This window comes from Aricia agestis, chromosome 3, assembly GCF_905147365.1.
Source record: "Aricia agestis chromosome 3, ilAriAges1.1, whole genome shotgun sequence".
NCBI classification, from domain to species: domain Eukaryota; kingdom Metazoa; phylum Arthropoda; class Insecta; order Lepidoptera; family Lycaenidae; genus Aricia; species Aricia agestis.
This window is the reverse complement of record NC_056408.1, coordinates 6,557,372-6,629,460: the sequence shown is the minus strand read 5'-3', so window position 1 is coordinate 6,629,460 and position 72,089 is coordinate 6,557,372. Positions and strand designations below refer to the sequence as shown.

The following is a 72,089-nucleotide window of genomic DNA, read 5'->3' as shown; positions in this document are numbered from 1 at the left end:
TTTTAACTTTTACTTTCAAAGTAGTATGAACATTAATTATTGCATAATCACCTCAATTCATATTTGTAATTTGATGCACGATAGAATATCCGTCGTTAAATAAATCACAATCTCGTCGTAATATATTAAATTGTAAGACTTAACCGTTAACAGGTTTCAATAGGCGTATTTGAAGCTATTGTATATCTAAGGCTTCATTTAACAGGCATCACATCTATCACCGCTTCCTGCATTCATGTCAAGATCGGCGTTTACACGCCCCACCCACTACAGTATCGTAAATATTTATAAGTGCAATAACACCTTAATACCTATTCATAAGTGAAAATTATTATGCAAATAGTGGCACAGGGCGGGCTGTAAATCCGAGCGTCTGCCGCGGTAATGACCGTCGTAGCCTGATGAATATGAATCGCAGAGGTACATCATCATTTGTGTGCTGAATAATTATGAAAACACAATTTCTCAACGACTTGTGATGAAATGAAGTCGTGATCACATCGTTGTGTGTCAATTAGTGGAATGTGTAGATAGAGCAGAGTATTTAGATAACTTGCATTCGCAAAGTTAAAAATAAAGAATTTGACAAAATAAAAAGAAATAGTCATGTCACAGCTTTATTTATAATGCAATACTTTTACTTGGAAATATCCGAAAGTTGTTATTGTAACAACTAGTTAGGTTTGTATACAAAATTGTTTAGTAAAGTTCACATTGAATCACTGATCAAAATATTCACAGTAAAAAAAAAGTAATCTAAAATTATCTGATGAATAGCAATTTCATTTCCGAATTGGTGTTGGAAAATATGAGCGAACAATGAATTTTGTCCACATATTTAAGGCATTAAATCCCAAAGTTAAAAATAAATGCACTAAAATGCATGCATTAATGTCAGACACGCTGGTTACGCCGGAGTTTTTTATACTGTCCATCAGCGTCAAATTAACTCTGGCATTAACGAGCTTAATGTTTCGCGATATGATCTGATGCGAAAATTAAATATGCATTTCAATAAACAAAGAGTTAAAAGCTGTGGTAAATGGGAATGACAACGGGGAGTACTTCCACAATTAGTTGTGCTTAAAGATTGTGACTCCTTACAAGTCGTTGATGAAGACAAAAAGTACATGTGGTTTGTCCAATATATTACTAAATTACGAGGGTAAATATAGATTCATGTTACAAGATAACAAAATTTAATTTTAAGAATTCTTAGTGTCATTTAGTTCATCAGCTTGAAAAACATTTTCTTTACTTCATGGCACTAAAAATTATATTTAGATAAATATAAAATCACCATTATGATTTATTAAAGCTAATTCCATAGCAAGTAGCTAGTAAACAATTTATCATAAATGTCAAAACAAATTTAGACCTAGACAATCGTTCTAGATTTAGACATCATTCCTAAAACGTTACACAATACCTCAATCAGAAATAATTTGTGTTCACAATACTCGCTTCTAATTATAACGGGTGAAATCAAAATTACAGGTGTGCCAGCAAAATACCAAGAAACATTGGACAAGAAATAATTGCACTGGAAACACGAACGTCCATAATCACTATTTGTGGCTGATAGCTTGAAAACGCTAATACTAAGTTCCCTATCAAAGTAGGCATTGGCGCCATCGCCCACGATACAGTCTCGCCTCACGCCCGATTGCAAGACCTATTACCGCAGCAACCAATAGAACCTTCGCGAATGAGGTGAGCCCATAATGAGAGCGTTTAAGTTGATGTAAAAGTTTGAACAGATTTATTGCTGCTGCATATTTTATCACATAACGGTAGAGCAGAATAGATCGGTTGGAAAATAAAATATGATATGAAGAATAACATAGATTTAAAAGAGAATATTGTGGTAATTACATAATATTTTGTTCGATAGTGATAAAATAAAAATATAAAAACAAAAATGTTGCTCTACGAAAAAAAAAATTAAGCCTGAAAACTGAAATAAATTATAAATTCTACATATAAGTAAGTCAGGCAAGGTTAATCATTAATCAAGCTTTAATTTAATATGATGCCTACCTAGAACTAGTAAATTTCTATTTATATATTTAAAGATGCCGATGAGCTAAATAGACATCATAATCTGCACAACTAGTTTCAATATTATAGCCTTCATTTAATAGCAGACATTTCTTAGAAATTTAATGTTTTTATTAAAAACGCTATGATCATAGACAGCACTACCATTAAGCGTTTAAGCGTCGAACATCCAACCTGTCTCACGCGTGGGAAGGAGATAGGCTTTTAATTTTCAACACTCGCTTATCACAAATTATTCCACGGATAAGTAACGTGTAAAGTAAGTGCATTATATGTTCTGAGATAGCAGGTAATGAGACGTAGAACTAAAAAAGCTGTACCACTTACATTCAATTTATGCTGTTTAAGCACAAGATTACTACAATTATTGCATTTATATCTTCCATTTGTTTTCAATTGCTATGATTGCTGTTTTGATCCGGGTTCGTTGTAATGTTAGTTTGATCTTTAAATTAAATGCATCGGGTTAGAATTTACATATAATAATATAGTAAAATATATAGGTTGAATTAATATAGTAAGAAACATTTCTTCAATTTTACTTTGCAATTTTTGGTCCCCTTTTTACTGAACCATGTCATTATTTTTTGGAGGGATCAGGTAGCGACACTGACAGTATAAATAATTGTGCTCGATTTGCAGAAAAAATAACGCGAGTAGCAGGAAAATGCTGTAATAAAACATGGTGCGAAGACAATGTGAAAGATAAGCAAATAAAGGATCCATTTAGATATAGATATAAAATGTCGTCCGGAAGAAAAATGGCCCTCTTTTTAGGCCCTATAAAATGACCTTCGGTGTCAACATTTATATACATATGCAGGATATAATATTAAGGACTAATTATAGTCATCCTTAATTTTGTTATTGTCTGGTTTCTTACCACACAAGTATCAGAATACCATTGTTATAACAGTTTGCAACATCCTCCTAATGGTACTGTACAATAGTCGCATAAATTTTGTATCAGCATTAATCATTATAGGGTGAATAACATTAATATAAGATACGTTCCGTTTATCAAACACATAAAGGCGGTTTCATTTGATGTCTTCTTGTCTGTCTACAATCACGTGTTCCTATTTGTCCTTACAAAATATTATACTATCAGGCCTGGTAAACGTGATTTAGCCTTGTATGTGTGGTTATATGAAAAAATTGTTATAAATAGGTCTAGCCGTTTTGAAGGAATTTGGCAACAAACACTGCAACTGGAGAACTTTATATATAAGAAGATGTGATTTATAATAAGTATATCTATTGATATACTTATCATACAGATAGTGGTATTTTAACAAATAGTCAGAGGAGAAAATAAATCCCCTAGAGCAGACGGTTCTGTAAATTTCGCGACCAACATCAAAGGCGTCCTTTGTACTAGTGTATTCCTTTTGTTGAATCTCATTTGTCGGGCGTTGTAAAAGTTTTTATTTAGTGCCCGACTCTGAATAAATTAGCATGACTTCTCAATATTTCTGTTTGTTTTCCTTCATCTCTATCGATGGCAAGTTCAGCTTATGGTAAAGTTTTCACAAAAGTTTTGTCAAGATAGTCTCTTTTTGTCTATCAAGTGCCGTTAAAATATTTTCAGTGTTTTATAGAAAGTATTGAAGTTTTTTGGTACAAAACATTACAAAAATATTTTATAGAATGCTCATAGCGCAGTACAATTGGTGCTTGAGAGGTTAAAATATTTTTAAGAACGACAATCAACTTCATTTAAACGAATCAAACTATCATCACTTTCACCCTTCTTAAATCCTACATAATTATCACATCTTCATTTTTTCTTAACACTTAAGTGTAATCAAGTCTCCCATTACACAATAATATGACCCTTGTCATTGCAACCATTAATCTCCTTGTTAAAATTTTCCCGCGGTGTTTAATTGCTTCAAATACGAAAACAGATGTGACTGATATACCCATTTTACACATGTTCAATGATTAATGGTGCCTGCCTTGCAGGAATAATGTATTTCATAATCATATTTCTATTCAATTTTAGGTCTGACTTTGTTCGATAACTATAATATCGTTGTTAAACCATTTGAAATGATCTGAACATTATGCAGTATCTTAATAACTTCGTTATATAACAAACTTTATTGTATAAATCTTTCGATCGATCGTAAGTCGTAAGCCATACACGATTAAACAGTCCAGCTCTTAAGTTTATAACTTTAACATATCCTAATAACTCTCGATGATTGGACTTTCAACTGGCATCTAAATATAGCTCCGTATTGTATCTGAATAGCACACATTAAATATCAGTTGGCCTGCTAAATCACGCTGACAAGGGTGATTAATCTTCAGGGTGGAACGCTTGTCGTTAGTCGGGCAATAAAGAGATAACAAAATAAATCAAAGAACTATAAATATGGACGGATGAGCGATCAGTTCCAGAACTGTCCGATTCGATACGAATTTACGGAACTTTTATGGGTCTAACATAGAACAGAACGGAGTAAAAATAAATATAAAAACATGGGTGATGGGTGAGCTGTAAATTATGTTTACTGTCCTTTGTCGCTCGAGTCTATTTGTGGATGGTTATGAAATGACGATAAAATTTATGTGGGTCAACGTATTGGTTAATTGCAAGTTGTGGTGTGTGGGTTTTTTAACATAAATCATCTTTAGATAATTTAGTACCAGCTACCACAGCCTACATACTTCGTGCAGTGTATTGATCGCCGTCTTTGAACACATTTCCTTTTATGAGAAATATACAACCTTCTTATTACTTTAACTTGACTAAACAAAGAAATCAAAAAAAATACCGACACTGACTTTACTTTTTAATATCACCTTTTTCCATACATATATTATAACTGTAAAGGAAATCTCTCTCTCTCTCTCTTTTTATTTTATTCCATTATCTATTTTTAAGTGAATACCTTAAGTTTTTCCTTATACAAGATGTTAGTGTAAGCTCCGTTATCCTTGAAACTATCATAATATGAGCCCGTCAAAATGAACAACATTTTCTATGAGAAAAATGCTGGGAACTCAAAAATATCCGTCTTCATACCCACACAAATTGCCGATCCGGGCATCCGTATGGGTATGAAGACGGCATTTTTGTTTTGCGTTCCCAGCATTGTTCTCATAGGAAAAGTTGTTCATTTAGACAGGCTCATTTGATGGTTTCAAGGATAACGGTGTTTACACTAACACACTGTATACAAATTCGATTTCGTATTTTAGATTTTTATTCGAATGTTCTTAAGTGAATACCTCAGGAGGTCTTTCCCTAAATACAATTTCGAATTTGGAATTTTAGTCATGGCCTTAGCTTCACTAAACTCTGGCTGTTCTCGTTCAAAGTTTCTAACTGTCGCTTCATTGAAGCGCATACGCTGAGACGCGCTTCCTGCAGCTTCTAGTGTTTGTTTAATCATCTAGTTTGTTTAGATGAAAAAACTTTGAGCATCGCTGCTCCGTGTCATGGCTTTTTGATGTGTTTTTCTTGTCAACAAACCATTCCACCGTTTTCGTGATTTGTCGTCTCTACTTCTCAGAATTTAAAATAATGAACTTTGTATTAAGGAAAAGTAAAAATAATAATTTAAGGACAGTTTTTTGAAGTCTTATATTATGATTTATGATCAAAGCAGCAAAATTAAATAACTTAAAAAATATAAAGCGTTTGAGTAAAAAATTCACAATTAATCGCTTGACAGTTGCAGAAAAATGCGAGCTTTCACAATTCACATTATATTTTGAAAATTGGACTAACTATTTTAAACTAGAACAAACGCAACACGAAATAAAATTAACTCAACAATATAAATTGGTACACTATTACTGTCAAAACGCACAGTCATCGTTAAAAGCATTAATTAACGATTTCACGCAGAACCAAACCCAATCGTAATAAAATAATTTAGCTAAAACAAATCGACAGGGGTTCCACGCGAAGTAACAAAATAAAATCATAGCCTGATTCTATATTGTAATGCAACATGAATGCAGCATCGTTTTCTATGGTTCCGTAGCCAATTGGCAAAAAACGGAACCCTTATAGATTCGTCATGTCTGTCTGTCTGTCCGTCCGTATGTCACAGCAGCTTTTCTCCGAAACTATAAAAGCCATACTATTGAAACTTGGTAAGTAGATGTAGTCTGTAAACGCGCATTAAGATTTTAATACAAACATTTTTCATCTAACCTATGCGTGTGGGGTATTGGATAGGTATTCAAAAATCATATTGAAGTTTCTACCTATCATTTTTTTCTAATATGAATAGTTTGCGAGAGATACTCTTCCAAAGTGGTAAAATGTGTCCCCCCCCCCCTCTCTAACTTCTGAAGTGAGTAAGTAAGTCTTCATGATAAGTCTAAAAAAAATGATGTACATTACTATAAAAACTACCAACGAAAACTGGTTTGAACGAGATCTAGAAAGCAGTTTTCTTTTATACGTCATTAATGGTAAACCGTCATTTAACTTTCATTAAATCAACTGAAATATAAAAATAAACCAAAGTCCTTTTATTTTCATAAAAATAAACCTTATTGCTACTGCGGAACCCTTCATGGGCGAGTCCAACTCGCACTTGGCCGATTTTTATATTCTATCCGTATTTTTTCAAACAGCGTCAAGCAAACGTCAAACGGCAGACTTGTGAAGTTTTAGGCAAATCAAACACGTTTGCCGTTGATTTAACAATAGGTTGTTATAACTAAGTGACAATACTATAGGGTGTGTATGAGTCCTCTATGTAGAGTTCACAGTGAAACTAGCAGCGTTAAAAGAATAACTTTTTCCCTCAACTTCTATGGGCTTTATGACGCTGGGTCATTTGCCGATACAAATTACAAACCACAAAAAAATTGAAGTTTTGGCTTGTACTAATTATGAATTCTGTGGTTTTGGGCCAATCCAACACGTTTGACGCTATTTTGCATTTTATGAGAATACCGTTTTCTGATCTGACTGGATCAAGCAGGAGCCGAGAATGCATTAGTGTTGCATTACAATAGTAAAATCGATGTACGGGCGATCGTCCATACTGTCGTCAGGCAATTTATGTGGATGATTCAGAGCTGACAATTATAGCCTAGGCTAGGCTATTGGACCTGCATTTGCACTGGTTTTGTTTCCGATTAACGTGTCTAGAGAATGCGGAATACACTGATTGATTTATTCCGTACGCTATTTTCAAGCGACTAACTAAAGCAGAGTTGAACTTTAATATGGCTCCTTTTGTTTAAAAAGCAGTGTTTTTTTTTGCAACAAATGTATTTTATTATTGCACTATGTATTCACGATTCATTTTGAATCCAAAATTTCAAGTGTTAGTGTATTTTTTTAATTTTTATTTTACAAACTTTAGTAAAAGCAGTCCAAAACTATTAACTAAAATAAACACAGTAGCTAACAATTAAAGCACTTGGAAAATAAGTATTTAATCCAGTAACACCTTGCTAAGTCCAATTCAAATGCATGCAGCAGGGCTTAAGCAAATTAATGATTATTATTCTGCACACAGGATTACAGGAAATGCCTATAATTGTACGATGTAATTGGAGGTCTAACCGAATTGGTTGTCTGGCTACTGTCAAATAAATCCCCAATTCGGCTGAATCAGGCTGCAGTTGGACAATGAAAAGCCCTGCATTCGGTGTTCTCGATTGCTGAATATTACGAACAACATGATTTAAAATGGGCTTCCAGAATTTTCGTTTATAAACGCAGTTTACGATAGGATGAAAGAATTAAATTTATAAGTAAAATCTCTAAACTTAAAACTCCTTGAAGACCTTTTACCTTTTGTAGCATTTTTTCCTGATGGCAGGTCAAGTACCCTTGATGTCACTGCGACCCTTGAGGATCTAATGTGACTCCTTCGCATTAGAGTATCATCCCCAACCCAATGCTGCTCATAAATTCAACGATGTGGTTGGGGTTGGTGCCACGAATTTCCTCTGTGGATGAGTATTCGTAGTAACCAAGGTACCTGCTCTGTAGTGGAGCAGGTGTCTCATCCTCCTCCTCGCAGAATCTGCAAGTCGTTAAGCTACTAACACCTATTCTGTTAAGGTGCTTATTGAGCTTGCAGTGCCCAGTTAGGCTTCTGGTAAGGATTCCTTTGTGTTTTTACCACTTTTGTAGCATACATAGAAACTAAAAAAAATCAGAAGTTCAGATTTGGCGGTTCTTGAGATACAGCCCGGAGACCGACAGACGGACGAACAGACATCGAAGTCTCAGACATAGTGTCACGTTTTTACCCTTTGGGTACCGAACCCTAAAAAAACGCACTTTTAACGAGCCCATTAAACAAATAAAACTACACATTGAAATTAAAACGTCATTCATATGTTTACTCGTATGTTTGAAGATTGTTGGTTTTCATCAGAAATAATATTTGAATCAAATCGACCCTAACAGCAAATGTGTAAATACGTTTCTAAAAGCTTTCACTAGAAATGATAGTTCAAATACTGGTATGTATCACAATAATTTCTCTATAATGATAACATTTTCGTTTGCTTGTCATCCCGCAAGCAGTTGTAAGTAGTTAATCTTTTCAACTTGCTGACTTAAGAGGTGATGAGCTTGTTGAGTTGACGAAAATATTATTAATACTTAGTTTCAGAATTAAGGCGCATTTATAACGTCTTCTTTCTTGCCAATGTATTGGGTTTCTAAACAATAATAATATAATTTTTATGATAAACGTAGAATAATGCAGTTTTTATACATTTTAATTTATGTCTTTTCTTTTGACTTTAGCAATAAAGCAAAATTAAATTAAAGGAAAGAAGTAAGACCACCTAGGTTCTAGTCTGTTAATAGCATGAGACTTCCGCTTCATGACAATGGTAATAGCACGTAATAGCAATAATAATGATTATTACCATGAAGCTTAGTGTGGCAGGCTTTCGCTGTTTGTATGTAAACTTAATGTTTCCTATTGATGACATAAAATATTATGTCATCATTATGTCATTATGTCATTGCGATTATTCTAAGCTGCACAATAGTGCAGCTTAGAATAATCGCAAGAGCATACTTAATATAAAATAAAATAAAATATATTTTTGTTCAAAATGGGTATCATGATACACTTTTTGAAAGTCGAACGAAGAAACTACGTTGCCTACCACCGGTTTGCAACCATCTACCTCGCTGAGAAGAACCAGCGTAAGAATTTAATGGTATAAATTTAATGATAAGAAATTAAATACTATAAACATGAAAATTGTAACCATAATAAGGTTTTTTTTTAATGAAATAAGGGGGCAAACGAGCAAACGGGTCACCTGATGGAAAGCAACTTCCGTCGCCCATGGACACTCGCAGCATCAGAAGAGCTGCAGGTGCGTTGCTGGCCTTTTAAGAGGGAATAGGGTAATAGGGGAAGGTGGGGATGGAAAGGGAACGGAATAAGGGAGGGTAGGGAAGGGAATAGGGTAGGGGATTGGGCCTCCGGTAAACTCACTCACTCGGCGAAACACAGCGCAAGCGCTGTTTCACGCCGGTTTTCTGTGAGGACGAGGTATTTCTCCGGTCGAGCCGGCCCATTCGTGCCGTGGTATTCAGATAATTTAGATAAAAAAATAAAGAAAAGTAATCTTCAAATAGTTGCAAAGAAAAAAGAAATAACAAAAACACGTGTATAAAGATAGCAACTTATTATTAGATGATGAATTGTGTAAACTCTTTTGTGGAGACGATTATGATCGTCTGCATTTATTTGCATACGTGACGTACATCTGATAACTTTAACTCAACAAACATCTTTGTTTCCTCCGGTTAAAGTCGTGAATCACGGGAACTAATAATAGTAACAGACTCGATGAAAATCATTCGATAAGCTAAGCGATCTATTCTAAGTAACGACCACCCAGGTTCACGTATTTTCGGTACGCATATTCAGTCGTGAGCGGGACAAATGCTCGCTGTGACACGTATAATGCCGTTTTACATGTACTCACCGAGTTGGAGATTTTTACGACGGCATTCGTAATGCATTTATGATTCCAGGAATTTATTCATCGATTCGACACGGTTTCGGAAACATCTGTATCGGGTTTGCGATTTATTTTTGTGTCGGTATGTTTTTAATGTGGATGTTTTTGTGTAATCGACTGCAACGCCAGGGATTGAGAGTAATTTTGTAATGAGTTCCCTAGGGGTCAGCTTAAATTGCAACATGATGCGGCGATGCGATGTAGCTAAACTTTATTTACTGCATAAGAAGATACACATAACACAATGATTTAACAGACTTAACACCCGCCGTTAGGTTGCTTGTCTAATTTTGAATTGTTCATACAAAAAATGCATTGCATCGCCTCGTCGCGTACTTATGTGACTGACTTTAATACACAAAGATGACTTATCCGGTAGAATCGACACGAGTTTTAAACGAAACGTTGCAGATCACACATATAATAATAATTATGATTTATAATATACCTACAACCACATACCTTCAACCAAGAATAAGACATTACTTTTAATAAAACAACGAGCCGAGACTGAAACAGCATGAGACTAAAGCCCCGGGCACCTTGGCCATAAATCCGCTAATTGTGTATAAGGAATGACAAATAACCTGCTGAGTTCCCTGCTTAATACTGGCGCTAGAGAGATATAATTTTAATGTTTATTTAGCAAATAAATACCTGTTGTGAACCGGTTGATTGCAAACCTAGAATCTAGTTACATAGCGTGTCTGCCAACGTCATTATGATAAAGGAGAGCAAAAAAGGTAATATTAAGTTTATTGTCTTCTAATCTATCTTTTAAGTACAGGTATTTTTTAAAGAATAAATATTAGTTTACTAGATGACGCCCGCAACACTGTTGCGCCAAATACCGCTTATCGAGCGGGAATCGTACATTTTCGGGATAAAAATATCATAATAAAACTCAATGGTGTGGAGATACCACCAAAGAACAACCAACCTTATTGGTATACCTGTCGTATTTTGGTGTACACCTACGATGTTTCAACATACGCCAATCGAAAGAGAAGATGTTTACAAACAATAAGTACTTATTGACAAAATATCGTAAATAATATACTTTCGAGTATTTGTTGTTTGTAATTATTTTCTCTGTCGATTGGCGTATGTTTCATAGGTGTGTGTCAAATACGACATTTTAAGTACTTGAAACTTATTTGGTATGCCATGCTCCATACAAAAAGGTTCGAACTCTTTTTGGCATCATTACAGGTAGCAGACATACACACTTTCGCATTTATAATAATATAAGTATGGATTTTCAACGTAAGATCGCATTCTAAAATAGATATCTATGAAATTTTGCTCAAACATGTCGAAAATAAACTAACACAAGTTAGAAATTATACGAAAAATGGAACGGAAAAAGGCAATTTGGAACAAAAAGTTCGGAAGGTATCAAGCCTTTCTCATAACCCCACGTAAACGCATTGTGCAAACATGATTAATGGCTTACCATATAACAGATACATGGGTCCATGAAAAATTTCCTGACATTCCACTAATGAAACTGGGTCAGAAAGGTTTCATGTCATGGGGATTAAAGCGGACTCGTAATGGTGTGATGGAGGTTTTACAGTGTTACATTTTAATCCCAGAACTGATTAATTTGATCCAAAAAATATTTCGAAAAGGTTGTCGTTAGATTTACGAATTTTTAGTTTGTTTAGGGCCTGTTTCACCACTTTCTGATAAAGTGCCGAACAGGCTATTCACAACTTTTTTGACAAATTCTCCATACTTGATCTGTCAAGTTAATTGGTGCCTATTCGTCACTTATCAGGAAGTGATGAAACAGGCCCTTAGTGTTGTGTATTTCCTGTAGTATACTGAATAGCTTTGTCCACGTTGTGCCTTTTTCTGTTCGTCAAGGGCATGCGTTATAGCGCAGTCAACAGCGAGCGTGAGTATGCCCGCGACGCTTACCCTCTGACCATATCCAAAAAACAAAATTGACAATGTTGACGTTGCGTTCGTTGACGCATTCAATTATTGAATGCGCCAAAATGAAAGTTGAATGAAAGAAGATGACGAAAATTGAAGACGAAAGTGCCTGGTTTTAGGGGGATAAACTATTGTATCAACGCGCAACGTCTTAAATTATGTGATGTCAGATGTCATCTGCAAATACGTTGTGTCGAAATTCATTTATCTCGCGGGAACCGTACAGTTTTTCAGAATAAAAAGTATCCTATATCCTTACCTTTCCCAGGTTTCGGAAAGGGAAAAGGAAAGCATCAGTGCCGTAAATAGGGCGGTGCCACCGGTGCCCAGGCACAGGGCGTAGACTCTGGGGGGGGCGCAAGAATGGCCAGAACAATTCTTTCGAATTGCTCCCGATAAGTACATCCTGCTGCGCCCTAGAGATGTTTTCCAATGTAGTAAAAAAAACTATAGCCGAACATAATATAACCTTCTGCTTTTTGGAAGCCAGTTAAAAAACAAGGGTGCAATTATAAGCTCACACAGGGGGAAAAAAAGGCTATTTACGGCACTGGAAAACATCTCCACAGCCAGCAACATCGGTTTAACGGTTTGGGCGTGAAGAGAGTCATCTCTTCTTTCTGTCTGCAGACAGGCAGATAGACAGACGCACTTTTGGACAAATTATAATATTAGCATTTAGCATTGATATAATTGTCGTGCTCATCTCTAAATATTTATTTAACTTACATAAACATGCATGTAATTTGTAATTATGTATTTTATGTTGTGCATTTACTGTCATTTATATAATTTTGAATTTAAAATATGGACTATTTAATTATGCATTGTCTGAAATAAACAATTTGAATTTGAATAAACATTTCATTACATAACATTACATCTTAAAATCACGCATAAAACTTTCGTTAGCATACAGTAACAGTGCAGACGATATTAATTCCACTAACGAGGGCTTTGCAGACATCTGAAGTCACGCCGCAGAGCCGCAGTAATCCGACTAATTGGAGATCAAAATCCATGAGGGTTCATGCCAATAGCCTTATTAACAGACCACTTTTATTGGACACTTAGATTTTACTGATAGAAGACGGTAGACACTGGACAGTTTTGAAAAATATAATACAAAAGCTGTTTGTAAGGGAAGAAAGTATTTTTTGTGATAAAAAATGCGTTAGAATTATATTATAATTATTCTTACTAAAAATATTTCACCGCCAATAGTTACACAAGTTTCTTGACTATGTCTGGCACATTTGGAAAGTCACTAGACTGACAAAAGCAGAGGATATTTTATTTAAAATAACCTGCAACAAGGAAGTTAATATCTTACAATAATGCTAAGTTCTTACCTAAAAATAAAACGTAGCATTACAATTTTCACCTACGGACGTATGGACATACGGACGTGCTATTGAACTATGCAGTTCAGTGTTGCCATATATACAGATTTCTCCGTATTTATACAGATTTTTGGTGAGTAATACAGATAAGTACTGGATACAGATATTTATACAGAATCACATAATTTTGTAAATTTTGTAAAAATTCAACAACGAAACAGGCTAAATCGGCACCATTAAAGGTCTTTTGCATACAAAGTAACTGATTGGTGCGAAACAATGCTATAATCTAGAGGTTGATGAGCAGTTGCTGTCGAAATTTAATAAAAAAATTTAATGAAAAAATTATTTCTATCTTATTGCTATGTTTTTTAGGGTTCCGTAGCCAAATGGCAAAAAACGGAACCCTTATAGATTCGTCATGTCTGTCTGTCTATCTGTCTCTCCGAAACTATAAGAGCTACACTATTGGAACTTGGTAAGTAGATTTAGTCTGTGAACCGCATTAAGATTTTGATACAAAAATGGAAAAATTATTAAAAATTTTAGGGGTCCCCATAGGTACAACTGAAACAAAAAAAAATTTTTTCATTTAACCTATGCGTGTGGGGTATCTATGGATAGGTCTTCAAAAATCATATTGAAGTTTAAAATATAATTTTTTTCTAACCTGAATAGTTTGCGAGAGAGACTCTTCCAAAGTGGTAAAATGTGTGTCGCCCCCCCTCTAACTTCTAAAGTAGGGGCAGATAAGTCTAAAAAAAAATATATGATATACATTACTATAAAAACTACCAACTAAAATTGGTTTGAACGAGATCTAGCTAGTAGTTTTTTTTTATACACCATAAATGGTAAACCTTCAATTAACTTCCATTAAATCAACTGAAATATAAAAATAAATCAAAAACCTTTAAATTTAATAAAAATAAACCTAAATGCTGCTGCAGAACCTTTCATAGGCGAGTCCAACTCGCACTTGGCCGGTTTTTTTATTATGTTATGGGCATGTTTCACCACTTCCTGATAGTGATAAGTGCCGGATTACATTACTTTCTCGACATGTCAGTATGGAGAATCTGTCAAAAAATTTGTGGATAGCCTATCCGCCCGTACGTTAATCAGAAAGTGGTGAAACAATGGGTGAAACAGGCTCATAATGTGTTTAATTTTTTTTTAATTTTTATAAATATAAAGTTACCAATTTATGTACGAGTATATTTTTATTTATTATACGATTATCACCTTAACACGTCCATTTCCCTTTTTTTTCATAAAAAAGCGTGGATAATGATTAAGAGGTATTTTTTTGTTGACTTTAATACAGATTTTATACAGAAAATTGAGACAATATGACATACAGATTTTATACAGATTTTAGCAGTTCCCACTACAGATAAAAGTTCGAAACCATCTGGCAACACTGATGCAGTTAATTATCACTTACTGGTGAATGGCGGTAGACATAAAATCAGTATGGACCGTTAGGCATTAAGTGTCGTGTGTATGCAAGCTTCGTATAGAAATGTCCACGACTGGCTGACCTACACCTAGGACAACGGACTGCCTAACAGCAGATTAATTTCTATAATTATGCAGGGAGAAAAAAGCAAAGCTCAGGTTTTGAATAAAAATATTAAGATACATATTATTATTATTAATATACTACTTACATTTTGGCTTAAAAATATTACAACTCAGGCCAGCGTTCCGGCGGCTGAAAGTCTTGAAAGGTGTTTAAAATATTACAACGATAAATATGAAGACATCAGTGCATACCTCCGATATTAAAATATATTTACGAGGCCGACGACGGGCGATAAACGACACTTCATACGTTTCTGCGAACGCTGCAATTAATTATGGCCGAACTCGTCTCGGTCTGGGCTTTTGTTTTACTTTTTACCCACCGTTTGTAGAACAATGCGACTTATCTCGAACTAAACAAATGTCGCGACTGCTTTTTCGGTTTGGACCAAGAAAGTATTGTTTTTAATTAATTAAAAGAAGAAAGACGATAAAATAAAACCGTTTGCTATTGTTATTTTCAAGTACTATATAATATTATTATTATTTGTATGTATGCAGTATGGGGAAAGACAACGAGTAATTGACTATGTTGATAAACTAGCACACTCTTCTTTATTTATGTCCTTTTTTATTTATATGCTGGAATATTATTATTTTTTTATGAAATAAGGGGGCAAACGAGCAAACGGGTCACCTGATGGAAAGCAACTTCCGTCGCCCATGGACACTCGCAGCATCAGAAGAGCTGCAGGTGCGTTGCCGGCCTTTTAGAGGGAATAGGGTAATAGGGGAGGATAGGGAAGGGAATCGGGCCTCCGGTAAACTCACTCACTCGGCGAAACACAGCGCAAGCGCTGTTTCACGCCGGTTTTCTGTGAGAACGTGGTATTTCTCCGGTCGAGCCGGCCCAGTCGTGCCGAAGCATGGCTCTCCCACGTATAAATATTAAGAATAATATACATAAAATTCTCTAGTTTTAGTTATACAGCTAAGAAAATACTAAAATGCACCTCGTATTTTAATATTATAAGCATTTATAGCATGTTAAGTTTAAATAAATGGCTTGAAAGTTTCGGAAACTTTTCATACTGTTCATTCTTCTAGTTGGCTTTGGAGTTTTATCTCCAATTTCTTAAGGCCATTTCACATGTTACTTCGAAAGTGGAGATATTTCAGTCGTGTGTAAAATGCCGTCGTAACCGCTTTGATCGGTAAAGAATCGGGTAACTTAGATTGTATTCTTATTGTTTTGAAAGTTGTTACTGCAAGGACTAGTGGAATGTTTTGATTTTGTATTCTAACGCCTGCTGCTGCAACACTGTTCAAATCTAATAGATGTTTATTTCTAGACTTTTTGCAACTAGGATCAGGGTTAACGCTAAATGTCATACTTTATCAACATTATCAAGAGATTTCTCTCTATCTTTATACGTCTTCAAAAAAATATTATCACCTCCTTAATTCTAAACTAACACCTATAAATTTGTTATCGATACTAATATTATAATTTATGCGAAAGTGTGACTGTCTGTTACCTCTTCGCGCCCATACCGCTGAACCGATTTTGCTGTTTGATAAGGGAAAGGACATAGGATACCTATTATCCCGGAAAAATGTGCGGTTCCCGCGCGATAAACGAATTTTGGTGCAACGGAGTTGCGGGCGTCATCTAGTTTTTACCCGACTACGGCGAAGCAAAAAGGAGGGTTATGATTTTGGCCTGTATTTAATAATTAGAATTAACTTTGAATTATTTAGTTTGATACAACCACATTATCGTGTCTAGTACGTGCTAGTACTCAGTATGATCACGACAATGTGCGTCTGGGGAGCCATGTTCTGTCTGTTGAGTTGTAGTATACTACTGATGTTTACAAGTTTAGATCATTGCAATACACAGCTGGCGTTAAGGGTTAATGATCTATGTTATTAATCTTTGTTAGGGATTGAAAAGTTAACTCTAAGAAGTTTAATTCGCTTTGTCTTCGTTTCTCTCCCTTTTCTTCCTTTCTATCTTTAGACAGGTGAAACAAAGAAAAGTTCTGTATTAAAAGTGTAAGAAAGATTTTAGGAAACTTGAATTTGGAAAGATAATACTATAATTCAGAAAAAGAGAACATTATTTTCATAACTATAGACGTACATAGGTATAAACTTAATGAGAAACAGCATACAGTTTCGTAAGTTTTATTCATCAACTTAATGTAAATAGAAAAAATGAGATGAGACGCAGTTAGAAGAGCAATAAGGCAGGAGAAGAATTGCATTTTACATTTTAAAAAGATAGTGACGTAGAAAACATTGATTTTATCGATTAGCTATATGCGGTCTAGTAACGTAAGATTTACTACCCTATTATCACTTGTTATTACATTACACGTTGTAAACCAAAGTAATTAAGTATCGATAGCATGTTTTGAATACGTTTGCACTCGATATCATTATTGTAAGTGACATAATAACCGTCAAGTCGATGAAAATATAGCAGCGAGCTATAACCCAAGAGCCAGCGACAGAGTTTCGTCATTTTATAAAAGCTGAAAGTTTACCTGTTTATGACACCAATAGAGGTAAAAACGACCAGTAACTATGAAGTTTCGATCACGGTTACTTTAGGAGGTATCCAGTTCTGAAGGTCTACCTGACCTTCGATAAAGAGTAAAGCTCAATTTTTAGCTTATTTTCTTCGGGGTAACTATAAAAACCTCATTTTGTTCACAATCACAGTTGTTTTCCAATGTCAGACACTCTTAAACTTCCTAAGTATTAATTAGACGTTGAGGTGGTCGTAAACGTTCAGCTTTTAAATGACGAAAGTCTGACTGTCACTGGCTCTCGGGTTAATAGCAGCGGGCTACGCTAGTGTTGTCTAATTATATCGATATGGTAGCGCACTGGGACATTAAAATTAACGGTGCCGCCCGTTTGATCTTTCCATTAGGCCACGGCTATAAATAAATTAAAAGAATATAGGTATTAGCTGCAACGTGTCATTTAGGAAGTTCAGAGGAATGATTCATTCCCTTTGACATTTTACTGTAGCTCTTAGCTACTAAAATAGTAATTTTAATGGATTGCGTAGTCGGTCCCGATAAAATGCTTGCACGCCTAGCTTGGCCATCAAAGCAAGGGTTTATTAAAAATATACACACCAAAGCCGCCGGGCCCGGCGGCATAACCCGCCGGACAAGGCCGGGTCAACAAACCAGCAGCGGCGGCCGGCGCCTGTTGCGATTTGCTCATTCAGAAGCCGCCGGGTTCGTCTCGCCGGGCCGGCGTCCGAATTGCAACATTCAGAAGCCGCCGGGTTTGCCCGCCGGCATGAACCCGCCGGGTTCGTGCCGCCGGGTCGGCGACTTTGGTGTGTAGGCAGCTTAAAGGAAATTTAGAAAAATCTGTTTTTTTGTCCCTGATATCTGTCAATCTTGCTATACTTTTGCGGTTCTACTGTGGTTATGGTTAGCGTGCTATCCCGATTTTCCTGCTCAAAACTCTACTTGTGTAGTATATTTTTTATGGTTCTAGTCAAAGACTTCTATTTAAACTGTTCTATGTAATTACAATGATGATGCACAAAGGTTTTTAATTACTCAAAGTTCAAGTAAAATGTCTGTAATATTTTCTTTCGACAAAGTATTTAATCACCATCAAAACTGCATTAACCCTCCGGTTAAGTGCGCCTTTATCGGCGATAATTTTTAAGGATTGCTTTCTGGCTTCGTTATTTCTGGATGGGAATTAATTTTTATGCCAGTCATCAATATTTGAAAAAAATTATCGTAAAATATTATTTTAATCTCTTTTATGTTATCAGCTATTTGTTTAAATTAATATATCCTTTATAATAGAATTACCTAAAATTAGTTACTTAAAACTCAAAGTAAATTGTTAAATCGTTCGAAAAATCACTAAGTATTTATTTTACTTTGACATTTAAAATCATGGATGCGATACATTTGTAATATTGCCCTAGTGACAACTTGTTTTAATGCGTTACAAAAGGCTCTATCGAATTTTACATCAAAATCTGGATTACTCTACATAACCTCTTCGTATATCGCGCTTGCTATGAGATCGTACGAGTTCTCATCAAGTCTAACGAGCGATTACGGCACCGATGGGAAGAACGTTGGGAAGTCCTTACAGAGATTGACTTTGATTCTACTATTTAAATGCAACATTAAAGTTTGGTTCCTTGATGGATCCAGTCCGTCAACTCCTGAAAATATGTTAAGGTGACGAAATCGTTATTTGGTCGCTGTAAAGCATTTACTTACTGCACTTTTTGTTAACAGTTAAATGTTTAGTTATGAATTGTATTCATAACTCAATACAATTACTTAATATATTAAACTTATTTTTTTGTAGTATACACAAATCCTTAACAGCGTCCGTTTCATTTACTTCCCATTTTATTGTTTAATAATAGGATACGTTTTGGTTTCCAACAAGGCAGACTACTGACTACATTTAAAGCACTACAATTAGGGTATTTGGAACTGGGAACTGGGAATGGGAACTCATATTCCGGACTCACGTAACGTATAATTAAGCGGAAAGGGCGTCAATAACGTAACGTGAGTCATTTCACGAAAACTGGGCTTATCAGGGGCGACCGTGTTATCATGCGTACATTTTGGTATTTAAGGCTCAATTTAATGGTATTTTAGTTTTGGTTGGGGTTTCTAAAATTTCCGGTCTCTTGAATTTTCAATTATTTTCTCTATTCGTACTCGCTCTACGAAAATACTCACACGGGGCTTAATCCCGTGCGGAACATTAAAATCATTCGGCTAAAACCAATCCGTCAGCATTAATTTTCATCGCTATATTCTTTTTAATATTATTTTCTTCAATGTAGTTTGTATTTGTCGGAACAGTTTGGCGTTACTCAAAACTACAATTTCAACAACCGTTGAAAGTGATGCTCAAACTTTAATGGCCGTAGCATGAGGAGTAATAAAAGTGTTATTTTATTGTGAACTATATCCAGACGCTCGCTAAGCTAAATAATTCACAGTCAATTCGACAAGCGTCGTCGTGTCCACACGTCGACAGAAGTCGGGCTATTTCTAAATCGCATCACGTCGCACTCACCGGATCCTCAATGCTTTGATGTTTCTCTTTTTGCGGACATTTCAGACGCGGCAACTAACTGAATTCTTTCTGGAACACTCCATACTCTTTATTTGGCGCGGAGCCTTCTAATTGCTGTTTTGTCGACGCATATGGGAATGATATGAGTGCTGTGATATAATTGAACATTTTATTGGAAATATAACTGTTAGATCCTTGTATAAAACTATTTGTGATTTACAGTTACATTGTAAAAAACCAATGCAACTTTGTAGCTCTGCTGTGTATTAAAAACCATAATATACTAGCATGGTGTTGACAAAATTTACACTAACAACTTACTTTGTCAGAAAAATCACGCATACAATATAATTGCAGAAGTTTCCGTAATCTTAAGAAGCCGGAACCTTTGCTCGCTTAACAATCATAAGAATCCTTACGAAAATTCTAAGGTAAAGTTCTGCATATAACTGACAAGCAACCCTATAGGCTGTAAAGTAACTTCTACCATTTTCTACGGAAATCTCGTGATCAACAACGAACTCGCTTATTTCTCAGTCAACGTAAAAGATAGCGCCGCGCCGTAAACTCGGTCGTGTGGGCGAACGACAGATAGCTGTATCGCCCAAGTGGTCATTTGTTAGAGATCGTTCTCCCCTCTGATAAACAACCTGCAGGACTGTTTTTTATGTACCGTTGTAAAGAGGCATATCAGCTATTTTACGGAAATTAGATCTTGGTATCACAAAAAAAAAAATCTAGAACAAAGTAAAAAACGTTAGTACTTACAGTTTTTATATACTTACTGTTCTAAAGATAAGGCTGAATTTTACTTAAGTAAACTTTGATAGGAAACTTTTCTAGAAAAAGTAAAAACTAGTAAATTTATATGATCAAAATGATGAAAATCAATATTTCTTTATAATAATTATGCTAGATGAAGTAGGTAAATAAAATCATTAATTGCCTATATTAATTTAGACCACCCAGTCCCAGGGATACAATATTGATTACCTTAATCCTTGGGTGTTTCATGGGCGTTCTAATGTTTGAGAAGTAAAAAATTAAACAAAAAGTTGAAGTTAAACCATCTCTATATTATCTATGATATTTAATCAGAAGAATTTTATAATCAAAAGTAGGTACATACTATAAATATATTTACAGGAATATTGCTTACTCTGGGAAAGTTGGCAAACTGTCACAAAATTTTGTTGGCGAATTTCTGGTGGAAAAATTCGATATAACAAATTCATATCAAGTCGATACATACTCGTTGTAGTGACAGGTCTGTCGCGACGATGTTTTATGGCTTGGAAGGGAAGCAAACAGGGAAAATTCGTTTATGTAAGCGCTTCAGAAAAGTGAGGTACTAACAAAATTATACGACCAGGGATCTTATTCGGTATTTTTTAAATATCAGAATGACGTGCGAAAACTTAATGTTTTTCCCAATAATACAATGGTAGTACGCATAGCTTATATAAGTAATACTACAGTATAAAACATTTATATACATTTAATTCTAAAAAAGTATAAATTCAAAAGCATAAGGAAAAGCTAAACTTAACCCTTGAAAACCCCCTACGATTTATACTTCGTGGCAAAAATCCGTGGAGAATTTAATTCCGTGTATAAATCTTCGTACGTAGTTATGCTGTCAGGGCTAAATGACCATAACAAAATAAAACTGGAGGTAGATAATAACGGGGTTCACTTACAACGCCCATGAGGGCGTTTATTAAAAAGCAATTTTGTGTTTATTCTATCGGTTTCGTAATTTAATGTTATTAAAATAACAGCTTTCAGATGCGAGGGCACACTTTTGATACAGTTTATCATAATATTAAAGGCTATTAATTTAATCGAACAGTATGTTGCAATATTTTCGATAATAATTTACATTATTAAGACGCTTTAATCGCTTATGGCCCGTGGCAGCGTTAACGTGGTATTTAATTACACGCCACGTTAAAAACAGTTAGTTGTTATAGTAAGTTTTGATTAAAATATCTCAATAAATTTATGGCGTTAGATATAATATAGATTATAATGTCGGATGTTTTAATCTGTGATAACCGATTTTCTTTTTTCCCACAATTATTTGTTCCAACTTCCAACTGATGTGGGTCAAAGTTCTGATCTATCCTTGTCATTCAAAAAAGCTCTAATTTGATTTCCAATTAAGTTATGCAACTGAATTTGAATCTAACAACAAAACTATGTTAAATCATTTCATTGTAGTCATTTTTTCTTGTTGGCAAAAAAACTTATGGAATAGTATAATAATTTTGGTTTTTCGGTCTCAAAATGTTAACGGCTCTTTGCTCTATTCCATACTTAATGTTTCAGTTAAGAGTCTCAGTTTTATCGCTCCCGCCTGTATTTCGCTCCACTCGAAGAATCCTGCCAACGACAAAGGGCAGCGAAGCCTCGTTACCACGAAGTCGGTAATTAAACGCTTTAACTAATTGCCCTTTTTATCCTAACTCTCGCTTTCACTCGGTTTCGTCTGAAAAGCCTCCTTCAATTAGTATCAAGTTTAGTCCAAAATTCGTTCCTTAAACAAAATAATCGTGTCTAGAATTAATTTTACTATTCGATATAGTGTGGTCAATGATTTTCTTTACTTATTTCAAAGTTTTTTTTCTTGTAGCTTAAAACGTTGGTCCCAGATAAAGATTTTTTTGTTAGTAAACTTAATTTGATATACCACATTAACTTCACAAAGAAATCTGGAATTTATACACCTTCTAATAAATAAGAAAATTTATCTAAACGTTACGTACCAAAAAATAAAGACTATCTTCACGTAACCTGTACTTATATTCCCATGTTTATTATCATTTACCGTACAGGGTAAGTTGATATAAAATTAATTCGCAAAAATAAAACCTTTGATAAATATTTTCTCATATGTAGGCAATGTAGAATAAAATGTTATGTATAATTAATTCTTTCATTTTTGTATGTACGGTTCGAGGAAAAGATAAAAGGTATAGATTGAATCTCTAATTCATAATATAATGCGACGTCGTAGAATAATAATATGATGCGAATGTTATCTATCAAACAAAGCCAAATGTAAATAAAAAAGGGTTTTCAGACAAATCTGCAAAATGTAGAATTCTTCAATCTAATAAGTATATTATGCAACCTTTCTACATGGCCTCTATAGTATTCACTACTTTATTACTTCAGAAATATAAAACGGGCTACGAAGATAAAGGCACAATGTTTTGAAAAAAGTTTATTGGCCCGATTTAGATCCGTACATAAATACAGGAAGGCATTAAATTGATGGCAGTTTATGTAAATTGCGTCCGCTCAGATTTCGGCGAGATTTACGTCTAACGTCGGCAACAATTAAGTTTGGGATATTCGGGCCAAATAAATTATTCATAGCGAAGCCTTTCCGCTGTCGCTTACGGGTTAAATTTTTTTAGCGCTGTTGCTTATGGGTTAACATTTGGGATGGGACAATGCTAATCTGTTACTTATATTATAGCATTATACTAGATTCTTACTGGGACATAAAGATAAAGAATATTCCTGCTAAACAGGCTTTGATTTGTTATTTAGCCCTTTAGGAGCTGTAAACTAAAAATAAGCATAAACCTCTTATAGTTTCACTGTACGTTGATCTAGCAGTCAACCTAATCAAAAATAGGTTAACCTTCTATATTATGTACTTATGAAGCTATAGATTAAAGTCGCAATATCCACATTGTTATTAAATAAGGTATAATATAAGTAGTGACTTTATTGTGCACTGTGCTTGACAGAGTGCTGCTGCTTTCACATAACTTCCCAAAAATATTACATTCTCCATATTCCAGAAATCATACGAAAGGGGAAAATGTTAACCCTAAATGAAGGTTTCGAGAAAACTTATGGCTGATATTATTCCCGAATGAAATATTTGGGTAACCCAAGCAACTTATACCGGTCAATAATATTTCTTGATATGTGGGCATTTGCTTTGATATATTCTATCCCAAATAACATTGAGATGTGTATTATTACGTTTTCCACTCAGACCACCATTGAACCCATTGATCTCATAAGCTAGATGCACAATTTTCGTATCAGATTCTATTTTTCACTCTGTCCTATAAAAATAATTTTAATTCATTTCTTAAAATATTAAAGTATCTTTCAATCAAGTACAGTTTTAGACATACATTTTTATAGAGCTCACAATTACCAATGCTTGTAACACAAAATTTCAGTTTATTTTACTACGTCACACAAGTAGTGAAATAATCTTTACAGGAGAGGCTACTGCATTTCCCCGAAGATCAATTATGCTTTAATACCCTGTGACTTAATCCTAGTGGTGGTCTAAAGAACAAGCACTCACCTGGAAAGGAAAGGATATCACTGACGTCAGGGCTTTTCCGGTCAGCTAACAAAACTCTTCACTACTTCACCATAATGTTTACAATGGTGGTTTGAGAACAATTCAGTCAGATAACCTCCAGAAACGTTATTAAACTATTACGGTCTTACCACAAAAGATTAAACATCTGTTGAACAGTTGTTTTGAGACCATTTTGTACTGAATTTTTCTCTAATCAACTGTTCAATAGTTACGGTCGTTTAAATCTTTTGTAGTAAGACCGTAAGTTTTTATGAATTATTCTTACAGAGTCGAACACATTAAACACGTGAGATGCTTCAGGCGGACATTTTTGTCATAATAATAATATATGCGCCAGCAACACACAAATTACCTTAACGAGCAAAACTCTTATCTCTAAAGGCTTAGAAAGAAGCATATTATCCACAACTTATCTGACGTATAGGGTAAGTACACTTCTTACCTATCAGTGAGTGGTGAAACAGAGCCTGAAACTCTTTAAATTAACCTTCAAGAAGAAAGCGTATTCCCTCTTAAAATACCGGCAACGCACCTGCAGCTCTTCTAATGTTGCTTGTGTCCATGGGCGCTTGTAGTTGCTTTCCATCAGATGACCCGTTTGCTTCTTATTTTATAAAAAAAATATTGTCAAAATTTATTTTACATCTAGTTTTTATAACACATCGTCAGTAATACCAGCACGTGAAAGTGCAGGGCTGCACCCTAGGGTAGGGTGACCGATATACCTGCGATATTGGCATCTATATTAACTTTTCATGTAAGGCTAATGGATTAGCCAGCTCCTCCGCCGGGAATACTGAAAACTATTTCGGTCGAACATGTTAATGTCAGACGGAGTTAAAATTAATTAGGTATTTTAGTGACTACTTCACTTACTTGGAAACTAATGGAAATTCACATGTAGGTAAGTAGGTAGAATAGCATGAAGTTTTAGCGTATATTAGAATGCACTAGATAATATCACTTTAGGCGACTGCAAAAAACAGTTTAGTCTCTGCTAAGAAGCTTTCTTGATCTACGTTAGGTAGGTACTTCATCCTCTTAGTACTGGTTTATTGTTCCTTTCGTAAGCTCACTTTCAGAAGAACGAATCGTATCTTTGCCTTCAAAGAAAGTTTTTAAAACAATTTCAAAGATTCTTAGAACGTCATGATTCGAAGATAATTTCTGCACTTATAATTAGTACGATTGATTTTTAATCGATATCGAAACATTTTATCACCGATCAATCTTCATCGGTGTCTTTAAAAGGGCATCATATTGATAATTTTGCTACAAAATATGTGCACCATATACGATTTAAATTGTTTTAAGCTGTGCATTGTCTTAACTCTCATCTTCATACCTCTGTGTGAGAAAATGTTGCTTGCCGTCTCGACGTTGTTTATTAAATTCATTTATCTTATTAAAGTAATTATGACGGTCTTTAGGGCTCTTTATGTTATCATAAGACATTTTTAATTATGGGCGCCTCTTTATATGGTATATGAACATATTACTGTAATTATTGTACGTACACTTAAAGTACTTATCAAGCTATTTATCATTTTCAATTCTATTGTTATTTGTAATTTCAATGATTAAGCGGCCCTTTTTAAGTTCTTCCGAAGTGATTTTTTGTTCATTAAAATTTTTTCTTGTGTTGTTTCGTGCAAATCATTTAAAAAAATCGTACTTTCGTTTGACAGCTTTTTATTTACTTAGACACTTCTTCACATTAACCATGATAAGTACCTACAATGATTGCCAATTTGCACCAGCAGCATGCCAGCAACATGATTGCGCCAGCTGTATAACTATAACTGTAACTACGCCTATATTAATTCTCCACCATGGATCAACGTGGGGAAGCCAAAATGCTAGTAACTACAGTAGATATTTTTTTACTTCTTTTGTTCTCCTTGCATTAGCTACTCTTAATACTTTTATATTGACTTGAATAACCCTTTATTCTCTATGCAATGCAGCTATTTACAATGTATTTCAAGACATTTCAGAATGCAGAATATTCAAATTAGCGCTAATATCTCCGCCCACAGGACTTATTCCTGCAACAGAACAGGGCAATATGTAAGTGAGATGTAATTTACAATCTCGTCCTGCTCTGGATCTGCATGTTATGATAAGAACTCGATCGGCTGCCGATAACATTACCATGAATTATACTCGCAAATCACGGAGATCGACGATTTGCATCTGATATGTTAATGAGACGGTTACGGTGACCAAATTTAAACGGGGATCGGAATAATTTACGGGCTGTTTATACCCCTTCGCTGAAGCGTGGCTGCGGTTTACATAAACTTCGTATGCCTTAGACGCTTTGCAAAAGGGCTACTGTAAATTTCAATACATATTATGCTGCTGTGCCTTAAGCAATCACCATAGTAGAGGCTCTTTGAAAACGACAACTTGAAAATGATCACAAATCTGGCCACTTATTTTTTAATTTCGTCTGGAAGGTAGAGAAATTGATTCTAAATACAGATAGCGGACTTTATTTTTTGTAATTCATGCAACATCGGCTCAGCTTTACATACCCGAACAATATAATAAGTAGGTCTACGCCTGCCTTTAAATATATTTTTTTCTTTTAGGGCCTGTTTCACCTCTTTCTGATAAAGTGGCTAATAGGCTATTCACAACTTTTTTGATAGATTCTCCATACTTGATCTGTCAAGTTAATTGGTGGATAGCCTTATCAGGAAGTGGTGAAACAGGCCCTTAGTATTGTTCAATACAATAATTAAAATATTCATATCGCAAGCCAGATAAGGTTTACATTTTTTAATAATATCTGTATTGTACCGGCTGTATAAATCCCGAAATTAGAGCTTCATCAGTTGAGGAAGAATTGATGCGCCGCCTACCGTGAAGACATTAATCTTGGTTTCAGAGTATGTGTGCCGGATGTCCTGTGTTTCACACCGGAACGCATTACGTCGTGTGGCTTAATTAATGGTCTAGGCTACCTGCCACTGTATACCTGGGAGTGTCCATCAGTACTATGTAGGATCTCTTTACTTCTATATTTTCTAGCACACGCTAAAAATAGTCTTCGCGGTAGAAAATATTGACCACTTATTTGCTTTTTGCTACTGTTAATTTAGGAGATTTAACTCTAACTAGTACACACATCATCAAGGAATCCACAGCTCGTATTTCAGAATGGCATAAATAAATTAAAAGAAAGTTGAATTCGAAGGTGTGACACAAAGGAGATTCGTAATAAAAGTTTAGTTTCGTGATGATTTGCCATGAGAATTAAGTATTTTTTGTTAATTGATCCAACAAACCTACACACAAAATGCACCTCTAAAACTTACTCAAGCAAAATGGTGTGTTTGTCTGTTACCTCTTCTTGTTTAAACCTCTGAACAGATTTGGATGACATCTAATCACGTAAAAACTTACGGTTTTCATGCAACATACGATTACTCGCGAAACAAGGTTGTAGGTGAGATCTATTTCAACACAATATACCAGCTATACAATTCTAGCATGACAAGGCTTTGTCACAAACTCAGGCTTTAATAAGGGCGGGCCCATGAATTTCGCGTTGCGTGGCGTGAAATTGGGAATACTTTGTTCTGTGCCATTTAGACGGTTTCATTTGAATATTATATGCCCTGTTAAATACGCCCACTATAAGTCGACATTTCTAGTCACGCACCTTAAGATGATTATGGTATGTGGAAGACGTTGGAATGAATCTGATCCAATGATAAAGGCAAGGTTGATCGATATAAGGTTTTATATTCATGAAAGTGTAACTAATAAAAGACCAAAGCGGATCTTGAATTTAAGGTTCAACTCGGTAGCTAACCAAAATTAAAGAAGTTAGCTCTCCTGACCTAATTAACAAATAAACCGGAAGAAATTTAACTGCTGACCACCAAACTTTGATATGAAGAAGGCACTAGATGATCATGATAAAAGTCTGCAAACCAGCATCAGGTCAGCATCATAGTTTGTCATCCAAAAGCCACTTCACCATGATTGCGAAGCTGTGTATAAAAAGCACTATTGACGCTAATTAAATGGGTACTCATAGGCATATTATCATATTTACATGAAATTATCCTACATACGAATAATATACTATAAATAGGATAGGTCGCCTTTACTTCTCCTCAGTATTCTTAGAAGAAACATGAAAACCACCAAACCAACAATATGAATGATGAGAATTCTTTACAAAATAATCTCGCACTTCTTATAATTTAATCCTATTTAGAAATAAGTTTGCGTATTAACGCTTCAGACCTAATTAATAAAACCGTTAAAATATTGAAACCCCCCGAACCCATGTTATATTGTTCCCCGAGAGTGCGAATGAAATTTGAATGGAACAGTCCTTTGTTCAAATTCTTATACCCTTTACAAGGGCTCAGAAGACATATTAAGTAACTCGTACCATTTAATAAGACGAGAATAAATTGGAACCCTGATTTATTGCGAAACCCTTTTAACCTTAAGTATTTTCTTTAACGGATATTTCTTGGATCCAGTAATTAATTAATGCTGTTAGTAGGTTGCTTGCCACAAGAATTATGCTTTCTACGACATAATTAGATGGTATTTTTATTACAAGTAGTCATGGCTTACTACTATTGTGGGGATAAATTCAGCATCTTCAAAAATATTATGTTGAGAAATATCTCTTTTCAGAGTATGAATTGTTTTTAAATATAGAGAACAAAAAAAAAATTATATTGTTTTGATGGATAGGTACAAAAAGTTTTATAGTTATAAATCAAACAAAATGGATTAGTAAAAAATGTCCTTTATTTTGATTTATACAACGCAAATGGCTCTGAAAATATTTGGATTGCAAAAACAGGTCGATTTACAAACAGGTATAGTAAAAGTGGCATAAAATTTTGAAAACCTTGAAGTTACACTAATCATACATTAATTTCTAATACACAAATTTAATATAAATATCACAGTCAAAGATCATAAAACTAAAGTTCTAAATCTAAATGTAAATGGCAGTGAAATGGAGGATGCTACGAAATCCCCAGCAATAAATGGAAATCAGACCTCAAAACTGGTATAAAATCTTTTACGTCCTCCTCAAAAGAAAGTCATCGACATAAAGGTTTATCAAAATGTGTAGCTAGTCTAATACCGTGACTAGAATTAGGAATAAATTACAATACATACAAATCTAGCTACAGAAAGCGCTAAGGTAAGCAATGGAGTTTCCCTAAATTTAGATTAATATTGTTACTGTGAGTACAACTATAGCTCTACAAATTGTATTACATTTCTCATTATGCAGCTCTATTTATACCTTAGTTCTATTGAGTACATCAATCGAAATCATAAAAATATGTAAACAATTCATGTTGAGTATTAAAACCACATATATATGAAGTAGTACAAAATTTGTTATATTTTATTGTAAAGTGAAATGTAATAAACTATGAGCTATTTAATGCTGCTAATTTAACTACTTCCATTTTAATAGTAACAGTACGCACTAATTTATAGACACTGAATTATCGTTATTGGCTACACTAGTCACTGCTTCTAATTTCCGCTAAGTTGATATCGATTATTGCTTTGCGTTTTCATTTCCAACACCGCCGTACATTATTTCATGTGACTTTTACCTTCTGGACTCTGTAAATAAAAACCATATGGAGAACTATTGTTAAACTTTAAAATGTTAATCATACTTTCCTTAATTTTGTTCAAAGAAGTTTGGAATAAAATGAAAGTAGGATTGTGAGATAGCCTTAATTAAGGGGTAGAAAATTTTATCAACATTTAAAATATATGTATTTCTGATTAAAAAAAGGTATGATGTGCTAAAAGTTACAAATGGTTTAAAATAACCAATGATTAAGTAATTGAATAGTTAAATTATTCTTATTACTGATAATTAAGGGGACGCGTGAAATATTGAACCAATTCATGTTACGAATGACACACAATAATTGAAAAATAAAAGATAGACTATACCTCATAGGGCGGCGGGGGCAGTATATCATTCAGATTTATTTGACAGCCCTGCTCTGACCGGGCCACATTCGAATGCCTGCCAGTTTGAACGGGAATTTTAAAGCTATTCTCCCTCCCCAGCCAATGCCACTGTGGATAGTCATATTCTAAATCACTGGCGGGACACACTTTGCTTTTGTCCTGTCTACTCCTCGATCCGGATCTATTCGTGTGACAAGAAGCGCAATCATCCTCGACAATATTTACATCATGCATATTCTCATGCCTTAATTCCCTGTAATCCTTTGTGGATCTGCTGGATGTACTGTGGCAGCAAGTCGAACATTCCCCATTGGAGTATTGAATGCTACCATTGCACGATCTAACAATGCTATTGTTGTGCGAATGCCTTTCTGGACAACTCCTTGTATCTGTATCGGTGTTATCCTGTGAGAAAATATAAACGTCCCATAAATTCGATTCATATCTCGAGTATAATGATAATACGCAAATCAAATACGTTCAGCTTATCTAATCAAATATATTCTCAAGCTTATCTGAGATTACCTTGAAATTGAGTTCGGTGTAAATAGCGCTCGAGGCGTAGGGCTCAGGCGGACCCCTCTTCAGTCTGTCTACGCTCGACGTATCTAAACCTTGTATAGAGTTTTGAGGAAGGCAATATTCGGGTTCGATACTCAAAATATTGGGAGATTGGCCTGTTGAAAAATGATTTATGAGCACCGATTTTCTTATTTGAAATGTATTGAAAACGAAATTGATTTCAGAATTGATTACCTTGTAATAGACTCTGATGACAGCTGCTCACGTCTAAAGTCCCATCGGGGGCGAATACCGGTCGATCTCGCAGCCAAATCGTGTCCTTATTCAATAGACACTGCTGAGCCGTCACAATTGATTGCCCTAAAATGCGATCTACATTTCAATTGCAGTCCCGAGTTACGGGGTTAACGTTCTGAATGAGCGTTGCTTACCATTCGATTTTTTCCTTTGAATGCTGTTCCGTCGTTTGATGTAATATATACTGACGGCTCCGATTACAATAATAGAGAACAAAGTCAGGGCTAGCGCTAATAACCATGTCTCGTTCAACAGATGTGGGATCGCTGTGTCGTTTGGAGGTTCCGTCCTAAAAAATTAAACTCATTTCAATATCATATTAGACGCTACGAAACTAGTCGAATCGTTATTGGGATCATTTAAATTTTAAAACTATCCTATTTCTTGATGTGCCGCTGAATAATTTAATGTTAGTAAGTTATGAAAACGCATTTGTAGCGACGGTAGACAGTGGTGATTAATTTCTAATTTGTAAATGTTTTCCCACTGTTTATTTGTCAAGCAATTAATTAACGTAATGGTGTTTTTATTCAAATCATATGATAATGCTGGAGCAATATAAAAATGTTGACATAGATTGATTTATTTACTTTTGATTATGCGAAGATATATATGGGAGTCATAAATTAAAGATTACATTGCTAACTTTCATAAATTAAGAATTAATCTTTCATTAAAGTAACGATGTTTGAGACGTTAATTGGTTTTATTACATTATTGATATCAAAATTTATGGTACAACAATTTTAATGTAGTTAATGATATTAGTTATCAGAAACTTATAGTAATAGAACCTAAAACCAGTAGAGACAAATAATAAGAAAATATAAAGTACTTATCATGAATTTACGCACAGTTTTTTTTTTTTTCATTTAACGACATCGACGAAAAAGGTAATATTGAGAAAGGTTGGTCATCTCTACTTACTGCACATAGTGTCTCTGTGTATGTGTGGGCAGCACATGTATCTGCGCCGGCGCACTGAAGGGCCCGTGTCCGCGGCGTGTGACGGCAGCGGCGCGGGCGCTGTAGCGGCCGCCCGCGCGGAGCGAGCTCGCCGCCGCCGCCCGCGTGCGCGCACCCAGAGACATCTGACCCACTACACGACCATTGGTTCCACTTCCGACGCGGATTTCAATCTACAAACATCATAACTAGTTAAAAAAATACGGTAGTACTCGGATAATGCCTAGGTAAAGCTATTGCATGGCATTTTTTATCAACTTATGCAGTTATAATTCGCATACGTCTTGTCGAATGCACACAAACACCGTGCCGAAGTCTATCAAACTGAAGCGACGCTAGACGAGGCACGGCTTTAACGTGCCGCCGCCGGTAGAAGTGGGGTATGAGGTTTATTTTCGTTATGAAATTTCTTGATTCGGCTGCCATGCTCAAAGGCCGTGATGAAAGCTATGCAATAGCTTAAAAAGCCCACACATAAGAAAATAATAATAAAAATTGCTTCAGTTTGTTTAAAAACAAAGTCACAAATAATTGACATTAGCACCTTGTTATCGGGTGAAAATGACTTGTAATAAAAAAATAACGACTAACCACGACGACGCCAATGTAAAATAAAAACAAGGAATGGAAATGATAAATACAAATAACACGTACCAAATAACCAGTCAGTTCACCGTTCCAAGTGGTAGCAGGTGGTGGTTCCCACCGTATCCAGGCCGATGTTGCGTTTATGACGCCCGCAGTCACGCTCTGGGGCGGAGCAGATGGAACTAAAATAATTATCCACATAAGCCACACAAACTTAGGGTTACTAAGTATCGGTTTAAAAATAGAAGCAATAACTATTAATATGGATATGAGCTTGTTTTGTATATAAACCACATTATTATAAGTGTTTAAGACTGTGTTGAAAAAGAACAAAACTTTTTAATTGTTACTACTCATTGAGGTTTAGCAATAAGCATATTACTTTAGTAGGAACCAAAAAATATGTGTAAATTACCGTCTTCGTCAGTGAACCCGCTCATTGAATTAGAAGGTTTCCCAAGTAACATTTTGTAGAACGGCATCAAAAAGATCTCATATTGCATGTAAGCAGACAGCCCGGAAAGGATGTAGCTGGATGATCCACTGTTATCCACGTTGATTAATGACCCATTGGGACAGACCTCCACTTGAGATGGGTTTATTGGAATAACTTCTTCACTTGCATTACGCCAATTTATCGTAGTTCCATTGTACCAAATTTTTACACCCTCCAGATATTCATTGTAATCAGTCAATACCTAAAAGTTTAAACAGAAAAATGTTATATGCACTTCTAAAAGTATCGTGACAATCCCATTTACGAGTTCCTAACATTCAATCTGATTTGAAGAGAAAAGTTTTGATACAAATTGAACGAATACTTACATCCCATACAACTTTCAAAGAAGTCGACGATAAAGTTTCCACCCTTTTAAGGACCAAAACATTTTGCTGTAAATACTTTCTCGCTTGAACAAATTCGTATTCTGTCATACGAGCATCTTGTTGATCATCATCAAAATCTTCATGTAGCAGATGTCTAGGTAGTGCGTTATTCGTTTTCATCAAGACATTTAGATGTGCATCTTGCATCATGCTTCCAGCTGCATTAACTGCCACACAAATAACTCGTCCACTGTGTTCTAACCTCACGCTATCTAAGTATAGTAGGCTTGAATTACTTTTGGTGCACTCGGGAAACAATAATGAATCTTCTGACCCCTCGAGTATCCAAAATGTCGTTGGAGTGGGCAAGCCCTTAGCTTCACAAGGGATGGACACAACATCACCTTCCCATGCGGTCAAGTTGGACGGTATTTGTGTAAAGTGTGGTAACGCTAAAACAGATGGCCCTATTAAAACTTGAAATAGATATCAAAGGCATAATAAAATGGGCCCTTTTAAATGTAGCGTCAGCAATAATATTTATTGTGTAATAACTTTTAATAGTAAATTGTTTATATTTGATTGTTAAAATTATTTTTAGAAACGTTACGATGAATTAACTTTATATATAAGGAGAGTAATGCATACATCATATTAGTCACAATAAGATAATGTTGTGCGCAAGTACTATGACGAATTCAGTCAAAACAGAAATAGATATGTCACTTACAATACACAGTTAACGTGGCACTGGCTATACTGGTGCCGGCATGGCTATCAGCGCGGCAGGAATAGATGCCTGCATCAGATGCGGACACCTGTTCCAAACGCAGCAATCCTCGGATTATCGTTGCGTGTAGTGGGAGCACGCCATCTTCTTTCACCCAAGTTATTTTTACGTTCGAATCATAGCTCTACAATAATAAATCATCTCTAAACATCAAAGTTGAACTGTATTAAGACCACACCGCTTCTTTATGATTTTTATCTTTATGTTGTAATCTAGATCGGATCATGAATATGCATTGGATGCCAAGTTTCAAGTTCGTAAAGTTACATCATTATCTACTTTTACGAAGATTTATGTCACTGCTTTAGCATAATATTGTGATCTGGATTCTCGTAATATTTTATCACATTGCTTTCTCCGAAACGGTATAATCTGAATCTCGACTTGATATATTTTATGAATGTCTATAAAAATAATATTATGTACAACATCAAATTTATTAAATGATGAAATATCAAAATACCTGGCAGTTAAATTCCACATTTTGGCCAACCAGAGCTGTCAAATTGCTAGGCTTGACGACGAAATGCGGCCGCCTGATAACAATTAACGCGGCGGCTCGCGACTGCCTCTCCCCGGCTATATTCGACGCCACACATCTGAACAGTCCACTGTCATTCGGAAGCGTTTCTAAAATTTTCAAACTACCCGTATCTGTTACTGTCACCCTAAAAACAAAATAATGTTTTTTTGTGCCACTTTTTTATACACGAGTATTTTAAGTTGCAGATACTTAAGTAATTGTTTCATAGGCCATAAAACCCTACCGTCCATTCATTTCTATATCGAAAATCTGTCCATCTTTGAGCCAGTGCACCGAAGGCTCTGGCACACCTCGCGGTGGCATACATTCTAGGAGCGCAGGCTCACCTGCCGCTACTTGTACATCTCTAGGTTCTAATCTGAACTCGTCTCGCAATACTGAAAATCGATATAAATGTTATTTTTTCGTCCTTTTTCTTAGATCAATTTTGTTTAATTTTAAAGTAACTTACCCGCAACATTCAACGATGCATTATGACTAGCTGCCTCCCCGGCTATATTTTTTGCAACACACCAATATACTCCTTCGTCACTTTCTTTTTTGCCTCGATTTACCCTACAAACATTCAGTAGCTTTAATTCCCTGCCTCTTTTTAAGCCTTCACAATTCTTATATATTATTTTTGTATCAAAACTTACCTTAGGAAGAGAAGTCCGTCTTCCAACAGGACTCTATGGCCATCTTCAGCCGGGGGCAAGGGTGAGCCGTCCTTGAACCACTGAACTATAGGCTTGGGTCGACCCTCGACTACGCATCTGAGGGTCGCAGGTTCACTCCTCCCTGACACCGTGTTCGATGGGTGCTCCTTGATTCGCGGTGCTCGATTTTGAGCTGAAACAAATTTAATGTTGTAATTCTTTGAAGCTCGATCTAAGGATCGAGAGAAGTAGAAAGCACTGGGGAGACCTTTGCCCAGCTGTGGGATAGCATAGGCTCATTAAAAAAATCTTTGAAGTATTCACATGATTATTACAATACCTATTATAATTGTGTGAAATACCAAAATATTGTGGTAGTTACCAAGTACAGTAAAGTGATTGGGAATGCTGTAACAACCGTCTAACTTTTTTAAATTTACGAATTACGGAATTTATTCATGGTGAGCACAATGATACAATATGTTAAAATTAGCAAATTATGTACAGAATTTGGTAAATTTTAAACATTTGTTCAACACATGTTTTTCAGCGCGTGTAAATGATAAAAACACTCCATAACATGTGTATAATTTTATATTTCATACATGGTCTTTTAAAACTATACGCACATTGTATTTTACCAAAAAGTAGAGTCTACGTAATATTGGAAAGAAGTTCCTTATCGCGCGATCGGCGTAAATCTGAAGGCTAGACAGAACGATATTTGACCTTGATTTGACCTCGACACTTTTCTATTAGTACCTGCATGTTAGGGGCAGAGGGCGTTGATAGTAAGTATTCCTGTGCGTCAACTAGATGGCGTTTTTTTTAAGTAAACAGCGACGCGTTGTAAGTATTCCTGGGCGTCAATAGATGACTTTTTTTTTTTAGTGTATACTGTACCTATATGTATACAGGTTTTTTGAACATAAGAAATAATTTCGTTCCATTCAGTTCATATTATTACATCGGTAACTCTCAATAAAGAATTTCGATTGCTTTACATTTATCGAGATATTGATAATATCAATTTCATACTCAAGCGGAAAATGTTTGTGCAACTCAAGCAATCTGAAGAAAAGAACGACACAAGAAAAGACAGCTTACATTCCCACAATGCGATAAAATCGATGCTCATCAATTTAGGTTTTGTAATCTGTATGAATAGAAAACGTTTTGTTGGGGTAAGCCAAAATTTCCCCTTTTTATTAAAACGAGAACGTATCATGTCATTGACAATCATAATATTAATGAGGAGCTATAAACCTAATCCTTCGTACATTCTTGGACCAATATTTCTTGTACTTTTTTGAAGTCTTTTCTTTTCCTGGATAGCCTAGTAATTCTTAGCCTAGTAATACCCTAGTAAGGTATTAGAAAAGTAGTAGATAACACACATCATTAATTTAGCATTTCATATTTATTAATTTCGTTCTCCCAAATCTCTCTCTCTCTCTCTCGTTATAAGATAGTTAACGAACATAGTTTTGACGTGGGAGAGCCATGCTTCGACACGAATGGGCTGGCTCGACCGGAGAAATACAACGGGCTCACAGAAAACCGGGGTGAAACAGTTTTGCGCTGAGTTTCGCCGAGTGAGTGAGTTTACCGGAGGCCCAATCCCCTACCCTTTTCCCTTCCCTACTCTCCCTATTTCCTTCCCTACCCTCCCCTATTCCCTTCCCTACCCTCCCTTATTACCCTATTCCCTCTTAAAAGGCCGGCAACACACCTGCAGCTCTTCTGATGCTGTGAGTGTCTATGGGCGACAGAAGTTGCTTTCCATCAGGTGACCCGTTTGCTCGTTTGCCCCATTATATCATTAAAAAAAAAAGTCGCTAGTCGCTAACAACCTAGTACAATACGGTGATACAAAACACATAGCGACAAATATTTTGATTTATGGAGTTATTCACACAACGGCCACATGCGCGTGAATCATAAAAGGTTCTTTATATCCAACTGTTATGAATACTTTATTGACCAATAAATGCCTAAAAGTAAGCGTAAAATATAAAACTGCGCCTTTGTTTGAGTGCATTTAGATTTTGATAATATAAGTCATATTGTATCAATTTATTAGACCCGATACAAAAGAGTGACAGTCATGAGTCGATAAATAATAAAAATTGATATAAAATGCGTCTATAAAAAGCTACTTACATTTTTTTTATATTTTCCCGAGTACTTACTTTTTAAAATTTCCTTAAAAGACACAATTAGAACTTGGTAACTTGATTTCGTCTAAATTCTTGGTAGTACGGGAACCATATTATTAAGTACATTTTTTGGGACCAAAAACTATTCTGAGTTCTGGGACTTAAAATATCTCAATTATTATTATTATTATTATTAAAAGCCGATGGTGTCCCATTGCTGGGCAAAGGCCTCCCCTCTTTCTTTCCACATGTCTTTATCCTTTGCTAAATTTTGCCACTCTTTATCAAAATATCTCAATTATCAACTTATTATTCATCCTAATTCGTTCAGTAGTTTTTGTGACGTTAACATAATATAAGTAAGAATTCCAGTCCTTTTACTGAATTACACAGTCTTCCACAATTCTTGCTTCTTTATTATTTGTTCGATATTATACCTATTTTGTATAAAAATATACAAGACCACGTCCTTGACTGAGTTGCGCCAAAATTTGTTTATCGTGTGGGAACCAAAGTATATCCTTACCAAATTTCTTCAAAATCGGTTTAGCGGTTCGGAGTGAATAGGTAATAAACAGTAATACTTTCGCATTTATAATACTAGTGTGGAAATATGTATTATTAATAATATTATAATCACCATTTGAATAGCTCACAAAGGGACAATCACGCGAGGTCAGCTACTTTTCATTTAGTGTCGTTATGTATATTACTACGCTCACTCTCATTTGATTAACTGCTTTGCATTTTATTATGGTCAGCGTGTAAACAAGGTATTAAATATTAATTAAAGTTGGATATAGTACGAATATATCACAACTTGATTAGGTAACCTTGATGACAATAATAGTCGTATGATACAGCAGACATTCTTAACAGTTAGTATTCTACTCCTTTATCGGGTAATAGCCTAAGCCCTAAGGCCTAAACGTTTTTACCTCTGCGACTAGTCACTAGGGGTAAGTCTAAGTTTAAGAGGAGTCCACACCGCCGTTTTTCCATACAAACGTTTTCCCCTGTTTCCTCTCTGGATAATGCCGGTAGAGTTATGATTTTTTTCCTGAATATCTATGGCCACTATTAGCATGTCCCTATGTTTTCTTTTTTTTGATAATTTTATTATTAAAAAAGATAAGAACTTCCAAAAACCCAAAAAAATGGCCAGATTTTCCTCTGTGTTCAAAAACTCAGAAAACAAAACTAGCTAGAATATACAAAAAAAAAAACATAGGAACACAGTTCAAGCCTTGCTTTAATTCTTAATGAAAAAAGTACTTAAATCGGTTAAGTTTTGGAGAAGGAATCAGCGGACAATGAATCGAAGATTTTCTGTTCTTTTATTAGAACTTTTGTCGTATTGTCTCTATCGCGCTCTGCGGTGGGAGACTTGAGATTGGTGAGACAGCAATACATTTTCAAATACCTATTTTCAATTTCTCTCGCCTCTGGTGTATCCTCTTAATCTTTCATAATTCGTAGCCTCTGCCACCTGCTCTATTTACCTAGTCTATATTATACGATTCACTCTGCACTCTGTAATGTTGTGTAAGGTAACCTACATTTTATTATAGGCGTCAAGTATATTACAAACATAGATAATATAGTGCATAAGAAATACATACACATTCCTTCGACAACTACAGTATATAACTACTTGATGCCTGCAAAGTCGTTTATCTGAATTGAACCGTACATTTTTCCGGGATACCTTTCTCAAGACTCACAGTTGTCCATATCAAATTTCATCAAAATTGGTTAAGCGGTTTGGGCGTAAGAAGAAGTAACAGACAGACTTTATATTCATAATATGTATTGGTACGGATACATACTAACAAGCATGCACATACATACTGAGGACGGAAGTCGCGGGCAAAACTCAGTTTTAATGCTACGCCTGCTGATATAATTTCATAAGGACTTATACTTTCTAAGGAGCTTTTGAAAGTCAGCATCAAAAGCGGTATCTTTGTTGAGCTTGTCAATGTCAGATAAGTGTATGCATCCGTGACCGTCCTCAGTGAGCCCCTTGTATTAAAATAATTGATACGTCACGAAAAAAAATCGTCTAAATACGACTAAATACGACTCGAGAACTGCCCTGGTAAATCTATTGGAAAGCATTTTTTATCAACGTATGCAATTATAATTGGCATACGTCATGTCGCACGCACAAAAACACCGTGCCGATGTCTGCCGAACTGTAGGCCTACTACGAAACCGTTTTGAGACTCAAACAATCGGATGAGAACGCCGCGTTCTGCTCTAACAACGTCATTTTACGTTTGTCAGAGTAGGACGCAACATTCTCGTACGGTTGTTTGAGTCTCAAAACCGTTTCGTGGTACGGGCCCTGAAACGACGTTAGACGAAGTGTTAGGTTTATTTTCCTTACGGAATTTCTTGATTCGGTCACCGCACTCGAAACCCGCGATAAAAGTTATGTAATAGTATACATTTCGAACAAAACATTGTTTCAAACGAGAGCTATTTTATATTTAATTAATAGCTCTACTTTTTATTCCACATTTTTATAAAAGTTTATATAAATTCTACACAAAATAAAATATATATAAATGTAAGTATCATAATTAAGTACCAAATACAATAATTTTAATGATGGTAATATGAATTCGTTCTTAATAAAAATACTCCTTTAATTTAACACTATAAATATAGAGTCGCTTGCGTTTGATAGCAACATTAAAAAGCCACGTCTGTTTAACCTATTTTAATAAACCCTAAATATAGGTAATTATGTTTCCCCTGCCCCAAAAGGGTTTTTATTTGATGCCCACACCGGGTTTTCCATTGCCACTAAACTGAAATCCCGCCCGAAATAAAAAAACATAAACGATTTTTTATTTAACGTTATTGGATAGTTACAATACAGTGTACGATTACCTCATAATATTTGAATGCGTTGTATGGATATTATTATGATCTTGAGCAAGAATGTAATAATACTTTGACCCTTTTAATATGAGAGCTGAGGGTTACTAAGCGGGAATACTGAGTTATGAGTAAATATATTGTATTAAAATATATCAATGCATTGATAGACGTAAATACATTGCAATGAAGTGAACTTACGTCTAGACTTAGTTATTAAGAGCAAGGCGAATAGGACACAGTATAATAATATTATAAATTACGCAATTATATCTATATCTTCTTATATATAAAAATGGATTTCCATATGTGTTAGTCGTGCTAAAACTCGAAAACGGCTGAACGGGTTGGGCTGATTTTAGTCTTAAAATATTCGTAGAAATCCAGGGAAGGTTTTAAAGTGACACGAAGTTCACCGGGACAGCTAGTCTATATATATATAAAAATGGATTTTCAATTGTGTTAGTAACGGTAAAACTCGAAAACGTCTGAACGGATTGGGCTAATTTTAGTGTTAAAATATTCGTAGAAGTCCAGGGAAGGTTTTAAAGTGACACGAAGTTCACCGGGACAGCTAGTATTATATAAAAATGAATTTTCAAATGTGTTAGTAACACTAAAACTCAAAAACGGCTGAACGGAATGGGCTAAATTTAGTCTTAAAATATTCGTAGAACTCCAGGGAAGGCTTTTAAGTACCTAACGCGAAGTTCACTGGGACAGCCGTTTTTTAGTTTTAGCGTTACTAACGCAATTGAAAATCCATTTTTATATATAAAACATGATTATTTTATTAATATTAATCAGGCTTATTTCGGTTTAACAAGATTTTCAAAATAATAATCATCACGATTGTAATATCTCATTTCTATCCCAAAAATAAAAAATCATGTCTCGCAAAATAAACAATAATGTTTAATTTATATTGGTTATAACTTATACTACATATAACATATTCAGCACATTATACATACTACTATTTTAATTCTAACAAGTATAATAATAATATTATTATTTCCCATGCTGAATGTAAAATCTCCAGCAAGTAACAAAAGTGAAACTCGTGTATGGAACTCGTATGCAGCCAATTAAAGCTGCATTAAAAAGAATCCATTGTTTCATTATCGCGCTTACCGAACTACATTTTGTTAATTGCTCCAGCTATTTAATTAGTTCGCCGTGAAATTGAAATGTCCACAGACTTTAAAATTCCAATTTCAATTTGATGGTTATCCTGCTCGAAGTTTTGTCCGTAAATACACTAATTGGTAATTATCTAATTGGATATGACGTCAGAGTACCAATAATTGGTGTCTGGTAATAATATTAGCTGGTTCGTTAAAAGTTTGTAAATAAATGTTTAGGCAAAAACTCATTGTAATATTCGAAAAAAAAACCTTTTCCGACTTGCTAAGTCTGGCGAACGGAATCCAATAAGACAATATTTTTTTAGTCTAAACGTAGAAGTAGTATAAAGTATAAGCATTAAATAGAATGCCTAAATCATAATAATTAATTAGTTAAATCTTCTACCTTTGTAATATCTAAGTAGTCGAGTAATTTGCTATTGCGGATATTAAATTATCAAAATATTAAAGTCTTCAAAAGAGTCAGCAGGGCCTCTATCATGAGCTCTTAAATCCATTCACTTTACGTCCTTATACAGTCAGTATAAGGACGTAAAGTGAATGGATTTAAGAGCTCATGATAGAGGCCCTGGTCTTTCTCTCCAAATCCTTCGAACCCATAGCATGTAACAATAACTATAGGTATATCATGGTGCATTATAGCTTTACTAATAAATAATATTAGCACTAGATCATATTTTATTCCTATTTATTTTAACTTCTTTGTATGACCATAGATACCTACTAGACACTGATCATAAAATACATACTTGTAAAAATTCAAAATGTGAAAGTCTTGTAACATCTTTAAGTCTTCACACTGAAGCTGCTGAACTTATTTTGATAATGCTTGGTATGGCGATATTGTGATTCTCGAAAATAGACAGTATAGTTTTTGACTTTAAAAAAAATTGTGTTCGGCCAAAAGAATTTTGACAAAGTTGCTAGCAACATCTAGTTTACTTATATATTCTTTTCTCGAATTATATAACATTTCGTAACACCAAAAACTTTCACTCAATCCTAAAAGCTTCCAAAAATAAATCTTAATTAAATTATGGTGACATTTTTATGTTATCGCGTAAACAAACGCGCTAATTAATAAATGTGTTAATAAATTAATGTTCACTCCGAGTCCGACATGAACAGAAAGATAAAAAAGTATGTTAATGCGCTTTGTTCATTATGACAAAGTCTTTGTTTACATAACTTGTTTGCTATTGGGAAAGTAAATATTTACGCCGACGAAATATTTTATGAATAAGTTATAGAAATACAATTCATGAAAGTATTAGTTTCACTTTTATTTTTAGCAACGATGAGTGTAATTATAACCAATAAAAAAGCTTATGCATATACAAGATGTAAGTGTAAACACCATTAGTGCTTGAAACCATCAAATGATTCCGTCAAAATGAATAACTTTTTCAATTAGAACAATGCCGGGAACTCAAAAAATCCGACTTCATACCCATACAAATTGTATAATCCTCTATTGTAACAAATTTTATTATGATAGTCTACTTACTACTAGATTGTGATAGTACGCATTATTTTAGCGACTTCAAAAAATGGTAAAATATATGAGAAAAGGCCAGTTTTTATCATGATGCTTGTTATTTTTGGTCAAACTTCCTCTTAAAATCTTTGTTACTTTGTAGTTCTAAACTTACAACATCATTGTAGCACGAAACAAACTTTAGTGTCTTACCTAACACTAAACACAACTACGAATAATAAAAACTACCTAACAACAACGGCGAAGATTTTCCCTTGTTTTTGCTACACTTTAAAAAGCTGTTAGCTGAAAATTGTTACGATGAAAGCAGACCGCAACACTTAACACAAACTAACCTGGTTTCGCTTCTCTCTTGTTAGGGAATTTCTTTTTAACTAACGTTTGATCTCTGTTTATGAAATGTCTTAACAATTTTGCTGATGTTGAACAACTGTTTATGTATTTGATACGTAAGAGTTTCAGCTGAAAACCTTACTATACTTGATACTTGAAATTCTGATGTTATAAGAGTTTAGTTATGAGTAATAATGGTTCGCCTACAAATTCGTTAAGTTAATAGGTACATAATGATTTCTTAAGTTAAACTTTTTAATCGGGACTTAACGCGACTTATTTAAGTTGAGTCCCTCGTGACCACGGCCGTTGCAACACGGCCGAAACGTCGAGAAAAAGTATGTACTCGTAGTAGCATTACTACATAAATAAGTCGCGTTAAGTCCCGATTAAAAAGTTTAATTATAATGCAACGCGAATGTTTAAAATGATTTCTTAAGTTTACGCGAGTAGGTAGTAGATATTATAAGGTTGAAACACTTACGGATCCGCTCCGCAACAAATTGATAGGTACTTATCAAAATTTTGCAACGCTAGAAGTCGAGGTAACAGAATGTAGGAAAAATAATAAATAATTTGCATACTTCATAATCAAAATGGAACGGCAAAGTATATTTCTTCCTTTTTATTAACTGTTACAAAGCTAAAATCTATTAAGTACCTAATAATTTTTATTAAAGAGTACACAATACACGAATCTTATCATACACTGATTTGAATTATTCATTCTGAGAGAGCTTTAAAACTTCCAAATAAGTACCCACCCAGTTATCTCAGATAGCGCGAACTGCACTCACAAAAAACCAAATCTAAAATTAGCTGTCAGTCTAACTTAGTGGTTCCCAACCACTATGTTCTTAAATTTAAAAGATTTAAATTGAATTTTAAATGTTTCAATTTAAATAAAATTTCTAAAAGATTTGGAATATTACAATGATTAATGATTATTCATCTAAAGCGACAGAGCTATGATCTGTATTAATCTGTGTTAGTTTAATAAATAAAATCAGTACAATATAAATATTGCAGAATATGCACAAAAGTTTCGAATTTTTTTTTAAGATGTCTAGCAAATTTAAAATTCAGAGTCAATTTTCAAAACCAATTAATATTACTACTTTTCCAAATAACTTTTTAAATTACATAACTTTTGGCGTGGCATTTATCTCTACTGGATTATCTGCATATTCTATACAGATTTATTTGAATCTTTACCGCGCCGATCCCTCCTTGGACTCCGACTATTGGAAAGTAGTCTCCTATTGGAAACCTATTGCAAACACTTTATTTTAATAGCTTAACTAGGTACTCTATTAAAATAGAGTTTTCCGGTTCCGGTATGGAACAGAGTAGGCAGTTCGTTGGAGGCAGTTGGTCTCGTGAAATTATTTTTAAACAGAATAATTCAGAGCAAAGTGACAAAATAGAGTCGACAAAATAGAGTAGATAGAGTATAAACGTGGGAGAGCCATGCTTTGGCACGAATGGACCGGCTCGACCGGAGAAATACCACGTTCTCACAGAAAACCGGCGTGAAACAGCGCTTGCGCTGTGTTTCCCCGAGTGAGTGAGTTTACCGGAGGCCCAATCCCCTACACTATTCCCTTCCCTACCCTCCCCTATTGCCTTCCCTTCCGTACACTCCCCTATTCCCTTCCCTTGCCTACCCTCCCCTATTCTCTCTTAAAAGGCCGGCAACGCACTTGCAGCTCTTCTGATGCTGCGAGTGTCCATGGGCGACGGAAGTTGCTTTCCATCAGGTGACCCGTTTGCTCGTTTGCCCCCTTATTTCATAAAAAATACCTTTTTAAAAGGTTGGTGCCCACTGGCACACATGGTTACGAAAGCTCGCGATAACGCTCCAAGTTCCAACCCACCCATGACGTCAGCCTTATCTTGTGTGAAAAGATTGTGACAGACGATTGACGCACGACAGAACAAATACTACTTCCCCTTATCTTGTGTAGAGCGACTTTTTACTTTAAATTGTTTTTTCCTGGCAAGTGCCAAGTAAAACAGTTTTGTGGCAAAGCTGGCACGCGGCATTTCAAAGTCCAAAAACTTAGTAAGTGCGAATGTCTACCAGTGCAGTGTTTGATATAATATACAGGGTGTAACAAAACTAAGGGATAATAATTTAGGGTGTGTTCCTTATATAGAGTTCACTGTGAAAGCAGCAGCGCTGAAAGAGCTTTTTTTTGTATGGACCAGCGCTTTTACTTTATATAGATTTTAGTTGGGGTTTAACTGAAAATCCTATTCTGACTTCTATGGCAAGAGTCGAAATTCGAAACAGATCAGGGGGGTGTGCCAAAATATTTTCGTTTTCGCTTCGTTATAGAATCGCCGATAAAAATGTATGGAATTGACATAGGCGTTCGTTAATATGACGCTGACGTTCGACACTTCGTATGTCAATTCCATACATTTTGATCGGCGATTCTATAACGAAGCGAAAACGAAAAAGGCCAGTTCTAAATATGCATAGAAAGCACGAAACCTTACAATTTTTCTCTACATTATTTGGCGCTCTTCCGCGTCGTTCTCTTCTCGTCTATTGGAAATTGGTTTTTTGAAATGAAATGAAACCTATTGCAAAAACTCTATTTTAATACTCTGTTACAATTATTGGATAAAATACTTTATAATTAGACTCTCTATAGAGAGTCTAATTATTGTTGCCTATAATAGAAATAAATATAAAAGCTCATATATGAAAAAACTCTTCTGAAATTGAGTAGCTTTGAAAAAATACATATTGAGCTTCACAGCATTTCTGTCAGACTGTCACTATGTGGATGTACCTAATACTACTTAATAAAAAAATATTATAACTTTTTAAAATCACATGTCGGAGCTTAGATAAAAAAGTAACAAATCTTCTGTATTCGATATTACAATACTATCAAGTACATAGTACCTAACTTAGTAAGTCAGGTAAAAAAAAGTAAAAGATTTTAAAAGGTTTTTGCTGTTAGCTTATCTTTCTTTCAATGCTAAATGCATATAAAGATATTTTGCGATCCCTTTTTAACTATGTAGGAAAGTAATTATTATAAAAAATACTTATTTATTTCACATATTTATTATTTTTTATTGTTTGCTACTCGGTAAATTAATAGTGATGTTTCTTTGATCTTGATGGCTTAATAGCTTTTTATTTCAATTTAATATTTAAGTAAATTAAAACACTTAACAATTCATAATTACTAATAATTCTTAAACTTATAAAAATACTAACTATTACTAATACTAATTATACTAACTTATTTTAAATGTGACATGATTTTTTAAATATAACTAAGTATTGCAATTTAACAAAAAGTTTTACTACCTACCAAAATATTGTAATAAAAAAAACATCATATTAAACTTAATATTATTATGACAACTATTGTTTTATTACTATTATATTGGTGCATTTAATAATACTTAATTAAATATTTCTCATTATTAAAAATCAAATAAACCAATATTCATTTGCAAGGTACACCATTCTAAATTAGAATTAACTGAAAAATAAAAATATTCAGAACATGTTTGTTTAAAAAAAAACATGCGAAATAAAATTCTAAAATTTGCTCACCATTAGTTCCATTCAGTCCAATTAGCAACAGATGCACAAAAACTAGAAATACAAAGTGGTTCCTCCCATTGACACCATCACACTCACTGACATCCACCATGCTGGCACACAATTACATATTTTTTAACTCTAAAAAGTTTTTACTACTCATTTTTTCTTAATTTAAAAATGTTCGTTTTTCTTCATTTAAAAATGTTCGAAGTTTAAAAGTTGAGAGCGCGAAGCATCTCGGCTACTCGCAGCGGCACGCGACCAACCCGCTAGGAGCCGTGCGTTATACTACTCCCTCCTCGTCTATGTTTACAACGAAATGGGGGGATAAGGCGCCGTACCGTTGATCTAATGGGATATTTCAACTGCTTGACCCAATGTAAATAAACTAAACATCCATCATGCTCGTCGCTTAATTGAAGAACTTCTTTATCAATGTGACAAATAAAACTCATCGTTATTTATTAATGTTTCACAATGAAATGTAAGAGATGTTTAATTAAGTACCTATTAGTAAGAAGTTATTAGAAATGGAAATTATTTAAATTATTATTCTTAGTTTTCGATAAGCTGCGTTTTAGTAGTAAAATGTGACTTTTAAGCACGATAATTTTCTCATATATAAGTATGCAGTTTGTATAATATTTAATTAACTTTGTTAGAATTTTATAAACATTTACCTTCTCACTTCTCTCCACAAATTATGAAAATGTATAAGTAAGTAAACAAAATATGAGAGTAAATTCGCTACGTTCGACGCTCGTACTTCCGTGCTACGTGCTACGTAGATAACGTAGACCGTAGCCGTACTTACGTCTCACGTAGAGCTCTACGTAATCACATAATTCTGAACTAGCTGTTTGACCGAGCTTTGCTCGGTATCCGATGAAAATGACATTTTCTAGAAATGATTCCTAGCTAGATCGATTTATCGCCCCCGAAACCCCCTATATACAAAATTTCATGAAAATCGTTGGAGCCGATTCCGAGATTTATAAATATTAAAGATATAAGATAATATTTTCGTCTTTGACTTGTTTTTAATATATTGATTTTATTTTTCTTCGTTTTATTTACTAAGCAATACAATATCGTCGTTTCATTTCTATTAATAAACTGCAACAAGTCACTTTTTGCCTATTTTGAAATTTTGATGACATTCGCTAGGAAATCGGAAGAGGCATCGTATCAGCCAACTGTGTTAGAACTTACACTGTATTGTAACTTAAAGGACGATATGTTGCTAGCTGATTCTATCACTCAAAAAATCTTTGGATTTCAAGAGAACCGCGAATCGAATACATATTGCCGTATTTACTATCCTATAAAACTTCAAAAATCCGGATGAAGAAAGCTCTTTACCTTTAGGTAAAGAGCTTTCTTCATCCGGATTTGAAAACTCAAACCGCTAAATCTACTTAGATAATTTATTATCTAAGTAGATTTAGCGGTTTGAGTTTTCAAAGAAACACATTTTCGCATTTATAAATATTTATTAAAGATATCAAAAATTATTTTCAACGTTTTGCTGTAAATCACTTACTCACATACCTGAAATACCTAAGCATTAAGTAAGTGCAAAGTTAGAAATGGCCTGCCTTTCGTCATGGCTCACAACGGCTGTCGAGAGCGAGACCGGCTGTCCTTGACTTTGATAAACACGACCAGTATATACAGATTCATAAAATTATAGCCAGGCAAGTCTAGACTCTTAATCTAGGAAATAGGGGCGACTTTACCGTGTTTAGACGCACAAAAGAAAATACGGCGTACCCCGCAATAAGTATGTCGTACATAGTTTTTTAAGGCGTATCAATTAGTTGTTTTTATGAGCATATTAAAGGTAATTAGGCTGTACGCAGCTGCAGCCTGTCTATAAAACCAATATGTACCAACTCTACTTTTTATACTATTATAAAGCTTTGTACTTCACAACATTAAATTGTAAATGAGGCTTTTTATACGCACATAAAGTATATTGCGCAGGCCCTTACTTCGTATTCTTCTATGATTATTTCACAAACCTCAAGATAAAGTGTACCATATTCTATAATTTCTTCAGCGGTTATGTGCGAATAGAGACACTTTCTCATTAATTATAATAACAGTGTGGAAGTGTAAATAAGTTTACAGGTTATTTATTATTGTAAGAGCTTTGTCAATTTTGTTTACACATTTTGAAAGATACAGGAAATAGTTATATCTCTTGGCATCATCCCAATCTTCTAAGGTTCGAATAAAAAGTTATTTATGATTCCCAAGATTATATTTGCCATGGGCTATATCCGGTATTAAAAGAAAATAAAAGTTCGTAGAAAAAAAATATCGACCCAATACGCAACCCCAAACCGTTTCGCCCCAAAATCGTCACAAAAAATTCAAAAGGCCATTCAAAAAGGAAAGGAAACAAAATACGGCTTATTTCGTTCGACGTATTTGTCGAGTTAGCGTATGCGCACCGGGCGGGCGCCGACAAAGGCGCTTGCGCATGTAAAAAACTGGTTAGGAGCGTGTTTGCCCACGCGCATCGGGTTCCGCATTGCTTTTTTGTGGATTTACAAAGTAATGCTATGTTGCTAACTTTGAAATATCGAGTTTTATAATTTGGTTTACTTATAGAAAGTCCTTTTGCTAGGAAAGGAAATAAAGGATGCAGATATTATGTCTAAAATATTGTATTTACAAACAAAATCTTAAAGCTGATTAGTAGGTACAAAAATTTGGATACTGTACAATACAAAACATGGCACTGACACGACAAAGAGTTTTTAATGGCTTGCCTTCAATAAAAGAGGAGGAAGAAGTACAAAGGGTTTTTGTATTTGGAACCCCAAAATCGTTCTAATTTCAAACCGGTCGCCCCTCGCACGCGCTCCTGCGCATCCCTTCACCATTATGCTGAAGAGGTCATTCACAGTTCGCACAATGCCGCCCATACTTGTTAATAGGCAGACTTCCCATATTCGGTATTTACTACATTCTTCACAGCCCCTTATGAGTTTTAGTCTTGAGCAAATGTGAAAAACCCTTTATGTTCTAGCTTTGGGCGTTCCTCTAGTGATATTTTTTCTTTTATTTAATACTAGCTGGTGCCCGCGACTTCGTCCGCGTCAGCATAGTAAATCACGTCGCAAGTATTATTTTTCAAAAATATTCAATGTACAGAATTGACTTTCCTACGACTTTATTATATGTATAGATGACTTAGTTTGTTCCTAAAAAGGAGAAATAAGACGCAATACAAACGCCACGACACCATTTCGTTGTAAGTAACAGATCCTTGGTGGGGGGTTTGGGCGGGCGCAGCCTCCCCAAATCAAACGACACTCGAAAACCGCATGTTTAGTGTAGTTTTTAACTTTGTTCTTAAAAAAGGAGAAATATAACTCCGTGACATCGTTTTGTTTAAAATTTTTAAAGAGGGGGGGGGGGTTTGGTGGTGCAGCCCCCCCCCCCCCCCCCCCCCCCCCCCCCCCCAAGAAACGACCGGTGCCGAAGCTCGCTGCATATAAATCAAACGACACTCGAAATCTGTATAGATAAGAGAGATAAAAGCTCATAGCAAGGCAAGGAGTGGAGATAGATACAAAGTGTAAATGAGAAATTTGTGGGAAATTTTATGAGCTTTTATTGTGTATCACACTTTTTTTCTCTACAACGCACCGTTTTTGCGATATGATCAAAAAACTAAAAATAATGAAACTTGAGCCCCTCCCCCCCACTCTAGGCGATATCGTAATAATATATAGCCTATGTGTTGACCCGACCTCTAAGTAATATCCGTGCAAAATTTAAAGTAAATCCATCCAGTACTTTCTGAGTTTATCCCGGACATACATACAGACAAACAGACAAAAATTCTAAAAACTATATTTTTGGCTTCCATATCGATTGTAGATCACGTCGCAAGTATTATTTGTCAAAAATTTTCAATGTACAGAATTGACTTTCCTACGATTTTATTATATGTATAGATGAAAGGACCACACTCCATACATTTTGAAACATACTTCTTTATTTTCTTTTTTTATTGAAACTAAAGTCGGTTTTTTTGCCCAAATCCTATTTCGTCTTTTCAAATTGGAACGAATATTCATTTATTAGTAGGAAATAATTTAACAAAGTTGTATGTAAGTTGTAACTTGTAAATATGTGCAGTGAGGTTCAAGTTCGTATACCTTTAGAATACGTGAAATCTGTCAATTCAGTACAAATTTAGAAAGGCATCCACGCGTCGCGTTGCTGTCTGATTTAACCCTTAGTTTCTAGGTTTAAGGAAAGTAAAGTAAAGGGGTTAATTAGTTAATTGTTGTTAGTTAATTAGGCTGTTCGTGAAGACGCCTGCTGAGTTTTTGTCTAATGTATTATGGACACGACACAACACAGTGGGGTTTTTCTTTGTAAATATTATTACTGTTTTTTTTTTCTACCTCAAAGCATGATTAGGTAAGAAACAACATCTAACAAATAAACCATAAAAGACTAACAATGGAATTATGTGCAGGTAAAATGTAAATCCTTAGTCCTTACTAATATTATAAAGACGAAAGTGAGTCTGTTACCCCCTTCCTGCTTAAACGGTTGAACCTATTATGATAAAATTTGGTATGTAAAGGAAATTGGACAGTATTGTTACGGAAAATGTCCCGCGCGATATACGCGTTGTGGGTGTCATAATATAGTCTGTAGAGTTACCCTAAAATCAATTTTATAACTTTCTTCATAATATTTTCTGAAACTATTTTGAAAAGTGGGTAATAATTTTGATTGCTTACCTTCGAGGTACCTACAGTATATTCACCAAACTAGTATAATCAATACTATTCATAAAATTAATAGCTGTCGATCAAAACCACCCTAATTTTAAATAACCTATGAAGCGCCACTAGCCTCCCCTTAAAAGGTGCCAATATTTTAATGTTACACCCTATATCGTTTCCGGTAGTTGGTTGATATTTTGGAAGACGATGTTTCACATCTGCTACTGGTGTCGTTAAGAATCATCTTTTTAAAAAAAACGTAAAGATATCATATAAAACTTAACTTTTCACATTATACCAAGTAAACTTGAATGAAAGGTCAAAGGAGCACAATTATCTTTTTTGATAACAGACTAATATCGAAGAAGAAATAAGAAGAAGAACTATCTTCTTGAAAAACTTGCAAGCTTAGCATCTGATACAGTAAAAATGTGAAAGTGGCAGAATAATAATACTGGCAAAATTTAGTGACAAAATGACAGGTATCTTTCTCAATCTGCTACTTTATCTATTGTTCCTTAGAAGGGAACTCTTTGTATGGTAATTTCGGCCAAGCTAAGTTGAACTTGAGATAACTGTACCTTCATAAAAGTACGAAAAAGGACCAACCCACACGTACCACAACCACACCACGTCACAACGAAAAAATGCCGTCAAGCAGTGGTTACGTATGAATGGTGTCGCTGCAGCTTTTTGTAGTTGCGTTGTGGTACCGACAAAATGTCGACGTGGTTACGTTGTTGCCAGTAATTGCGATGTGGTTACGTACGAAAGTCAATTAAGGCCCAGTAGTCCCTAAAATAAGCAGGTCGATGTCTGTCAGTACGAATATCAACGTTAAGGACATCAAAATAAAATTCATATCAGCGCGCCTTGTACAGTGGCTGTTACGCGCTCGCCGCGTGCCTTGATACTAGAAAATAGGAGTAAAAACCTTTTGTTTTTAGTATTCCACAAATCAAATATATCAAATCGTTTACGTTAGGTTACAACACATTTTTTGTTTTTTCTAGAAAGTGTGTAATTTAGCCATAAAATGATTTAATTATGAAAAACAGCGTTATAACAGTCATCTTTGAGATTTTTTTCTATCGAGCAGAATTTTTCAAATTGTGTACTGATATACCTTTGCGTATAGGAAATTTTCTCAATTTTAAAACGGTACTTATTTTATACTTAAATAATGACATTTCCTTTACTAAAAACGTGTTTTAAAAAATCCATTTTACGTAGTTGCAACAACCATAGCGCCTTAAACTGAGGGGGGAAAGAGCGCGGGCGGTGTGCAGTGCGCGCAACCACAACGTTGCGTCATTGCATTGACGCAACGTTGTGGTTGCGATGTGGTCGATATCACATAAGTGGTCGACAACGACTGCAAAATGTAGTACGTGTGAATAGTCTAGTTCATTTACAATACGAAGTTTACGCCCGACCACGTGGTGTGGTTGTGGTGCGGTTGTGGTTGTCGTGTGGTTATGGTACGTGTGGATTGGCCCTAAGTAGCAACGTGTAGCTCAAGTATAAATTAAGGCTCAACCACACGATCAATCATCCGCCTTTTTGCGCCGGTGACGATGGCAGAAACGCTAATTACCGTACCTACTGAACTACTCTATTGTTTTTTATTACAATGTAGTTTATTAATAAATTAGGTTTGTGGTTTTAATTTTAATAACGGAGTACGGACAGTGTATTGTTAATGCATTTTTTCGATCGAATGTTTGTTTTACATTAGAATTTACAACACATAGCATATAATATACCACTAGCTATTTGACCGAGCTTTGCTCGGTATTCGATAAAACACGAATAAAATGATATTTTCTAATAATGATTCTTAGCTTGATCGATTTATCGCCCCCGAAACCCCCTACATACTAAATTTCATGAAAATCGTTGGAGCCGATTCCGAGATTCCAATTATATATTTATATATATACAAGAATTGCTCGTTTAAAGATATATAAGATAAGATAATAATGTCATATAATGATCAAGTATCCGTACTTTCACATTTATAAAATGTGAAAGTGTGTCTATTTATCTGTTACCTCTTCACGTCCAAACCGCTGAACCGATTTAGCTGTGGTATGGAAATATTTTGAGTCCCGGGAAAGGACATAGGATACTTTTTATCCCGAAAAAATGTGCGGTTCCCACGCGACAAACGAGTTTTGGCGCAACGGAGTTGCGGGCGTCATCTAGTAATATATATGTTTTTACTGCTCTTAGCAGTAAAAACATATCTAAGCAGCTAAGCAGTTGCTGCTAAGCAGTTTATTTTATCATGAGTATAGTAGTATAGAGGATACTACTTTATATTTGATTTGTATAACGTATTTTAGCAAAATAGAATCAATAAATTTTATAGGTTGTAAATGCTTGTTACGAACTACAAATGTTCGCCTGAGCTCTACCAAAACAATTCACGTTTATGATATTTAATTCACATTCAATTATTGTGGCAAAATAGGTCATAAAATTGACAGGCCATCTTCACCGCCATAAAAAGTGGTAAAGAATTTATTTCGTCTACGCCGACAATAAGTTCACACATTTCACCAATGGCAAACAGAAGTCCGAACGACATACGTGCCCGAGCTGCCAATGAAATTTGGTGCCACTAAAATTTGGGCTGACAATGCTATCTCTCTCTTAAAAAGGGTACCGTTCCGATTAATATAAGCGACCGCGACCGACAAAAAATCAAATAAGATGCCACTTTATAAGTTTCATTTTCTACCGACATCGGTCAAACGACCCATGCCGCTGCTGCTTTGTAGCGACTAGCGACGTAGAGCAATATTAAACCTATCCCAGGTGTAAGGGCCATTTTATTTGAAATTTTTATCGCTTGCTTGCGGCAAAGATCGGGAAGCCACCTTCATGCGCCAGTAAAGTCTCGAAGACGTCCGTCTCTTTCTTATGACATGCCATAATGAAGGAACTCGTTCATCAGGCGTACCGAGTTTATGGCGTACGAGAAAATCCATAAAACGTACCAGCCCATGGAATATTAATTTAGTCTTTGTGTGATATTTTAATGAGATAACGTTCTATTTGTCTCCGTCCGTTTGGCGGGAATATAATGTTGTTCTCGTATGACGAAACCAGTCAATTTTGGGCCTGCCTTAGAGACTTTAGACCTTTATATTAATTATTTTATTTATTTATTTATTTATCTCTAAGGCTAACCTTTTTAGATATACTAGAGAAAACTCGCTATGAAAGCTTATATTGTCTACTAGCAAACACGTTTTATCCGTAACATAAGCTTTAACATAATCTATAGCAAAATATGTTCACGTGGACGAATTAAAAAAAATCAAAAGGATTAAAAGGGTTTTTATGTCGTCATCCAAAAAATCACGAAACTCTCTCTCTTTTAGCACGGAACAGCTGCGTAGGTATTGCGAATTTGTTTTTATAAAAAATGTTCAACGTAAAAAATGAGGATTTTAATTGGGAAAAGGTTTTAGCTTAAGTCTCTATTAACGAAGGGGCAAATTCAATTAATCTTAAAAGTTATTCCTCATAATAATAATTGTAATCAGGAATAGAAAGATAAAACAAGCAAGCTTTACTAAAGCCTCATTTAAGAACGAAAGGATGTTACAAAACGAAAGATGTATTTATGTTCTTCTTAACTACCAAAGTACAGGCTACAATTACTTATTCCGTCATACTATAAATTGCTAGAGCAATTTTCCCATAATTGCCACGATTTATGGCATTAGAAAAGCCAATAAATATGGCATTAATCTCCATAAATACGTGAAGAAATATCGTGCCAATTTAATTAAACAAATAAGTCTAAACACGACCGTTCTCGGCACGTCGGTAAACGTTGAGTGAAAATACGATGCATTCGTTATAATAACAGTCTGGTTTATGTGACGGCGGAAAGCCGTGTTGTACCGTAGCATAAAAATTTAATTAGCCAGTATCAGGAAGGTGATTTCGCGCGGTTTTACGGTGTAGACCAGAATTTTATTTTATAGGAGAAATTTTTAGATACCATGTAACTTCGTAATTTCTTTGCTTCAATCTCCTTTAGAGAGTAACTTGAAGAGTTTTATTTTATTTGCCCAGAGAATTCATGTCCAAACTATTATTATAAATCGGAACGGTGTCCCAGGTCTGTCTGTCTATTATTTTTTCTGTATGTAACCTTTTCACGTTTAAAACGCTCAACTGATCTTGATTTGTCGAGTCTTGGGACATTTAGCATAGTTTTCACTCCCGAAAACATATGCGGCTTATGCGCGATAAACAGACGACGATATTTTCATATTTTCCATTTCAGTCACAAGTAGCAACCTTTGATAGCCGATACCTATAAATTAAAATTAAAGCTGAAAATGCTAAAACAGAACCTACCCTAATTTGCTATCGAAGCCTGGTTGATCAAACGCATGAAGTTATGACAGCTTTGATAGCCTTTAAAATGGCGGGTGGTAAACAATCCAGCGTCATGTACAAGCTTTAACATAATTGATTGATGAACTGGCGTTTTGCATTTAGCTATTTACGGCCGTTTCCTCTGAACCCGTCTTCTTGATTAATGATACCTATAGGATGTGCGCCTCGCTTCATATGGGATTTTGCTTTCTGCCTGACGAATTTCCTTTTAAGGTTCGGCGCAAACGGACGGCATTGCTGGAGATAGTCCTAACGCGACATTTGTGGTATCATCAGCAACAATTATTTAAATTTAGGCGGTTGGCAAAACTGTTCCAACCCCTGTTACAGATGTCCATAAGATATTATAATATAGAAGAACGTAAACGCTTCCCAAATTCCATACCTTTACTGAATGTTGATTTAAATTACAAAATAAGTTGAAGGCTTGGCTTGAATGTGCTCTGAAAACATTTTACGACAGAAGTATTGAATAGCTTTGCAGTATTTTGCTTGGCTCCTTTTACATTTCATGTTTTGGTGGGATTTCATTTCTTTTTTGAAGGTTGTTTTTTTCTTTTCTTTTCAGGTCACGTTATAACTTTTCTGTGCTTAGCTTAGCACCCATTCTCTATCTCCTATATTATTATTATTTCTTTGAGGCTTCGTTACTAGTTAGGTCTATAGGTGGACAACGTAACGTAATTATACTTCTGAGTTCTGAGTTGACTATTATATTCATATATAATTGACTCTTAAGCTTTTATACTTGAAGGTGGTCATTTTCAGCATTACCGTTGAATACATAGCAGCACGTTGCGTAAGCGTCTCGACGTCCTTGCGCGAAAGGAGCACACCTTATATTTTCATGTGATAACTTAAAACTCCCATAATATATCGAGCGAGTAAGGAGTGTATATCGCAGTACTGATTACATTTATATTTAAATCGAATTTTAATACGTAAAACAAATATTATACAGTCGAAACTCATACTGTTCTTGCAAAGTTACAAACATAAAAATCTTTTCTTTTATTTATTAAAGTATTTTATTATGATTATATTATTTTTCAGTTTTTAGGTTTCCCTGCCCGAAGGATGAAAACGGGACCCTATTATTAAAAAGTCTTCGCTGTCTGTCCGTCGTCCATCCGTATGTCACCAGGCTGGATCTCGAGAACCGCAATAGCTAGATAGTTGCAATTTTCACAAATTATGTATTTCTGGTGTCGTTATAAAATCTAATAGTCCAATTAAAATAAAATAAATTATTATTTAAGGGGGGCTCTCATACAAATTTACAGTACGGAACCCTCTGTACGCCAGTCTGACTCGCACTTGGCCGGTTTCATAATTTTTCCTTTCATTGTGAATAAAGACCTATCCGAGTACCAAATTTTAAGGTTCTAAGTCTGCTAGAAGTACCTTAGAATTTTGATGATCTGTCAGTCAGTGAGTGACAAAACGTAGTAACTTTGACCATCCGTAACTATTAAACTATTTATCGAAATTTCACGTAATTTGGAAGTTGAGCTAGTTTTAATACTTGCTCTTAGTGGCCGAAATTCTAAATCCCTAGCTTTGTTAACATCGAAGATTAAAGGGGTGTGAAATAGCCGCGAACCGCTTCGAGAAAAGTATGATACGGCCGTGCCTTTGCTAAAAAGCTTGGCTGGGGCACGGCCGTGCCCCCAGATCGTTTGTTCTTTGTTAGTAAGAATATCACGACAAAGTCAAATAATAACGGTCGACCGTTCAATTCAGTTGGTGCTTTTTGCAACACAATTGACTTACGAGTATGTAAAGCAGAATTCAGAGTTGACAGTTTGCATCGATTTTATGACCAACTAGAGCCACAATCCTCCATGGCGCTACCAAAGTTTCAAGTCAACGTAGTTGGTTTCAAACAAATGAATCAAGCTGATAATTTCACTCGGTCGGAAACCTTAAAAACAGGTTTGAAAAAAATTATAAGCGTGGACATTCTGTCGCCGTAACAGCGGTCGCGGTCGCAAGAAGCCCGTATGCAGCTACCTTTATACCTATACGTGTGTAAATCAAGAGCAGCCTTATTTAGGTGTTGCCATACCTGAACTTGTATTTGCCATACATAAAATATTGCGTTGATATTTTTAGATCTAAAGGGTGGCTGCTAGCTAAGGCTTAGGCCTTTTTCCCTTAGATAATATTCGTAGAAGTCCAGGGAAGGTTTTTAAGTGACACGAAGTTCACCGGGACAGCTAGTAGTAAATAAAAACCTAACGCGAATAGACTACGAGTATAATAAGATAAATGTAAAATTAATAAGATATATCAATAAATTCCTGTAATTTATATTACAAGAGCTCATTATCGAACACTAGAAAGCATTTCTGTTTGAAACATAACTTGGCTCACGGTCGATTTAAAGTACGAAAATTATCGCAGGTACCGCGGTACTTGTGGTAAGTATTATGGTGCCTGATATAGCTCTAGGAAGTGGTGAGAGATGGCACACAAGCTCAACTAAAAACTTTAAGTGAAAACTTCTTTAATGATTGTGCACTTTTTGGTATGGGTAAAAATTAAAGTTTAACATTTTTAATACGTTGCAAACTCGCATTAAAATGTAAAACAGGTCATGTGATCGAGCATTAGTAAGATGGAGGAAAAACAGGGAGGTAGTAGGAAGGAACAAATAGAAATATAGATGAATACCTATAATAATAATCCTAATCCTAAACAAAGAAACAACAAGATGCATTCTTAAAATGCCGTATCAGAAGGAAAAAAGCCGCTGCAGGCACACATTATCGCCGCACGGTAGAATGAAATTATAAATTCCTATTTTACGCCGACGCCGACGCAGCGTTACTCTTTCCCTGTTTTCCGAATTTATATCAGGTCTGACACTAGTGTAACATTAATTGTTTTCATCCCAAAAAAGAGCACAACGCCGCTAAATTACTAGTTTTTCTTCAATTATTCTAATGAAGCAAAACAAAATATCTTATTAAATGGAGACCTCTCTACACTTTCCAGGTCTATGGTATACAAATTATTTATAGGACGTGCCGCTCTAAAGGTGCCGCGAAGGGTCGGTTTGCCTACGCGGATAATTTGCAACCTGCTAATAGTTGTTCCCTGTCATACAAAACTTATTCCCCTGCGCGTTACTTGTACTTTTTAGTACAGGTATATCGACAGACTAGTTTCTGCGTGAACTTTTAAAACTTAGCCTTAGTGTTAGAACGCTTTAACATTCGTCAAAGGTTAATTTCTCTTGCAAATAATTACAAGGGAAATGACCGAAGCGACTGCAGATGAGCTACGTATTTAACTATTTACGTATTTTGTTATTTTTATGTGTGAGAGCTATAATCAATACACTTTTACCGTCTGTACCGTCGCGTTGGGTCGAATAATATGAATAATGAATATGCAGGTAACTACTTAACAAAATTTTGTAACTTAGTATGGTTCTGTATTTCCGAATAAAAATTCCACCTTGTCAGTACACTTTACAATGTATGTTTCATGTGTCGTTCCGTACTTTTTGATCTGTTTTCATGTCAGTACCATTATGAGTATAAAACTAAAAAAAAAACATAAGTTTGAAAATTTTTCTACACTCATTTTCCGTGTATTTATTTCCACAATTTATATTCATAACAGAAGGCAATACGTCTTCGGGTCGGCAGCGGTTTATGAGAACACTAACTCTCTAGTTTTAGCTTTATTTTAATTTTCTACCCTAAGTTTTTCGAGGTAGAAACGTGTCAGACATAAAGTGGACTTTTATGGAGACATCACTACAGCCATTTTGTCTTTAGGGTGTCACCTAAAATTTTTAGTGGAAGAACTATAGTTTAGAGTTTGATACGTGTGGAATAACAATACCTAGTAGACTCTGTTTTTAATACGTCATTAAAAAAAATCCAAACCATAGTTTAATTTTTCGGTTATAGAAAGTTTTTATTATAGTTTGTAGGTTTTAGTTTAATTTTTTTTTGTCTAAGTAATAGATAAGCTTTCAGATAAGCTATAATATACTTACAAGGCAATTGGGAAACATACCTTCCTATTAAAATTAATACTTAATGGGTACTATAGGCTCTCACAAACGAATCAGAGCAGCTCTACCATTAAAATAATTTTAAATAGATAACCAGATAACATTAGGAATACTTTCAAAAAGGTTTTCCATCATGATAGCATTGTAGTTAAACGTCTTACTGGTAATAAAAAAGGATATTTGTTACTTAATCTATTGTAAACTTTGGAGATCCACTAGCTATTATAGTTTTCAACTCTTTAAATGTAGTCAGTCAATAGGACACACTTTTTTGCATAACAATACTTTTGTCGATCTTATGATGAATAAGTTTGAAAAGAATTTCCAATTCCCAAGTATACAATAGTATCTACTACCTACAATGTGACGGAAAACTACGAAGGTTCGTTGGCATCTTTGTCAATTCTTTGTAACTTTTACGTCTTTGGCCTTCTTTATATTTCCTATAATGTTTGTGTAATAGAATAAAAAAGTATGATGCTAATACTAAAAAATAATTCAATACGATGCTAAATATGATCATCCGTAAAATCCTTTTCACACACAAAAATGCTTTTCAGAACAAAACACAAAATATTAACTTGAGAACAAAGAGTTTCCTTTAAACGAGGTTCCTAGCATGCATGTTACATAAACAGAATTGAATGCAAGTATAATTAACTAGATGTTCCGCGCGGCTTCGCCTGCGTAATTTAGGCATTTCACGGAAACCGTTCATAAAATCCGCAAAAATAGCCTATGTCCCTTCACGTGGTCTATTCTTCATGTGCGCCAAAAAAAATTGCTCTAGTAGTTCTTAAGATAATAAGCAATTTCAAATAATTTTCATCGTTTTTTCCACATTTCTTCGCTCTATTTCTTCGCTCCTATTAGTCTTAGCGTGATAAAATATAGCCTTTCTCGATAAATGGGTTATCTAACACTGAAATAATTATTCAAATCGGATATCGGATAGTTCCTGAAATTAGCGCGTTCAAACAAACAAACTCTTCCGCTTTATAATATTAGTATAGATTAGTATATTAGTATAGATGATACGGGATGACACCACATATTACTGAATATGCACATAAGAAAGTCCTTACGCACGTAGTATCCAGCTGTGTTTCGCCATATTCTTAAACTTTGATATAATGCTCACATAATAACACGCATGAGTCCCTACGTATCAATATTTACTATCAATATTACAAGCCTTTTGAAATTCATGCACCTTTATAATGGCGAAATCCGACGTTTCGGTGTAATATAAAATGACGAGCTGTTTTCGCAAGAACTTTTTATCCGAAATGCTCGGGAGTTAAGCCGGATTTGCAACTCATTGCTTGGGGCTTTCTGACTTTAATTAAAAAAAGTTGATGCGGTCCAAAAATTCGGGAAACGTATGAGCATATTTTATTATTTTTTGCGCGGCTGCTTTCATGTTCGTATTCTTGTTTTCCACAAATTGGAAACGATAAAAAAGAATTACAATGAAAAAAATATTGTCACATTTCAACAATTAATAGATTTAGTATTTTTGTTGTGTATGTGTCGCAGTCATCTGGTTGAATCTGCTATTTGAAAAAATGCGAATTTATTGAATGAAACCATTTAATTTACTTACTTTGTTTACTTAGTAATTTATTTAGTTTAGACGTTAACGTTTACTAAGCTAGATGGCCTTTAGTCATTTATTTAATGAAATCGGTAGTCATTCAATCAAATACTAGATTCAACCAGTTGACTGCGATGTATAAAATATTTTTCTTAACCTTATAATACGTATCCAAATAAGCAACAAGAATAGAGGACTTATTTTCCTACCGTAATGAATGTCTTAAGATTCGCATCACATTGGCAATATCGCTGCGATGGGGCAGCTGGGACAAAGATCGTTCGACCGTTCGACCATCGTCGTTCGCCCATCGGTCCATCGGAACGTTCGCGCGAGTCGGTCGTAACTCGGTCGAGATGGCCCGTATACGTGAGAACTCGTTAACAAAACGGCTGTTCCCGATAATAAGAACCTGCTTGAACCTGGACATTTATCACCCTTTAACCATTCCTTTTCGGACGAAGACATTCGTCTTGTAGATGTTGGATGTGCTTTTTTCTACAACACAGACTTACACAGGTTACCTGCTAAAGGTAAAGGAAAGGTAAAGTATATTCTGATATTTTGAAAACTTAAATATTATTTAATTGAATTATTGGATATTTAATTGTACAATAAAAGTATTGTAAGGGTCAATGGGACCGCAAAGCGACGCGTAGAATGCATTTCTAAATTTGTATGGATTTGACAGATTTGCGAGGCGTCTCACGCAATTGAAATCTGTCAAATTGCATCTACGCGTCGCGTTGCTGTCTGAATAGACCCTTAAACAACAATTTTGTTGCAAATTTTCTCGACCCGAGAGGTTTATATAATAATATCACGTTTTACTTAGAGAGTGAACTCTAGAAGTGAAAAATGATGAAAAATGTAGAAAATATGTGACTCAGCTTGATTTTCCTCCGAGACCGCTCTCAGTTGAGATTACTCACTCACGTCAGGATTAACGACGCGCTATAAATTCACTCCCGGGGTATATAATATGAATATTTTTCTGTATATGACAACATTACTTGTAATCAAGTACATAATATTTAGGAAGTATGCCTTGCGATTCCAAAATGGACGCATAAAATATAGTGATGAAAATGTTACTGAAAAAAGTAAGAGTAGCAAAATTTTATTGCTTTCGCGTTAAAATAATCTTTACTATTATTATGAAAGCTCTTTTAAAAACAACATGGTCCTCAAGAAAATTCACATATAACATAATTGTTACTGCAACTGCATTTACATAAAGAACACCTTAATTATCACGAACTCACTCACAAAAAGAAAATATGTATTTTCCAGTGTAAATGAACATTTTCGAATGCAACTCAAACTTTATCCGAGCTCATAAAAGCTCCAACTAAAGTTGAAAACAATTAAAAGTCCATTCAAATCCTCGAGAGCTTCAGATTTGCCGATATAAGCCGTATTAAAAACGGAGATTTTACCCAAGGGGTAAATCCGATCAGACACAAAAGGAATCCTCCCCCCGGGCCTCAAGTATTTATTGTACCCGGCAGAGCTTAATTTACGTTCTGATTTCTAATCAAAATGGTAAGCCTCGATTATTGAATAATATTCGGAGTTTTCTTTATGGAATGAGGAACAGAATATGAATTGTGGTGTTTTTTTATTGAGAATAGGTATAGTGAGAATATTATGATGGTTCTATGAATTAGGTCTCTATATTATTGATGCTTTTTGTGCTACTATTATAATCACTCTAATATTGCTAAGGTGATTGTTTGTTACAGAGGGCGACTGACCCCAAAAATCAAACATTCACGCCCGTCTTTCATATGCCAGGTGAAAAAGAACGACGCGGATTCATAGCCAAATTAGTTTTTTCTCAATAACTCGATAAATATACAACATTTTAAAAATCCGCTAGGTCGATCTCTCAATGATAGAATTTTATACAATGTATCAAAATATTAACTTAGTTCAATGCACGGTTATAGCAATAAATGAAAAATTCGTGAAAATTAGATGCATCTTTGTGATTTTTTTCTATCGAGAAAATTTTATGATATCGTGTTTTTGCTCAGATCGAATTCTCGGAAATATAATTTAGTATCTAATTTTAGAAAATGAAACAATTCGGGGCTTATTTTCAAGTATAAAAATGAATTATAAAATCGACACTTTAGGATTAGTCGCCCCCTTAACTATGACTTTGATCTCATTTGGCCAAGTAGGTATATTTCTTCCACCCTAATATACAGAGCACATGCTCTGGTTAAACACAATAATATAGGCTACTTGTCATCCCGAAAAAATACGGTGATCCCTTGGATGTCATAACTAAGTACAGAATTCTTCACGTTTATTTTCAATCGAAAGATTGGCTAGCTTGCATCTACAAATTATGGTCCATCATAAGCAATGTATTTTATTTACAGCAAACCAGAAAGGAATAAAAATCCTCATTTCAATAAAGATCAGAACGTGGATTTACGACCACACTCGGAATTATCCCATCAGTATAAAAACGTAAGACTTTACGGTATCAAATTAGCATACGAAGCGTGGTACGTGAATTGCGAGAGGGTTACTTCTCATATTTTTAGAGATCCGTATCCCATAGATAAGGAAACCCTCATTAGGGTCATAAAAAGGACAAAGATATGACCAAGTTTTTCAGCAAACAAACCCCGAGTAGGACTTATGATAGACTCATGTTTAGATTTCATCCAGATGAAATTAAAATTTTTAGGCAAGGAGAATTAAATTTTAGATTATTAATAATAAACTCGGAAAACTATTTATAAATTAAAAGCTACTTAAATTAGGAAATTTAAGGTACCTTTAATTTATAAATAGGTAGCTAATAAATTAAACTAATTTATCAAGTATCGTATTAGGCGATTTATAAATATTAAAGGTATATTTATCATTTGATATAATTGAATGTGAATACGGAATCCTCATCTTATCACCTCTATGCATACTTTTACCCCGAAGAAGGTGGTAATAATATATCCTATATGGAAATTACATGAATCCTTGATATACGTCTAATAATATTTTATTATTCCTAAGTGACCCGTGTGGAACTCGAAAAGGTATTGAAACAAATCATGACAAGAAATTTCAGATATAAGAGATATTGGAATAAATAATAATCAGCCAAGTGCGAGTTGGACTCGCGTACGAACGGTTCCGTACCATTATAGAGCAAAATTAGGTAATAAATGTGTTTTTTGTATGGTATATTAAGGGGGGCTTAGTTATTTATTTTATTTAAAGATTATTAATTATTAAATTAAGTAGTATAAATATAACTGAGTATTTTGTAAACATTTCAACTGACTATTACCAATATTGATATCGAGCAAAAACTAGCAAATGAATACGTTTGTTGTATGGGAGCCCCCGTAAATATTTAATTTATTTTGTTTTTAGTATTTGTTGTCATAGCGGCAACAGATATACACAATCTGTGAAAATTTAAATCTAGCTATAGCGCCGGTTACCTACGGATACAGCCTGGAGACAGACAGACGGGCAGACAAACATCGAAGTCTTAGTAATAGGGTCCCGTTTTTACCCTTTGGGTATGGAACCCTAAAAATGATACTACTTTTTTAAAGTTATGGCAGGAATTCTATATATAGGTACTTACTTTTCTTAAGCAAGATTTATTCTGCTAAACGAACTCTATCACATTAGCTTTTAATCAAAATCATTCATTTAATAAATAAAAATATATATTATATTTCAAGCATTCCTATCGTCACTCCAACTGTTTTCTTTTTCGTTTTGCTCGTTGGATGCATGTGGAACGGACCATGCAAAACATTGCAACATCTAACAAAAATATTTTCAGTTAGTTTTACTACAGCTCTTGTATTTGTTAGGACGTAGAATTTGTATAACCCGGTCCGTCGCGGCATTTTTCGTTTTCCAATTTTCCCCCGTGAAGTTCCACGTGCGACATAATTCGATTCCGGACAAAATATTGGCCATATTTTAGGATATCACTTATTGCTTTCCATTGACGCAGCTTCCCTGTGGACAAATCTATCCATACAAATAATAACTCCGAAAGTGTGTCTGTCTGTCAAGTTTGCCTCTCTATTTGTCTGTTTGTCGGTTTAATACTTATTTATAATTAAACGGCTGACCCGATTTTGATAGTTTGGAGATTTTTTATATCCCAAAAAAGGACATAAGACATAGTTCTGTGATATGATAATAATATTATGTTTTTTATAGTTCCTTACATATTCACTTTTTAGGGTTCCATACCCAAAGGGTAAAAACGGGACCCTATTACTAAGGCTTTGTTATCTGACCGTCTGTACGTCCGTCCGTACGTCCGTCCGTCCGTCCGTCCGTCCGTCCGTCCGTCCGTCCGTCTGTCCGTCTGTCCGTCTGTCCGTCTGTCTGTCTGTCTGTCTGTCTGTCTGCCTGTCTCCAGGGTGTATCTCAAAAACTTATTATTGCTAGAATATTATTGCTAGAATTCTGAAATTTTCACAGATTGTGTATACCTGTTGAGACTATAACAATAAATACTAAAAATAAAATTAATATTTGAGGGGGGCTCCCGTACAACAAACGTGATTTTTTTTGCCTTCTTTGCTCGATATCAATAATGGCAACTGGCAGGCACATATGTCTACTTCAATAATTTTTAATTATATTTCTTCGCTTCATTCTTCGATATATAATTAACCAGTAGTACCTTTGTATATCTGCTTGGCATACGCGTTTTTTTTAAAGATTTATGTAGGTAAGTTGAAAAATTACACGCTCGCCCGATCACATGGCGTTCCAGCGTGCCTCATTCTTTGTTAACGCGAGGCAACGCGAACACGTTTACTAAGTAACCATGCTAAAGGACAGCGCTCAGAAGAAAATTGGTTATTATTATTAAGATGATTGAGTCAGTGTTGTAAGTAACTAAAGTCAGTGTTATTTTATCATGTAACAAGAAAATACATGTAAGTACTATTAAATACTTAAATAAACGGCAGGCACTACCGAGGCCTAGACGAGCCAATTATATTCAATACTAGCCGGCTTGTACTACGACCGCGAGTCAATTAAACGTACAATGTGTTTGGACTGCGAGTCTTTATCACAATCTATAATATTATGTATGCTTTATCTGTTCTATAAATAGAATTATAGAACTATATGTTTTCTGGATGGGGGGAAATAGCTGCAGGTGATTTCTGCAATCATTTTATTAACCGGTATGTACTGCAACTGTGACTCAATAAGTACAGTGTGTTTGGACCGCGAGTTCTTTTACACAATCTATATTCTATATGCATCGGAATTGATTGCGGATCTCTGACGATGTTTTACCTATTCTATAAACAGAACTATATGTTTGCCCGATTGGGGTAAATAACTGCAAGTAAATTACTGCAAGTGTTTAATTATATTTAGTTATTTTATAAACTGCCATAATGTGTGGATTGACTGCGGGTCTCTAAACACAATTTATATGCATTGGAATTGACTGCGAGTCTCTGACGATGTTTTATCTGTTCTATAAATAGAACTATGCGTTGGCCGGTTTGGGGATTAACAGCGAGTTGTTTTATAAACCGCCATAATGTGTGGATTGACCGCGAGTCTCTAAGCACAATCCTTATGCATCGGAATTGACTGCGGGTCTCTGACGATGTTTTATCTAAAAATAGAAGTATAATATGTTGGCTGGTTTACGAGGGTTAACTGAGAGTTAATTACTATTTAAATTTAAAATATATTGATATTTTTAAATCAACATAATGTATGGATTGACTACGAGTCTCCGACAATGTTTAAAAATAAAAATTAGCAACTACCGCGCGTTTTCTCGCGCTCTTAGTTTTATAAATAGAACTACATATCTTTGCCGTTTTATAGAGAACAGCTATTTTGAGCTAATAACTAGATTGACTGCGAGTCTCATAAATTAACAAACAATGCGCGTCCCGCGCGATCCTTTTGTTCTAAATATAGAACTACGATTATAATTTATTATGTCTGCCGGTATATAATTATTATTATTAAATAAGTTTTGCACCAATGTTGGAACTCGGGATACACCGCGAGTGTATAACGAAACTTACTTAATATCTACGTAACGTGATAGTTACTACCCTCAATATTTTTTGTAACATATTTTATCGACAAATAAGTCGATTATAACAAGCAATTAAGCTACCCCAATATTTATTTTTTTGAGGTCACTAAGCAATCAATCGGGGAAATAAAACTAAAAGTGACCGATATACGGGTCGATCAGGTTATGAATGAACCCGAAGCTTTCCCACTCCTAAACCAGTGGATTCGGAGTACCGACACCGATAGAACCGGACCAGATCCGGATAGATCCAGGGCTCCTACTGACATTAGGTGAACCCTCGTTGGATTCGACAGATTATGGTTTTTAAATGACCCCAAAAACAATTAAGATAAGCTACTGCTTATAAAATATTCCTGATAATAAGTGTTGCAGATGGATTCAATTTCGATCGATTATTAATATTATCATTAAATAGATTTCACCTGACAAAGTCTCGATATTATCAGACTTATCAACAGTATCTGACTTATCTGGATATTAATTATTTAATTATTATCAGACTTATATGATAATATATTATCAGACAAGACAACTTCGTATTACTTCGTAACGGAAACCTATAACACTCAGACTCGATAAGTCTTGTCTCAATATCAGACCGAGATTATTATGGTTTCGCTGGATAATTCCAGTATTTGTTCTCAGAGACATACTAGAACATCCCATCAATCGGGTATCTTTTGGGCTCTGGCAAACCCTTCCCGCTACCCGAAGGGGGGGGGGGGGGGGAGAGCTGGTAACCGTCGGCTGGCGCCGCTAGTACTGTACCGCTACAGAACCTTCGAGTTCGAAGAGCGTTGAGTCGACTAAACGCTCAACACCGCAGCAGTAGTGCTGACAGATATTTTTATATATATGTTTTACAGATGTTACTATTATGATTATTGTGGGCTTAATACAACTATCCCCAACCCGCAGCCCGGGCGCCGGGATTTTATTTGTAGCCCGCGTGATGTTAAACCATTTTGAAATTCACGCCCACCGGCAAAATCAAAGTCAACGTGAAAGTCTTTCACTTGTAAATCGTTAATTTTGAAAAACGTTATTTTTAAACTTAAAAATATTTGTTGCGGCCCGCGACACCAAAACCTTTTATGTTTGCGGCCCGCATGAGAAAAAAAAAATTATTAGGGAACTTCGTTCCAAAAACAAAAACAGATTGGGGACCACTAGCTTAATATATTATACATCATGGCATCAATAAATTATTAGAATATGAAAACTATATCTTCGTGTACCCCCACCGAAGGTTACCTTATTTCAAAGCTTTTCTTTCCCCCAAACAAAGCGGCGGAAAATATTGTATTATATTTGAAACTATTTCTGAATTATTTTAAATTTGAAACCACTTCGTAAGTTTATTTTGAAATTACATATTAATTTGGAAAATTACCGTACGGCTTTAAAGCCAATACCCAAAAGTGGATATCTAGCAAAAATAGATTTAAAAGCCTACTTCTTGGTTCCTATTAACTCACTAATCCATCGAAAGATTTTTCGAATTTACGGATTAAGAGCCTTAAGTCTTGACGTACAGATTATCAGATGTGCTAATATTTTATTTTTGACAAAAAATATAAAAAAGGAAAACCAAACCAAGCGTATGCTTTATCACTACTAGACTTACCACGCTTTAACAAGTGTTCTAGGCGATAATTCTTCAGCGTTAGGCGCCCCTTTTTTTGTTTACGTTTGATTGTTAATAGTGCAATGGGTGTATTAAATCCACAACAAATAGGTAAATATTTAAGCCTTAACGTCTATAATATATATTATTATAATATAACTAGCTGTCCCGGCAAATGTTGTTTTGCCATATTAAGTATTTCGCCCATATTATTATTTTATTGAAGTGACTAAATAAGTACCTATGCCACCATGGCAAAGTCCATGATTGCTATCTCGTCACACAAACAATGGTCGCCGTCAGTCTCGAGTTGTAACAATTTACTATTACTTACCAATAATATAAATAGTGGATGTTGTCCGATTCTCAACCCTAGCCGATATGCTCGCTAAGATTCACGAAAATCGGTCGAGCCGTTTCAGAAGGGTTCAACCACGCACACCATGACAGGAGAATTTTATATATTAGATATATTATAAAATAATATATGACTATTAAAACGGAATAATATAGAACAGTTAAATCAGTGTACTATTCGTGAGCTAGCTCAACTGATAGGTATTTTGACACCTTCATATCCTGATTCCTGACTCCCACCGCGGAATGCAACTGGTTTTTCAGCGATTAAAATTTTTAATACTAAATAAAATATGCAATGATAAATACGATAACAGAATCACACTTATTCTTGAATAACATCTAATTGTTAAAATATTCAGCCTGCAGGTGGACTGAGAACACAATATTCTCAACTTTCAATCATAATATTAATATGCAATAATCACATTATCGACGACCACAGAGCCGGACCCAGTTAAAGCAGTGGACTCTTGAAGCGATCTTCGTCCGCTCCATCGGAACCTTAGCCAAAGAATTTGACAATGGCTGTAATACAATATCTTCTACAGCCATCACTGTGCACTGTCATTGTTTATGAACAATGTTGACATTATTGGTTGGTCACAGATGAATGTGTGAAGCGTTTTTCAAAAGAAGCTTTCCGGTAATAAAAATCCTAGGCCATACCTGAGTAGTATAGTACCCGGGATCCACTTATAAATTATTTGCTTTTTCTTGCACTCTGTACCTACTGAATACTGGTCATTGACTTAAAACTTTCTGCCTAATAAATCTCGGCAAAATAAAAATTACGGTTTTAAATAGCGATATTAATATTACAATGACATCAACTCCCGGGCGTGATCGGATCGGTGATGTTATTAAATTATATAAGAACCTAATTATTTTTTATTAAAAAAAAAAAAAGAAGTTATACTTAAATTACTACGCCGTGCGATGGTTATTCAAGATTATATTAAATAGGATAATGCTACAGTACGGGTTATTATTGCTAACGTTTAACGCTCTGCATAGAACAGCCACCTCCCAGTCGGTTAGCCGCTGGATAAAGCAGGTGCTGTGCGAGAGCGGCGCGGCGTCGATACGAGCGTCGACACGGAGACTGCGACTCGACACGATTAGTAAGACGACAGTCGACAGACAGGACTAGCGACTGACGACTCCAATACTTTCGCTATTTTCCTTAGCCATAATTTTATCGACGAACAAAGTTTCCATCCCAGTATGTTATCATTTGAATCACAAACCATAGAGGTCTCTTAAGTCTTGTTTTTACTGACTATTATTTTTATTTATGGCCATAATGTTAAATTCTTTCTCGAATATAATGATTACTATTCAATTCATAATGTACCAGTGTCCAGTACATAATATAATAAATTGTATTTTGTAAAAAAAAAAAAAAAAAATCTTTCTTTCGTTACTCTGAAAATCTACTGGTTAATTATATATCGAAGAATGAAGCGAAGAAATATAATAAATGATCAAACGAACTTACCAAGTGAAGTTCGATCATTATTATATGAGTCGCTTCATTCGAAGATATAATCTCCCTCCCACCCAGTCTGCACGAAACTATGTTTGCTGCAGTACCCAAAGAAAGAAAGAAAGATTTTTGCATTACTTCTCTCTAAACATAATGAGGCACGCTGGAACGCCATGTGATCGGGCGAGCGTGTAATTTTTCAACTTACCTACATAAATCTTTAAAAAAAACGCGTATGCCAAGCAGATATACAAAGGTACTACTGGTTAATTATATATCTTCGAATGAAGCGACTCATATAATAATGATCGAACTTCACTTGGTAAGTTCGTTTGATCATTTATAATATTAAAATACACTAAAAGTTTAAGCGGGGCTCTCATACAAAAAACACAATTTTTGGCCTATTTTTGCTCTATGATGGTACGGAACCCTTCGTACGCGAGTCCGACTCGCACTTGGCCGATTTTATTATTTCACACCTTACCGAAAAAACGTTACGCTACTATTGAACCAATGAGCCCGCTCACAATCAGCGACTGACAGTCAGTTTCAACGCGCAATAATATAGACAGAACCGTTAACGTGCATTGCTTATCCATACTAATATTATAAAACTAATAT

General features: G+C 35.0%; 1 protein-coding gene across 2 annotated transcripts; it reads right to left on the bottom strand.

Moving 5' to 3' along the window:
- Positions 1 to 29,104: 29,104 nt before the first annotated feature.
- On the bottom strand, positions 29,105 to 47,360 carry LOC121725390 (roundabout homolog 2-like). 2 transcript variants are annotated; one of them, XM_042112299.1, is made up of 15 exons: positions 47,105 to 47,360; positions 35,492 to 35,684; positions 35,305 to 35,408; positions 35,077 to 35,230; positions 34,773 to 34,977; positions 34,250 to 34,433; positions 33,520 to 33,971; positions 33,110 to 33,392; positions 32,761 to 32,876; positions 32,068 to 32,279; positions 31,275 to 31,429; positions 31,078 to 31,215; positions 30,847 to 30,998; positions 30,301 to 30,726; positions 29,105 to 29,958 (listed from the first exon to the last, which is right to left on the bottom strand). In XM_042112299.1, the coding sequence occupies exons 1-15, from the start codon at positions 47,202 to 47,204 to the stop codon at positions 29,929 to 29,931; spliced, it is 2,904 nt and encodes a 967-aa protein (XP_041968233.1). In that variant the 5' UTR covers positions 47,205 to 47,360; the 3' UTR covers positions 29,105 to 29,928. The 2 variants fall into 2 exon arrangements, with proteins under 2 accessions (XP_041968233.1, XP_041968234.1); XM_042112300.1 differs by having other exon boundaries at positions 31,078 to 31,203.
- Positions 47,361 to 72,089: the final 24,729 nt, after the last annotated feature.

Coding starts and splice junctions, on each gene's coding strand:
- LOC121725390 (XM_042112299.1), bottom strand. CDS start 47,204: ATGGTGGATGTCAGTGAGTGTGATGGTGTCAATGGGAGGAACCACTTT. Junction 35,685..47,104: donor TGGACTGAATGGAACTAATG/GTGAGCAAATTT, acceptor AATTTGTTTCAG/CTCAAAATCGAGCACCGCGA. Junction 30,727..30,846: donor ACACCGAACTCAATTTCAAG/GTAATCTCAGAT, acceptor ATTTTCTCACAG/GATAACACCGATACAGATAC.